The sequence below is a fragment of the Mesoplodon mirus genome (genome assembly GCF_964341445.2).
Source record: "Mesoplodon mirus genome assembly, chromosome: 16".
NCBI classification, from domain to species: domain Eukaryota; kingdom Metazoa; phylum Chordata; class Mammalia; order Artiodactyla; family Ziphiidae; genus Mesoplodon; species Mesoplodon mirus.
Window position 1 is genome coordinate 16,881,988 of NC_138992.1, and position 72,089 is coordinate 16,954,076.

At 36.7% G+C, this 72,089-nt stretch overlaps 1 pseudogene across 1 annotated transcript; it reads left to right on the top strand.

Moving 5' to 3' along the window:
- Positions 1 to 11,020: 11,020 nt before the first annotated feature.
- Positions 11,021 to 54,341, top strand: LOC309791973 (metalloendopeptidase OMA1, mitochondrial-like; annotated as a pseudogene). Its single transcript has 3 exons — positions 11,021 to 11,107; positions 52,520 to 53,264; positions 53,542 to 54,341. The product of its transcript is annotated as a metalloendopeptidase OMA1, mitochondrial-like (transcript).
- The last annotated feature ends 17,748 nt before the right edge of the window (positions 54,342 to 72,089 follow it).

Here is a 72,089-nt window from a genome sequence, read left to right on the forward strand (position 1 = left end):
TATCCCAAGAAATACCTTCACAGAACAAGTGATGGTTTGTTCTTAGACAAAGAGATAGCTGGGAAATTCAACACAGCTTATTTAGTAACCAATTTAATCTCTTGCATGTTTACCATGTTTTAAGTATTCAAATACTTTTATTCCTGTGATCAACATGAACCCTACCACCTGGTCAATTAGATCATGTAGTCTCATTTTATTGATGAATAATGTGTGAGGTACATAGAACTTCAGAGATGCCCCATAGCCAGGGTGTGCACACAGTCTTCTGTCACTGGATTCTAGACACTCTCTTAAACCTTGTCTTGATTCCTAGATCAAGTTATCCCTATAGATTTTATTCCTTGCCCAGTTTGAGAGCTCATCAAAGCTTAGACACAATAACAAAATAATTCCAAGCCAATGACAGGAAACAAAAAAAATCTCAAAGCATAGACACAACAAGATTTTACTCATTTTATTAATAACATCCTTCAAAATCTCTGTCCAATGAGAAGTTACGGTCAAATGATTTTAGGATCTCAAGCTGGTCATATATAGATATCAGGATAATTGAATCCTTAGATGTTCTGGTAAGACATACATTCTATGCTAATTAAAAATTTAGGGGTTCTTTGGTCTGGGGCTTGTCAGCAATCCTCTCGAAAGTATGAATTGCCATACCTTGTACTTCCTGCCACCATCGGTGGACCTTTTATATTTTAAAAGTAAAAGATAACTGAACTCTGGGAGAATATTTGATGCTTCATTGGGTAACATGAGAAGCTGCTAGTTTGAAGTTGGCTCTACCCCTTAACCAGTATGATCCAACAGGTGTGATAGTATAAGAGGTGTCTGTGATGAATAAGGATGCCATAGGTCCTTAATAGGCCCAATAAGAACATCATAATGCAAACCTATAGGATTCCACATCAACGTCATGCTTTCTACAGTAGGAAACCACTCTCCATTTGAAATATGGCTCCTGATGTGCTAGTAGAGACTGAGCACCTGACCATGGACATTTAAACGACTAAGTGACCTAAGAGCTCTTAGATCCACTAAGTCCTAACATTGAGTCTGCACAGCAGCAACTCCATCATGCCATGGAAATATGTTTGAGATAATAGTGTATATATTGAGATATTTGAAAGGCATCAATAAATGCATAAGCAGATGGTGCAGACTTCCATGCCATCTTAATCCACTCATCACTATGGCAACTATAAAATGCCCAACCAGACATCAGCAGAGACTTACAACATTCCTCAAAGGAAGCAGCCAGAAATAGAATGGCTTTAGAGTGGGGAGCCATTTGTTGTTAGAGAATTCAATTTATACTTCACGTACAGGTACTTCTTTGCCTGAAATGCCTCCACCATTGAAAGACTTACAAAATGCCTTATTTATCAATATATTCTCATACGTAATGCTGCTCTGGGCCAAGGTACACTTTTATTAATAAGGAAATTCACTTCTGGGCCCAAGACCGTGTACCCAATCACACAGAAACAGCTGGCCCGATGGAATAATAAAACAGCTTGTTGGTGGTTCAGCTGAGGCACAGCTGGAGGACAATCAGCTGGCTTAGAGCACTTTCCTTCAGGATATGGTAAATACCAAATACTGCCTGAGGGTGAGGAGAATCTAAAATGGGTAATGGAGGAGGGACTTAATAAATGCCAATGACAGCCTTAAAACTACCTCGGTAGCAGGCAGTATAGTTTGTTTATTTGTTTGTTTTTTTCCACCTTTGGCTTCCAGGACATGACAACTAGGTAACATATTGAAGGAGATTCTATATCTGATGTGGCATGTAATTATCTTTTGAAGGAAGGACCAAAAGTGATCTTCACCCTCTCAGAAAATAAAATATGAATAAATGAAAAGGATGTCTGATACTGTAGTATAGTAGCTGGATGTTTTGGAAGGCATGAGATGTGGTACCCTAAGGAGACAACTGTGTTAATAATAAGCCTTTTGCTCCATCTCTGATATCTTTGACTGCTTCATTTGGACCGGGCATCACCTGCCGCCCCCCTCACCCTTAAACCACTGCCGCTTGTTCCAGCACCTTAACTGAGCTTCCCAAATTAGTTGGGTGGAGTCTAATTTGGAGCCTCAGGTTGAGCTCTCTTGGCACCACGTACCCTTCTTCTTTGGAGTTGGATGAAATGTGACACTAGGGAATGTGGGATCTGCCTTACTGAGTGGTCACTGAAGGTTCAGGTGAAGTGAACTGGAGGTCTGAGGGAATCCCATCTCCATGGGGTAAACATTAACCAACATTAAACAGGAGACAGGAAGGATCCAGGCAGTTAAATTCCTCCTCCTTCTTCCTTCTATGAACTACTCCTAGATGCAGTTTTCTATGTAGCCCCTCCAGACAAAGTTCTGTGTGCTAGAAAACAAGCCTCATAGCATCCAATGGTTTCTCTTTGAGGCTTATAGTAAGGAAGCAGCTGGCAGTTTAACTCAATGGATTATTCTCATCTTTTTTTGCTTCACTTCTATTTTTTAACACCTATCAATTGAGCTTGTGTCCTGCTGTCAAATGTAGCATCAGTGCTTTTATCCTTGCCCTGAACTTTACTTTTAGAGAACCTAGGCAAAGTGCATGTATTAGTCATTCCTATTCCACGGTAGCTAGAGCAATAATGGACACATTGTACTCCTCAATAAATTCAGAAATACTAAGTTAAATCAAATTTTTGAAGTAAAACAAGTCAATTATCAAGAGGGGTGTTGACATGTACAATTTGTTTCTTAATGTGAGATGAAAGATTAGCATTAGTAATAGAAGAGGAAGTATCTGGAAACAAGTTCCTTTTCCTGCACTTTGAAATTGTAGTCCTGAGATCATATCCTTTTCATGTAACCACAGCTGAGGATCATTCTGGATAGACTTGAGTAGTTAGGGGTTTATTTCCCCAGCCTCTCTCTGGGAAAACAGACTCACCCAAATAACTGAGTTTTCCATAAAATTCCTCAGAAAAATTCCTTTTCCCTAAGCCAATCCTGAAAAGTCTCTCCATCACCTCTCTTGATTTATTGTGATCTAATTCAGATTACAGAGTCTTCTTTAAAAAGAGGTTCTATATATCCATATAAGCCTTAGATATAGGAAGATATAGATAGATGAATACATAGATACGTATGCATACAGACACACACACACTCACGCATGTGCCAGCACACATCTTAATGTGAGATCCTATACTATCTCTTATGTACACGTCAATTTTCCTGTCTAATTAAGGGGCAGAGTGATAGATAGCTTGAGGCTATGTTATACTCAACCCACCACAAAGGGTGTGTATGAGAAAGAATCTGACAGATACGCATGGTTATGTGCAGACTTGTTATCTCACACTAACTTTTCTCCTCTAATAGCAGTATGGGTGGCTTGCCAAAACAAGAATGGTATGTGATATCTTTTTTCTTAAATGAGATCTTTATCATAAAAATGACACAGTGAGCTCTTATAATCAGAGTGAAGTATGCCATAAGGTTCTAAATATATCACTGTAATGATCCTACATTTTTATCACTACACTTACGATCAGCTCTAATGGAAAACTCATGGATGTCATCAGTCCTTTTGTCCTTAACAATTTGATAATCCCTTCTCAAAGCATTGAGCCATCTTAGATCACTAGTGGCTGTCTAGAACACAAATACATTGCACAGCGTGACGTTACTGATTAGCTGGATCATCTTTCTCCATTTCAGTTAAGCTATTAAACAATTTGCAAGGAACCCCTAACAGCTTTAGAACTCTGAACTTTAGAACTCTGAACTTTATTTATGATTTATTTAACCTCCATAATGATGCCTACTGTCTCGATTCACAAGACTTTTGGAGTCATAAAATATAACTTCAGTCTCAACTTTACTTACAATTGTGACAGCTCATTAAAATGATATGTTGACTGGAGTCCTGCTACTTAAAATGTGGTATACAGACTGGCCGTGCCCACATCACCCAGGAGCCTGTTAGAAATGCAGAATCTCAGCACTTAACCCAGACCTACTAAGAAAGAGTCTATATTTTACCAAGATGCCCAAATAAGTCAGATACACATTAAAATTTGAATTAGAGGGCTGGCACTGGAGAGATCTTCCAGGTCCAATGTCAAGATCCACTGGAAGTTACCTCCTTCTCAGCAACAGTGTTAACTCATAGTTGCTAAACTGAATACTTAGATTATTTGAGCTGCTTGGCAGGAAGGATACTGGAACTTCCCAGGTATAATTGCCAATGAATAAGTTGTTTCAGCTCCTGCCAATAACTCAAATGATCTCTTCTTCCATAGCTTATATCATAATCTCACATTTTTGTGTCTACTGGAGAGATCGAACATTCTGGGTCAGCATTTAACAATTCTTCAGCCTTCCCATATGTAAAATATCTGTTTGGTTGTCACTCTAGGCTTCCTTATATAGCATTCAAAGATAACTTTACAAAGAAATGTAGTCTATGTATTGAGATACATAAATATTTTCTTTACAAGCCATTCTAAATGAACATTTTACAACCAATAACATTGCCTGTTATGACTGTACCGGAGAGCAGATCTTTCTCAGCTCTCAACAGAAAAATCTTCTCAAATTACCTTGAGAAAAGAGAAGAGTGCTGTTTGAATATAACTCAGGAATACAAGTTGACTTTTTTATTTGGGATAATTTGATAACTGAACTGTTCAAATCAAGCACTGTATTTTATTTCTTCCACTACACATCAGCTAAGATTGGATTTCTGAAAATTAAAGGTATTAAAACCTAATGGACTCGACATGTCAGGTTTTGAATTGTCTCAATGGATAGATTTCTGTTTAAATGTCTATTGTGTTTATAATTTGAAGGCTCAAATATAATTCCTTCATATCTTGAGAATTTAACTACCAAGATTTCATTGATTTCCTAGGTGATATTTTCAAATTCAAACACAAATACTTAACCTCATCAGGTGCTAATTGTCAGCCTCTGCCCTTCCCCCCAACATGTGCTCCACACAATGAGTAAACATTCATTTGCAGATTGCCCTTTTTTTTGGTGGGACCAATCAGAATCCAACTGTAATGACACTCCTCCCACTCTGAATCTGGGGGAGATCTATGACTGCTATGACCGATAGAATATTATAAACATGGCACGAGGCCAGTTTCCAGCCAAACTCCTTAAATGTTGGCAACTTCCACTTCCTTGGAACATTCTTTCTCGGAACCCTGAGACCACCATGCTAGAAAAGTGGAGAATATGGATAGAAAGATGCTGCACCAGGCCCCAGCTGTCTAGCATCCTTGCTCAGGCAGCAGATGTGTGTGAAGAAGCCTCCATATGACCCCAAACCCATCTGCCACCTCCCTGGAACTGCATGAGAAATACCAAATGAGAAATGTCCAGCTGAGCCTCCAAACCTCCAGAACTATGAAAGCTAATACTAAGTTGTTGTTGTGTTAAGGCACTGAGTTCTGTGGTGGTTTGTTACATAGCCACTGATAAATAGAATAGTTGTTCTATGTCTAAGAGCTGAAAACTTTTCATTTCAATCAATTCTTCACATTTCAACACTGATATCAGTTGAAAACTCCCTGAAACTTTAATAAAGGTACCTTTCTGTCCCTCTGGATAGAGATGATTAGAAGTAGGGACACAGCCATAGCAATGGGTTGAGAGAAGTTTTTGAAAAAGGGCCCATTATCTGCACAGGAGTGCTGTGTCAATCAAGACTGCTCTGACCCCCCATGGTGCCACAGGGAAGATAGAAAAGAGAGAAATACTCGGCACTCATGAAACCAAAATACCATATTTACTTTTCTATTCAGCAAAGAGTTTTTGATACCTATTGTATAGCATCAGGGAACATAAGAAATAAGGTATCATTCCCCATAGAGGACACATATTAAGAGGCTAGATTGAAAATATACCAGTAATCAAACACATAAATAAATAAATAAAATTATTTATGACTTGTTAATAAATAATAGTGAAACAGGAAGGAAGGGTGCAGGGCACAACCTTTAAAAGAATGACATAGCCCGAGGACACAACATAAACTGATTAGAACCAAATAGGTCCAAGATGGTGGTTGAGTCAACTTCTACTAGACCTTGAGCCCCAGTATATGCTCATTATAACACATCAGCAAGCTAAAAGACACACTCACTGGCACCATGACAGTTCCAAAGCCAAAAGTGGGCGGTGGCCCAATTTCTGGAAATCCCCACCCCTTCCCCAAAATAGCTGGAATACTCCTCCCACTTATTAGCCTAGGAAATTACCCACCTCTATAAAAACTGACAACCCCATACCCTGGTGCTGCTCTCGCCTTCTGAGGTGGCCTATACTCTGTCTGTGTTTCTTTCTAAATAAATTCACTTCTTACCTATCACTTTGTCTCTCACTGAATTCTTTCTGCGACAAGATATCAAGAAACTGAGCTTCATTAAGTCCAGAGACCAGGTGTGTGATCTCAGTTAAAAGGCCACGGGTTCAAGTCCCAATCTGTGTTGCATGGTTTCAATAGTGTGTTATTTATTAAGACAGTGAAGACTAGGAAAAGACTAGATTTGGGCAAGGGCATCATGTCATTTCTCTAAACACAGCTGAACTTTTGTGAACTACTTTCAGTCAGTTTTTGTTATGGACTAAATGTTGATGCCACCCACAAATTCATATGTTTAAGCCTTAATCCCCAGTGTGATGGTATTTGGCGGTGGGCATTTGGAGGTAATAAAGTCATGAGGATGGAGCTCTCATGAATGAAATTAGTGCTGTTACAAGAAGAGCCATGAGAGAGATGCTCTCTTTGCTACTTGAGGACACAGAAAAAGGAGTCTTTTGGCAAACTAGGAAGAGAGCCCTCACCAGGAATTGAATGGACAGGTGCCTTGATCTTGAACTTCCCAGCCTTCAGCACTGTAAGAAATGAATTTCTGTTGGTTGAAAAGCCAACATATATGCTGCTCTGCTGCATCTATTAGAGACCCAGCAAGAAACAGATGGATTTTAAAAAATTAGATCATTTGAAGAGGATCTAATAAAATTAACAAAGCTGTGGGTACAGTGTAAGGAACCACAAAAGATAGGCGAGGCCCAATGGAAAGGAGGAAAAGAGTAATGAGGAGAAGCCAATAGGAGAGAGGCTTTTAGGGAGGGTTGTCTTTGATGTAGGAATGAGTCAGGCCATAGCAACCCCACAGGGACAGTGCCAGGGAAAATAAATCCCCTAACCCTAAAAATTTCTTTCTGAGGCTCCCTATTGGATGAGCCCTACCAGAAGTCAGGGGACAAGGGCACTCTTTGATTTAGTCCCTGAAAGTCAGGTCCTAGAATAGAGATCAGAGTGGGAAGAGGTAGAAAGTAGATTTTCCAGGGCAAAGAGAAGACATCCAACACATCTGCTAAATCAATTATCACTCTTTTATCTGGTTTCTTTCTTTAATAAAGGAGTAAGTATTTCTCATTTGATACTATCCTATTTCTCTAAATAGTTTTGTTTATGGGAGAAAAAATAAAGGTCTTTAATCAACCCTCAGTCACCTAACCCATTTTCATTCTTCAGTATATGCTTTATATTTTAGTAAATCATTATGTAAAATAAGATCTGGTTCATTGTTATCTATTCCAGTCCATTTTTTTTACCCCTGAATAGCGTTCCAGTAGTCCATTTATTTAGCTTTTAACATTATACCAACACAATGTAATATATTTGATTTTATAAATAGTCTTTTTTCTAAAATCTTTATAATTATGTAGGCCTTGTGGTAGGCATTTTAATAGTCCCCCAGAGATGCCTGTGAGTTAATCCTGGACCTGTGACTATTACCTTACATGGTAAAAGAGATCTTGAGATGGAGAGGTTATTCTGGATTATCCAAGTGAACTAAATGCAATCACATGGCCTCTCACAAAAGGGAGGCAAGAGGCTCCGAGTCAGAGAAAGAGATGACAAGACAGTGGAATCATATGTCACAGTGATGTCATTGTTGGCAGGGGGCCATGGGTCAAGGCATGCAGGCAGCCTCTAGACACAGGCAAAGGCAAAAATGGATTGTTAGCTAGAGCCTCCGAAAGAAATTCAGTCTTGTTGACATCTTGACTTTAATCGCATAAAGACATAATTTTGGACTTCTGACCTCAAAAACTGGAAGATACATTTGTGCTCTTTTAAGCCACTAAATTTGTGCAAATTCATCACAATAGCAATAAGAAACTAATACAGGTTTTCTTCTTTTTCTCCTTCCTGGTTTTTTTTTTTTGTGTGTGTGTGTGTGTGTTAGCTTTATGGTGAAGTTAGAATCATATACTAAGGTAACCACAAAGCCATCTGAAGTTCCAAACCCTCATCCCTGTCTGAAGGGTAGGTCTGCTGCCTTATTCTTTTGGCTCACTTTGTGGCCCACTCACCTGCATGCTTGATGGTGTAATTCTAGTCTTCTTAATGACTAGAATTCAAACATTTCACTTCTTTATCATATAAGGGTTTTCACACACAATATCCTCTCAATCTGAAGCTTTTCTCTCAACTGTTCATTCAGCTGCTTCTTCAATTCTTCAAGACTCAGGTATATATCTATTCTCAGGGACTCTCTTCCTCTCCTCCAAGGTCAGGTTCCCCACTCTATCCTATCCCACCTATTTTTCTTTTCAATCTTATGATTTTTTTTTTTTTTTGCTGTATGCGGGCCTCTCACTGTTGTGGCCTCCCCCGTTGCGGAGCACAGGCTCCGGATGCGCAGGCCCAGTGGCCATGGCTCACGGGCCCAGCCGCTCCGTGGCATATGGGATCCTCCCAGACCGGGGCACGAACCCGTATCCCCTGCATCGGCAGGCGGACTCTCAACCACTGCGCCACCAGGGAGGCCCCAATCTTATGATTTTTTATAATTAAAATGGCTATATTTGTATATTAGCTGAGAGCTTTTGGCATGCCTTAACAAAGTGAGCTTTAATTTTTATCAATAAAATTATAAGTGCTCATCTCGTGGGAATATTAGAAGGAAGAATTGAAAGTGTATATTTAGAATAATTCTCCAAACACAACCAGACCATGCTGAACCTACTCAAATGTTTTTCTCTCAATTTGTGAATGACTCAACACTTTTCTTTCTTTAGTTTCAAATGTGATCTCTTTAGAGAACAGGTGTCTTGGCTGGAAACAGGAAAGGAGAAAAATTCACCCAAGAGTAGAAAGAAATTCCAGCCAACTGACCTATTTCTTAGGTCCTGTGTGGGGAAAGTGAGTAGCAAGATGAAGAGGTATCAGAGGACCACTTCCTGGCAGCTCTGCTGGGGAAACAATAAAGACTCAGTGAGTGAAATGGTTGTACAGAATGACCAGGCAAATGGGAACTCTACCAAAACATTACTTCGTGCCAAACACAGTACAGAAGCAACAGAAAAAAAAACTACAAACCCCAAAAGTGCCATAAATTTCAGACAGTGGTAATCCTCAAGCTACCCAGACCAGGGCTGAGGACCATAGTGCTGTCCCCACAGTGACCAAATATCAGTGACATAACTCTAGAGACATAAAACCCTGGGAAGAACTGAGGCCATTTTCTTCCAGCAGAATGGGACTTGGAAACAAATATTAAGCTCTAGAAAATGAAGTTCTATTTCTTAGACAGCTCTAGACTTAGCAATAATGCCCACTAAAACCAGTTTATTGTCTTTGTCTCCCATGAGAAGTTTTATGATACCTGGGACAAAAGTTAGCCTGCCACAATTTTCATAAATTAATCTTCAATAAAAATTTTTAGATGAATGACTAAAGAAGTTATTTATTAAGCTCTTATCCCGTAGTAAGCATTTGTATGTTAATTCACACTATACTTTCCACATAGAAAAAAAGAAGTTTAGAATTATCTTTGTCTTGGACTTGAACATTTGTTTTATATATTTGTGTGGAGGATAAAAAAAGGAAAGAAAAAGATTTAGTAAAAAGGTCAAAATTCAAACATGTTTTAATCAAAACGCTTTCTTCCTTGGAAGTGAATCTGAAATTTGGTGTACCAATATATAGTCAAGGCCAACTTATATTGAAAATAATATTGTAAGTTGTGTCTGAGCTCACTGACAATGAAAATATGGCTAGAATAAAAACAGCTGGACAGAATTAAGTTTGTTTTCTTCCACGGCAGTAAAGGAGGTCAGGCTCTGGAGTAAGATACTACGCCTGGTTATATTTAGTCAACCTGATGAAATGCCTCCAACCCTATTCCCAAATACTAGGGGTCTGAAGGGATTTACTGCCCCTCATCCATTAATAAAACTGCTTACCTAATAAGAAGGACATATAGTGACTGACTATTTGAAAATATGGGGTCTTCCAGAAACAGAGTCAAAACAATAAATACATATTTAAACCACAACATCAACAAAAGACTTTAAAACTGTTACTTCGACACTCCCATTTGGTAGATGAGGAAAGTGAGGCACAGAGAGTGATTCTAACATGAGAACTAAGGGTAGAATACAGTCGACCTTTAGTATCTGTGGGTTCCATGCCTGGATTTAACCACTCTGCATGGAAACCAGAGCCAGTTTACATATAAGAAACTTGAACATCTGCAGATTTGGGTATCCAGGGGAGTCCTGGAACTAATCCTCCGTGGATACTGAAGGACGAATGTATGTATCTTCTAAATTGCAACCCAAAGACTTCTCCAGAGTACTGCTTCTTCACTTCATAACAAGGAAAAAAATATGTGGAAGATTATTTGTATCTTTTATCAGTATTTCAAACATCTCTGCACATCTATTGTTTGGTGGAAGATTTTGTGGTTAGGAGCAAGCCTGGGCTGAGAGCCACATTGCATGGCTGAATAGAAACCTGAAAATATCTTTAATTGTACCATTTTTAAGGTAAACAATTCAGTCAAGTGTGATTAAAAACCAGAACAAATGATTGCATCTTGATGTGGATCTGGCTACAAAAAGGAATGTTTCTCTGTGTGGGATTAGAAAGAAAACCTTTTTTTCATTCTTTCACTCTCTCTCTCTTTTTAAAATAAAATATTCCTCCACAGACAAGATGAAGGAACTCATGGAGCCTGATTGCTATGATTTCAGAAGAAAGGAGAACCCTGAAGTTCCTGACCTTTCAGGAAGTGTACCGGATGTGAGGGATAGTTGGTGGAAAGAAGCTGATATTTAAGCCAATATGAAGTAATTCTTAATTTAGACTCTAGAGGTATTTAGAATAATTTTCAATTAGTTATGGTAATATTTCACAAAGAAGGTTCAGACAGGAAAGTGGGAAAGAGAAGGTCAGAACAATTTTTGAGAAGGATTAAACTGAAAGGAAAACTTGAATACTGAGTTTAAGTAGGCTTCGGTAGCTATAAATATTACCTACGCAATAGAGGAACATAGTTTTACAAACCAGAAACAACCCTCCAAAAGGGATATTGAAAGAAATTATAATGGACATAAAAATATAAAACATAAGGGGAAACCTTGATAAATTTAACCACATTAACTTTAAATCACAAACTCTTAATCATCAAAAGTTACCACAAAGAGAGTGATAAAGCCACATACAGGAAGAAGATACTTTTAATACATATAGTTGACAGAGAGCTCCTGTCCAGAATATACAAAGAATTTATGGGAAAGAAGGAAATGAAAATAAAATGAGAAAAGACACAAGTGGGCATTCCTTAGAAGTAGAAACACAAATGACCATAAACATACAGAATTTTGCTTAATTGTATTATCAGAGAAATAAAAAAATTAAACCGCTAAGCCAGTATTTCACATGGACCAATTTGGTAAAACTATGCAGGTGGATTATAGAAAATGTTGATGAGGCTGTGGAGCAATGGAGGACTATTACCCATTGCTAGTGGGGCATACATTGCTACAACTATTCTGGGGAAAAAGTGGAATTACCTAGTGAATTTGAACATGTACATGCCATGATACACAGCAGCTCCTCTCTTTGGTACATATCCTGGGTAAACTTGCAGGGAGATTTTTTTCATGGATCAGGAGCCAGGCATCCGAATATTCACAGCAAGAGTGTCATTATTAGTAAATACTGGGAAAACCCTAACTGCCCAGCACTGCTAAATGAGTAAATAAACTGAAGCATTCGTGAAATGAAATAGTAATTGCAGGAAACAGGAATTTATCCATTAGTACCAGAAATGAATCTCAAACATACGATGGCTAAAATAAGTGTGTAAGACTATCCTACTTACATAAAAGGTTAAAACCAACCAAAACTAAATAATTTATTCAATACAAATACATAGTAAGTGGTAAAACTACAGAGAAAAGCCAGGAAAAGATTGAGACAAAATTCAGGATTAGGGTTACCTCTTGTAGGGAGGAAAAGAGATGGGTAAAGATAGCTTAATGGCTACAAAACTGTTGGCTTGGTATTGGCTATACAAGTATTTGTTTTATTATTATTATTATTTAACCATTCAAATGAGTCCCATATGCTTTTAAATTGTTGATATATTTCAATATAAAAATGCCCCCAAAATCAGTAAGCTGGAGAAGAGAAAGGACAACACAGGTAGTAGATTGGGAAGATAAGACATTTATATATCCTACTGGATGATGCAAGCATCACTGTGCTAACTCAATTGTGCTATCTCTCAAGGATGCGATATCTCTCGAGGAAGTTGCTATCTCTCAAGAAAGTTCTTTGTTGGCCCAGCCATCCCGTCATCCCACTCAGCCCCAGTCCACACATTCCAGGTTAACGACATTAGTGTTTCACGAGAAACCATGGCAAATAATCAGACTCTCCACTCTACTGTTTCTAACCAGCTCATTGTGATCAGTTTCACTGGTGAGAATTATATGTATTCGTTCAGTGTACCACACAGGCACAATTATGGCTAAAGCAGATTATATAGGAGATAACGGGATCAGAATTAATTTTGCCTACTCTGACCATCAGAATTTTGGTCATACCTGTTAGGAAGATGGGTTTGAATCTGGATCCAATGCTAATTTGCTATCTTATATTTGGTAATTTAACCTACTTATGTGAACTAGAATTCTCATTTGTAAATGGGGTTTCCTAATTCCAAACTCTTAGTGCTGTGGTGAGAATGCATAAAAAACCACAGAGCACGTTATCTGGCAAAACTTAAATCACAGCTTTAAAGGGAACAGTCAGATGAGTCCCAACAAGCCTGTATATACACAGTATGTTTCATGGGGAGATTTTTTTTACTTTAGATTAATTGAACTTCACACTATGAATTGAGATTTTTATAGTGTCCTCTATAGGGTTAATCTGTGTGTGTGTGTGTGTGTGTGTTCACAAAACAAAATATAAATGATATATAGTGTTAACAGTTTCAAATTGCTCAGCACTAAGAATTGTAACCCATTTATCTTCTACTTTGCACATTCTGCTGCATTTCCTTATGCCTCAGTTGCTTTTGCATTTCCAGTGCTGTTTTTATGTGTTAGAGCACATATCAGGGATTTCAGAAAATACTTAATCCCCTAGTTTGCAATCATTTGAAGTTCAGTCCTCATTCTCTGTCTTTAACTACTCTGGGGTCTTTGTTTAAAATTCACTGAATTTAAGAAGGTTCTCTCTGTCTTCAGTACATTCGGCAGTATGTCTGCTGCCAATTACTTATCACCAGGGAATTGCATTTACTTGTGTCTGCTGCACTGATCTGCTCTCTCTCCTTCTGCATTACATCTTCATCTCTTAACAATGACCCCTCTGTTCTGCTTTTGAGCCAGGATGACTGGTTGAAGTTTATATCCATTCCTTTTGGCAGGAAAAAAATCTAAGAACTCTTCCTGTTACAGAGAATACCCTTTAAAAACTGGTAGACCCAGTCGTATACCCTTTAAAAACTGAGGATTTTACTTTCTAAATATTTTATAGTAATGATAGTAGAAGAAAAACAAGTACAATTCAGAATGACCCAAGGATTATTATTCTTTACAAGTAAAAAAATAAAATTTGATTAAACTCTGTAATCCATGCCTCCTGTGCCTGGCGCAGTGTTTGCTATGTGGTCTGTTGTAAGGCAGCTATTTAACAGTATCCATTAGTTTGACTGAATTAATACATTTACATGAATTAATAAAGCTAACACATATGTGAAGGGCAAGGGAAATATTTTATTCTCAACCTTGGCATGACCCCGAAAGCCCTGATTATTGAGAAAAAATGTATGAGTCCCTAGGAATTCTGGTCAAGATAATCTTTTCAAAAAACGTTTGATTTGAGGATAGGTTTGTATTTGCAGAAAACTTGCAGAGGTAGGACAGAGTTCACATATAGCCGACACCTTATTTTCCCTGTTGTTAACATCGCTCGTGAGTGTGATGCACTTGGCACAGCTAATGAACCTATATTCGTACATTATTACTAACTAAAGTTAACAGCTAATTTGGATTTTCTTCTTTTTTAGTTAATATGTTCCAAGATCCTACCAAATGACTCCTCCTTCAAAGGGACACAGTGATACTTTTATTCCTATTTCATTGGCAAAAACCACCTTTGCAACCATACCTTACTCTGGGAAGACAGAGGACTGTCATTTTACAAAGCTTATGAAAGAAAAATATTTTGGTCAACAGTATTAAATAGTTACTATAATTAATAGTAATTCACATATATACGGCATTTTTACAGCTCAGAAAGTTGTTCCAGGATGTTTATCAATGTCCATTTTAAGGTCAGAGATAAAGTAGCAGAGACTTTGGAAACAGAAGAATCCCAGGTTAAATAGCTTGTCCAGAGTTACACAGCCAACAGATAGCCAACCAAAATTCAAACCCAAACCTTTTGACAATGATCGATAAAAAATATTCTTCCCAGTAAACCACAAATGCCTCCTGCTTTTGTTTGCAACTTCTTTTTTTTTTTATTGTGGTCCGCGGGCCTCTCACTGTTGTGGCCTCTCCCGTTGCGGAGCACAGGCTCTGGATGCACAGGCTCAGCGGCCATGGCTCACGGGCCCAACCGCTCCACGGCATGTGGGATCTTCCCGGACCGGGGCACGAACCCGTGTCCCCTGCGTTGGCAGGTGGACTCTCAACCACTGTGCCACCAGGGAAGCCCTGTTTGCAGCTTCTGATTCTCATTCACTTTGCCAGAAGAAATCCAAGGCCCTACAGCAGGGATCAGTGAACTTTTGCATGCAGAGGCAGACAGTAAACTGTTGAGGTGGTGCTGGCTACGTGATCTCTTTCAAGACTATTCAGTTTTGGCATTGTATATCTAAAATAGCAATAGAGAAAACATTAGCAAATGAATGTGTCCCAATAAAACTTTATTTATAAAAGCAGAGGGTGAGCTGTATTTGGAACACAGACCATAATTTGCCAACTGTTGCCCTAGAAGCTGGAGGAATCTACACTACAATCTGTGATATATTGACATATACAGTCTGTGATAGATACAATTCAAAAGTGGTCGATTTGCTCATCTCGTTTTTCTTTAAAACTCTTTCTTCATGAATGCTTTTTAAATTAAGGGTTGCATCATAAACAATAGTTTCTGTTCTTTGTTAATCTCCTGTTAATGTCATTCTGTATCTCACTGTTAGTTATGATTTTCTCTGGCCTAACAGGATTGCTTAGTTGCTTCTTAAGAAAGAAAGTATATACAGATCAAAGTATTGGGCTGGCCAAAAAGTCCATTCGGGTTTTCATAACATCTTACTAAACACCCGAACGAACTTTTTGGCCAGCCCAATATTTTTGCAGCCACACTTAGGGATACAGGAAGTTGAAATAAGATAGATATAGGGCGAGGGTCAATTAAAACTACAAAGGATTAGCAATGCACATGGCTGAAGTTTCCAAAAAATCAATCATAACTCTTAAAGTCTTTCCATACTGATCTGTGCTCTTTTTACCCAAAGACGCACTCCATGTTTTTGCTAATATACCCTACACTGAAATATCTCATAATGTGGCACTTCAGCAAAAAGCGTCCAACCTTTCCTTTTATTTTTTTATGTGATTTAAAAAAATATATAGATATAAATCCTGTGTGGCCTTTTATCATACACATCATATCAACAAATGATGGGAGAAGCCAAAAACCATGTTATAGGGGATTTTTGAAAGGCTTTCAGGTTGTATTTATATAAATTACTTTCAGCTCTATGTAATCACAATAAAGGAGTTGGATTGAAACTTTAAAATATTTTTAACTATGGGAATACATTTATATACAGTTTGTGAATAACAGTATGCTTATATGTAAATAATACACATTTATATGTTTTTATGTATATGAGTACCTACATATCTATACATAAAGTTAGGAGTTTAAAAGGAAACCAGTTGGTGGGGTGTAAAACCTAAGATTTCCAAGTGTTCCCCATATGTGTAGGGTGCACCTAACACAACAAAACATTTTATAATGATTAATGAACAGGAGAATATTCAGTTTTTAAGGAGTTTCCTTGACTCACTAAGGGTTGTATTTAAGCTCCTCTTATATTCTGATACTTGTTCAAGTGACTGAATAGAGCCCCTTTAGGACTTGGTCTAAAAATCCAACTATACAATTTGGTGGATCAAAATTGACCTCAAGTTCTTTGCAGCTCCTCACAAGAAGTCTCTTTTCCCAGCCCTTGACTTTGGATTGGCCTTGTGATATGCTGTGACCAGTAGAATACAGTGGAAGTGATTTTGTACAACTTCTGAGAAGGGCATCAAGAGTCCTTGTATCTTCTGCACTTGCATTCTTGGAACAGTGAGACCATGTGGAGAGAGAGGCCAGACATCACTTAGCCCCAGTCACCAGACATATGAGTGAAGCCTTCTTGGACCATCCGGCTTGTGGTAATTAACCAGATGGCTGAAGTCACATATGTGACCCCAGGTGACCCCAGCAGAGGAACCACACAGCAGACCCATCCCACTGAATGGCGAGACATGTGTTGTTGTTGTTTTAAGCCATATATGTTGAAAAGCAAAATATGATATTTTGAGAAAACCCCTAAACATGATCGGTTTCTGAATTAAGAATATATGAATAGGTGAGTTTGTGTTCAATGTTTGTATGTATTTGCCTACAAATACATGGGTACTGTGTGTGACTAAAAATAATGGAGGAACACAATTAATATTTATTGAACACCTGATGTGTGCAAGGCATTGTAAGATATGTTTATTTAAACCACTACATTGTATGTGTCTATTCTGATTATGGTATCAGTGTTAACCAAAGAATGAGTAAATTTCCCTCTTCCACTTTGGCACATGAACTGTTTAATTTTCTGTGTCAACCAGAGAAGATAACAACATGGAAATAATCAAAAGAATATATTTACCTTCATAAAAAATTTTAAAACTATTGCCAAACATAATAGGCAAAATTAAATGATAGATAAATTAAGGGGGAATATCTGCAACTTGTATCTCAAAAATCCAACGTTCATGGCTTTTAAAATTTTTTCTAAAACTATAGGTGAAATTCAAACACCCAATAACGTGGAAAAATGCTACTACTAAAATTACAACATACTGATACTGATGCACAAAGGATGTGCATTCAAGAAAAAAAATCTTGAAGCCAAGATTGACATTATATATTTACTGACAAGGACTATTTTGTTAATTCATCCATTCATTCAAATGACATTGTACAATGTTAATATCAGAACTTTGAAGTGAGCAAAACATAATTCTTCCTTGAATTTGTCTAGAGATAAGTTGGAGGAGACAGAAAAACAAAATGATCAACATAACATAGTGGGTTGGTACTAAACTGTTCAGCTATGCAAAGAGTATTAAAGAATTTGAGAAACTGCAAGGAAATAACAGAGAAGGCCTCTTACAGGAGATGAAGCCAGCATTTTCTTAAAGAACAAGTTAGAATTTTCCAGATGAAGGAAGTGCCAGGGAAGGTAAGGAAGTTATTTGAGGGAAAGTAGTGATCATATGCAAAGGCTAAGAAGAGAAATAGCATACTACAGGCGGGGTAACATAAGAAGTGTGATAAGAAGCAGAGCTGAAGAGACTAGAAGTAAAACTGAAGAGATGTACTGTATACATTCACTATGGTTCCATTCTAAAGATTCTGGATTTAACCTGAAGGCAGGTGGGGACTAGAGAGGGAAGAGCAACCAGCAGGTCTGTGATATGTTAAAACTGGATTTTAAATAAACCTTGTTCTCTGGAGGATGATTTTTAGGAGTAAAATTAGGAGCTAAGAGACCAATTCAGAAACTGTGGCAGTAGTCCAGAGAGGAAAGGTATAGATTTAAAAGTGATGCTTGAGTTTAGAGCTCAGTGTATCCATACGCAACCATGAATCTTTTATTCCTTATAGTGGCTGACGGATCTAGATGATATCCATGATCTCTGCCTCCTGGTGGTTACAGCTTTGTTCAATCTCCTCCTATTGCATTTTGGGAGGGACCTGTGATTTGCTTCTAATCAATAAAATATGGCAAAAGGGATGAATCTGACATCACTCCCATGATTATGTTAAAATATATGACTCTACTAGTCAACTGGCTGTAGAGATTCTCCTTGTCAACTTGATAAATTAAAAGGCCAGTTGGAAAAACCCACATATCAAGGAACTATGAGCAGCCTTTAGGAACTGAGGACAACCTCCCACTGACAGCCAGCAAGAAGCTAGGGCCATCAATCCTACAAAAGGAAATACATTCTACCAAAAACCTGTGTGAACTTCTTCACAAAGTGGAAGAAGTGGATTCTTCCCCAGTCTTTCCTCCAGATGAGAATGGAGCCCAGCTGACACCTTGATTACAGCCTTGCAGAAAATCCAGATAAGCTGTGCCCAGACTCCTGATCCACAGAAACTTTGGAATAGTAAAATTGTGTTGTTTTAATCCCTTAAATTTGTGGTAATTTTTTTTTGCAACAATAGATTACTAATGCAAGTATTTATTATAAAATTAAATGCATTTCTCTGTGTGGACAGGTCAGGTTCTTCAGAAAACAAAGTATTTCTGTAATCAATTTTTTAAATTTATATTTGCCCACTTAACTTCTAATGGTCTGAATAACTTGCCTATCTTTTGGCCCTCTGTCATGGTTTGGCAACTCAGATCCAATTTATGGAGATTGCTCTCAGCAATATATTTATGTACTTTTGTTTTCAGTGCCAAAATCCCGAGTTCTTGAGTGATATTTCTGGGACTATGGCTTAGTTGTCAACCAAAATGCCTTTTCTCTATTGCATTGATCTCATGCCAAGAAGGTAAAGTTTCCAAATTCCCCTGAATGCTTTGATAGATGTTAATTACAGTGAGGTCTATTAACATAAATCTAGATACCATTTCCAAAAGCAGTGTTGCCAAGCATTATCAGAAATCTCTGAGATATGTAGAGAACAAATGTATCGACACCAAGGGGGGAAAGTAGGGGGTGGGTGGGATGAATTGGGAAATTGATATTGACATATACACACTAATATGTATAAAATAGATAACTAATAAGAAAATGCCATATAAAAATAATAATAAAATTAAATTAAAAAAAAAAGAGATCTCTGAGAATCCAGGGGAAGTGGCTTCCAAAGGCAAAGTCCATTGAATGGACGTCTTTGTCAGTCAGCACCTTCTCAGGCAGCCTCCTTTTATATCAGCTTTGTTCAATCTCCTCTGAGTGGCATCTCTTCAGCCTTCTGATATTTTGTCCTAGTTGTGAAGCTCTTCTAAGCTTCTGAGAAGATTATGAAAACTCAGATTCAAGACCACTATTATTTAATACTTGCCTGTATCAAAAAACTAGAAAGACAGAAATCTGTAGAAGGGAAGAAAAGGGGACACATATAGAACTCATTTCTCAGAAGGTTACCATCTCACTATCCTTGGACTATTACAATGACCTTCTCTTAGAAATGACCATACCCTAAATATCTCTGTAGCCCTGGTCCAAGGCACAAAAACTGCTAATAGTAGGCAATCTAGTGTTTCTTTAATTGTGGTCAGAGAATGGAAAATTTTACAGAATGAAGGTTATAGTCTTCTCCAACTATATGAGAATTCTGTATTTCTCAGGCACAGCCATAGGTGTTGATTCTGGTTTCATGAAAGACATAAACCTTGAACTGGGTTTCATGTGATGAGTAGGATTTAGAGAGGGGGGTGGTTTGGGAAGATTATATTAAGTGGAATAAGTATTCATAAGACAACAGATTGTATACATAATGAAGGAGGGCTGGTATAGTCAAGGAGTTTAGGATGAGGGCAGTGTCGATGGCCAAAGACAGGGAGGGACTCTGCCTTATTTGAATGTAATATCGTAATTCCAAAGAAGTGGAGATTTTAAAGTGAGGTTATAATTGATTAGAGGGAATTATAAACACCTCAATGAGAATTATGAGCTTGATATGGAGTATCTCTCCTTAAATTTTACTTTTCCTAGGAAGCTTTTCCTGTTTGATTTAAGAGCTACTCCTTCATTCTCCCATAGTTGCATTTTTCACAAGATAATGTAAATGTCAATTTACTTGCCTTTCTCCCCCAGTGAATTATAAGCAACTCAAGGGCAGAGATAATGTTTTCTTTAGTCAAAAAAATAATAAAAAGGGAGGAAAGCAGACAGGTAAGAAGATAAAAAGAAAAGAAATATAGAAGATACTACACTTTAGAGTCAAAAAAACCTTTAATGACATGCCACATGCTAGCTTCGTTCTTAAGAAAGCCAATCAAACAGTAATCCTTAGTTTTTTCACCTAAAAAATAGAGCTAATAATAGCTACCCAATCACCTTCAACAGATCACTGTGAGGGTCAAAAGACAATGAGTATAAAAGCACTTTAGAAAGTATAAAACTATCCAAAGTAACTTGCTCTTTCCAGGCTTCTCAGTAAAGTAATGCCATTATAAATTCAGTTTTGAGAAAACTAATATGCTATGGGAAAGAAAGACAACTCTAGTTTCGTGGATAGTCATGAAGATGCTGTTTATAATATAAAATGTTGGAAATAATTTTAATGATCAACGGTAGGGAGCTGCTTAAATAAACATCCAGTTAGTCAAAAGTTAGAGTATTGTATAGCCAAAATAATAGTGTAGAAGAATTTTAAATTGTATGGGAAATTGGTAATACCATACGAAAAATGTTTTGAAATACTACTTACAAGTGACCATGTATATATATGTATGTACATGTTTGAGCTCACATAGATGTGTGTATATGCAAAGACAGGCAAACAAATGTAACAAAATAGAAATATTAACATTATAGATTAATTTTACTATTTTTGCATATATATTTTTAATAAACAGTTTGTAAGTTGTAAGTAACAGAACACATTCCTCCCATGCAGCATCAGCCATCCCCTCATGTACCATCATCTGACATTAATTTCATACCCATATCTTAGCTTTTGAAGAGACTGGGAAAGGAAGAAGCTATCCTTTTTAGCTTCTATATAGAATGAAGGCTATTTCAGAAAAGAAGAGGTTGGGGATGACTGCTCTATGAGCAATCAATGTTCTCTACCACAAAAATGTCATAATTACATTACAGACATATTTTTAAAGGAAAACGGAATCTAGTAGCAGATATGAGAGAGATTACAACAGACTCTCCATTTCCACCTTGGGCCAGTCGCCTATATTCTCAAATTGACTCTCTAGAGCAGCGAGTTGAAGGAGTACTGGGAGAGAAGCCATAAGACCTGAGTTTCAGCCAACTCTCAACCCTCAATTAATTGTATGACTTGAGGCATATTCGTTAAAGTTGTTTATTTTCTCATCTATATAGAGTAAAAGTCCCTTCTGACTCTGAAATTGTTTGTTTCTATGAATATGGGAATATATTCTTCTGGCCAGAGAGAGTCATATATTCTTAAAATGTTAAAAGATTAACATTCCCCTCCTCATTTATTCAGAAAACAAGGAGTGTCTAACTCTTTTCAAAGAACAAAGGAACTTGTTCTGAGACAAGCAGAAAAAAGAAAAGCTGTAATATGTTGCTTCATGTGTTATGGTTTGTTAACTAGTTTATACTTCACAACAACCTTGTGAGTTTAAAAAAATAACATTTGCCAGTTTATACATGAGGAAAGGAGACCCAGGGAATTGAAATAATTAGGAAATAGTTGAGAAGCATTTATACCTAGGTACATCTGATTCCAAAGTCAATGCTTTTCCCACTAATCATGATACTATGTTTCTGAACTTGTTTTAAATAACTTTAAACTTATAAGGGCAGATGTCTATCTTGCATGGGTACTGGAATGTATTGAATAAATATTTGTTTAAGAAAATGATGAAAGAAAGAGAGAGAGAAGAGAGGAGAGAGAAAGGGAAGGAGGAAGGAAGGAGAAAAGCAGAAAAGCTTTCAGGACAATAATGATTCAAATGCTTCTTTAGCAGAAATGGATGGGTAAATTGAGGTTGAATTAGTTTCATTGTTCAGCATTTTCCACATACGTTTGATGTCAGTTTCCTCCCCTTTTCTAATGGGGTCTATGGTGGGAGGCCAAGGGGAAGGTTGGTGATTGTATTTAATTATGTTCAAAGAAAGTTACAGAATACTCAGCAGATGTTAGGTTTGCAGCTGGGATCCCATAACAAATGCTGCTCTACTATCTCGCCTTCTACATTATTGCACCAAAGCAGGGCTCAGAAAATGCCCAGCAGACCCATTGGCTGGGGCTGAGTGAGAAAAGATAACAAATCTTAAGGAAACATGTTGCCTATTATTCCTCATTATGAGAGCTGCCAGGGTGTACACTGAGCAGGCCTCCGGCTGATACCAGGACACAAAGGATTTTAATGCATCCCACACAAGGATGTCATTTGCAATCTGGAGCAAGAAAAGAGATTGAAGCCTTGGAAGGTGGGCCTTGTTTCTTGATACTGTATATCCCAAGGAGGACAAATAACAAACACAGTTTGCTTTCCCAGGCCCCATAGGCATTCAAAGGAAGCCTGCTGACTGCAATTAGGATACCCCAGATTTTAAAAACTAACCTTCTCAGCAGGCAGTGGGATTCTATCATGGATGATACGGTTTGGGCATGTTTCAGATTTACCATGGAGGCAGACTCATTGAAGGAGATGACAAGGAAGAAAACCCTAATGACATAAAATTCACAGCCTCTTCAAGGGGGTCTTCACTGTGGCTTCCCAGATAGAATAGGCTAGCTTCACACTTTGTAATGAAATAAATATGATCCTCTTTGTAGTCCCATAAAACTACAGGCCCACCTAAGAGATCACCTACACACGGCTCTCCTATGAGCTAACATGTCCTCTATCTCTCCACCTAAAGGCTTATCTAATGAGAATGCTCTTAGTTTAGGTCAAGCCAGAAGTTCTGGGAAGTTAATGCCCTAGGAATTACCCACAGTGGATGAAGAGTAGAGAATGTAGATGAATGCTCCAGATTCCTCACGCTTGGTAGGGCAACACTATGGTCTATTCTGCATCTCCCAGTGAATCCCAAGCCAGATTGAGCCCCTATGTCACAGTGGTAACCAACTCATTTTGACATCCACTAATGGCTTTCTTCCTTTCCCTTTCTCCCCTCTCCATTCCCTCACCTTGATTCCTGAGATTGCATCCCAAATAAATTACTTGTAACAAAATCCTTGTCTCGGGCTCTGCTTTTGAGGGAAATCAAATTTAGGGACTTGGCCAGAAGATTTCAGGATCTCCTTCAATGCTTCCTTGTATGAACTGTTGGAATGAGTAGAAAAATCTCAGGATGATATTTGTGATTCTTCTTGGCCTAAACTAACTTACAGACTGATGTATAATCCTTCTTTCTCTACAACACACCAGTTCCAGAATATTCTTTATAATTGCATTATTTTAAGCCTTAATATGTGGACTTCCTTCAATCTGAATTCCTTACTCAACAGATTTATATTTTTTCTTCTTTTCCTTTCTTAAGTGACTTTTTACTCAATTCAGTTTTTTATACTTCCAAAAATAGAGTGGCATTCTCCCCCTTGAAGTTTTCAGAACTTTTGTGGACCCCTCTATTAAAAGCATTACAACCTTCACCACTAAACTATGAACAACTGCAGAAGAGATGCTGTCTTTTTCTTATCTTTGTATTCTCAGTTTCTATCACTGTGCCTAATACTTAATAAATGCCCAATCAAAATGTGTTGTCTGAAAAACTAAATTAAAAAAGAAATGAAATAGCAATACTTCATTTTCAAGAACAGATGTTTGATGATTCTGCTACTTTCCTCTCCCATTCTAAGTAAGGGGAAAAAATAAAATTTTCCATCCTAGGTTATCTAGGCAGTTAATAATTTTTTTCTCAAGGATAGCTGAAATATAAAATATTACAATTTACCAGACTGAATGCTTTGTTGAAGATTTGGTCTGAGTCTTCCTTTTATAGCATGTATTTCAAAGCGTAATATGCTGTGTACTGGTGACCCTAATAGGGAGAGGTGATGCTAAGGTAATAAGCTTGGTAAGTGGAATATGAGGAAACAATGGGAGATTTGGAACTACGGTACCTGAAATCAGCTCCTGGTTTTGCTAGAGATTTTAGTCAACTCACTTAAGATTTCTGCTTCTGTATATATAAAATGGAGATAATATTTAATTTGTAGTGAATTTTGAGACTTTTAATGAAATATTATATGCAAATGCACTTGGTAAAATGTTCTGTGACTACACACACATATTTGTATATATATATATGTATAAATGTGTCTATATATTACATATATTAACTTATTTATAATTTTTGTAATTTTAATGATAAATTCTATATGTAAAATAGACCTTCAGGAGCCAAAATGAACACCACAAAATGCAACCTACAGATACAGGGCTTGATATGGGGCCAGAAATTTGGGTAGAATTTTTGCCTTTGTTCTAAATCGCAAATAAGTGTGTACCTATCCCAATTTTAAAGACCTCAGGAGAAGCAAGCACCTCCATTGCTCAAATATCCTCATAATTTGAATTTGGAAATTTAGACACTATACACCTAAATATATAAAATAATATAAGCATATGTGTTTTTTCAAAATATGCAGGGAAAAATTGCTGTGATCAGGATAGCACAAACACAGTTTTTTTGTTCTAAGAAAAGTTGATTCCAGGACTGATACTTGATATCTTCCTCACTCTCACAGAATAGTTCAAGTGGTTTCCCAAGGTGTTGCAAAATTTAATGCTTCTGGTTGTGATTATTTCCAGGAAGAGGAATTGTTCCTGCAAGAACTGTGCCAGCAGTGCTATATGGCATGTGGGATTATGCAATCCCACACACTGACCAGGATGGGATATTTGTCTGCATATTCAGCAGTTAGGATTTATGGGACCCTATGTGTCATATGTCTACCCAAAGTTGAGTGATGCAAGGGAATAGGGCAAACACAAGTGCTCTGGGAGAGATGGGCACAGGAAAGAGAGCAGCCACATGTACCACGAGTAAGTCCAGTCCATCAACATAACCACAGATGCAAAAAGTTAATTACAAAAACGGTATTCAGGAAGCATTTATTATGAGATAGGGATTGGAGGAAGTATATAGCGGGGCTTACTGAAGGGATGGGAATGCAGAGCAAATAATTGTGAGGAATCTGGGTAGCTTGGTAGGTATCAAAGAAAATCTGCAATTGAGTAAAAATGCCTTAGGCATATGGGCAAGGAACGAGGGCCAGAGCTTTAGTTCCTGGAAGCTGGCTTGAAAAGAATAAATTCAGATCCCAGTTTTAGAGGTATAGGTCCCCAAATATAAAAACAAGTACAAGATACAAAAGAGGAATCTTGTTACCAAATATGAGGAACAAATATGGACCATGTCTCAGAAGTATAGTAGAACTGAGTACCCAATCAGAGCTGGAGGCTGAGTCCCAAGTTATATCTCTTCTATCTTGAGTTAGGAAAATCCCTAAAGACAGGTCAGGCCTACAAGTGAGGCTGAAATTGTTCTGGATTTGGAAAACAGTGGAAAGTGAGGACTGGCAACCAGGCAGAGATTTATACTGTGAGTAATGCAGGATGAAAATAACAATTGTCCATCAATGGTTAGAGAATCATCATGGCATAAGGCATTACCTGTGTCTTACTAATCAATCCTTTAGAATCACATTCTTTGAGAAAGCAGATCTCCAGTGAATACATTCTCCTTTTAGAAGAGGCAGTTTCTTTTCCTCTGGAGTTTTGGGATTAGATCTCTATCAGGGGTCTTGAAGGCTAAAGTAATGACTTATTCAAGTTTCATGGTGAAAATTATCCTTTCCCAAATCCAATTACATTCCAGCTGGCAAGTAGCACTGGCTGTCTCAAAACCCAAACATTTGAAAGAAGGCTTGATTTGGCCATCTCCTTGCCTCTTAGGTCTGAAACCTTTCTTAGATAGCAGGTTAGAAAACACATTTTTGGCTGGACAAGATAAATATCTATTTTTTAACCATCAAATCTCTGAAGTCATGTAAAGAAGACCAAATAAGATACGGAAGGCACAAAAATCATGGTAATTCTAATTTATGTAATAATTATGTATCACCTGCAATGCTAAGACCAATGAAACCAAGGATATGTTGTTTGTAAACTGTATGTTTTGACTCTAAATATCAAACTGACAATTCATTTATTTTTAAGTTGGTTGATCACTTAATTGGATGGTTCAGTTGTCCAAAGGCTGGTTTGAATGGAGCTGTTGCTTCAACATTACATAGACACAGGGACTGGAAAGAAAAAAACTGAAATTAACATGCTCACACTTAATCTTGACCTTCATTCTTTAAGGATTTCTCTCTTAGGTTTTGTAGGAAACACTGCTACAAGAAACCCTCAGCTTGAGACTCTACTGAACTAAACAGTTCACAGAGTCACTAACTCTGTGAACACAAACAACTTCTGGCCCCTGATTTCATCATCTGTAAAATATAGATCGTAGTAACTACTACCAGGTTTGCCATGAGGATTACAGTAGGTGATGTATGCAAAGACATGCCAAACAGTAGGTGCCCATTACATGGCAGTTAGTTTTCCTATTCTTGTTATTATTAAGCTAAGAAGCAGAGATCAGAGAGACACCATACACCAAGAACATTGAGAGTGGTTACCTGAAATGACATGGGTTTACAATGCCCAATCTGTAATAATTAGTGAAAGGAGTTAGGAGACAGTTGACATCAGTAGGAGTAAAACGTGTTCCTTTGGATACATCTGGAATTCAGCTGTGGAAAAAGTCCATTTCCTTCCTCCCTTTTAAGGACACCCACATAAATATCAGACAAGGATTAGCCCAATATCCTCTTTCCCAGGTCTAATATGGCAGCAAATCTTTGCTAGAGGTTTCCTGCTGAAGTTTCCAAACGTGTTTACCTGTATCCTGTTGGGAAAATATATCTGATAATATCCACCACTGTCTGAAATTCTCTCTTTTTTTTTTATTCCAGCCACTGTGAGAGTCAGAGTTTGAGAGACTAGAAGATTAAAGGCAGTTTATTTCTTCTCAGATTCTTTGCCTGCAATTAAATTTAATAATCTAGTATGATAATTTTATGAGAAATCAGACTTACTCATAATGTAAATTTATATTCCTAAACCCCTATGGAAGAATTTTATCTAACACAAATATTAACCACTAATATAAAAATCTATTACATCATTTTATTTCTCTTTCCACCTCAATTTTTAAATGGATAAAATATTCTTTGTTACACTTTTCTGAAACTCTAAATTTATTGACTCATTCAACAAATGTTTATTGGGTGACTAATATGCCTTAGGCACTGTGGGATCTTTTTTTTTTCAGGGAAACAACAACAGACAAGACAAATATCTTATCCTGTCCTCATGAAACTTAAAATCTAGCAAAAGAAAAATAAATGAAACAAGAAATCAACTTAATATGGCAGAAAGAATGCTTTTTATTAAAGCTAAGAAGTCAGGAAAAGGAGGTGTTTTTCTGGTGGAGAGACTGCATTTATGTACAGAAATATATATTTTTACATGACCTTACTATCCCAGGCAATCTACAGATTCAATGAAATCCTTATCAAAATACCAAAGGCATTTTTTCACAGAACTAGAACAAATAACTTGGAAATTTGTATGGAAACACAGAAGACCCCAAACGGCCAAAACAATCTTGAGAAAGAAAAACAAAGCTGGGGATATCACACTCCCTGATTTCCCACTCTACTACAAAGTGACAGTAATCAAAAGAGTATGGTACTGGCACAAAAACAGACACATAGATCAGTGCAACAGAATAGAGAACCCATGGGCTTCCCTGGTGGCGCAGTGGTTGAGAGTCTGCCTGCCGATGCAGGGGACACGGGTTCGTGCCCCGGTCCGGGAGGATCCCACATGCCGCGGAGCGGCTGGGCCCGTGAGCCATGGCCACTGAGCCTGTGGGTCCGTCCGGAGCCTGTGCTCCGCAACGGGAGAGGCCACAACAGTGAGAGGCCGGCATACCGCAAAAAAAAAAAAAAAAAAAAAAAAAAAAAAAAAAGAATAGAGAACCCAGAAATGAACCTACACTTACATGATCAATTAATCTATGGCAAGAAGGCAAGAATATACAATGGGGAAAAGAGCCTCTCAAATAAAAGGTGTTGGGAAAACTGGACAGCTACATGTAAAAGAATAAAACTGTACCACTTTCTCACAACATGTACAAAAAGAACCTCAAATGGATGAAGGACTTAAATGTGGAACCTGAAACCATAAAAATCCTGGAAGAAAACATAGGCACTATGCTCTTTGACATCAGTCTTAGCAATTTTATTTTTTGATTTGTCTCCTCAGGCAAAAGAAACAAAAGCAAAAATAAACAAATGAGACTACATCAAACTAAAAAGGTTTTTCACAGCAAAGGAAATTATCAACAACACAAAAAGCTGCCTACCGAATGGGAGAAGATATTTGCAATTAATAAACCCAATAAGGGTTTAATATCCAAAATATACAAAGAACTCATATAACCCAACATCAAAAATCCAAACAACCTGATTAAAAAATGGGCAGAGAACTTGAGAAGACGTTTTTCTAAAGAAGACTTACAGATGGCCAACAGACACATGAAATGATGTTCAGCATCATGTATCAGGAAAATGCAAATCAGAACCAAAATGGGATATTACCTCACACCTGTCAGAATGGCTATTATCAAAAAGACAATAAATAACAAGTATTGGTGAGGATGTGGAAAAAAGGAACCTTCAGGCACTGTTGGTTGGTATGTAAATTGATGCAGCCCCTATGGAAAACAATATGGAGTTTCCTCAAAAAACTGTAAGTAAAATTACCGTTGGATCCAACAATTCCACTTCTGGATACTTTTCCAAAGAAAACAAAAACACTGATTAGAAAAGATATATGCACACCTGTGTTCATTGCAGCATTTTTTTAAACAATATCCAAGATATAAAAGCAACTTAAGTGCCCATCTATAAGTGAATGGATAAAGGAGATGTGATATATATATATATATATATATATATATACATACATACATACATATACATCTATACACACACATATAATACATATACATATATAAATATTATTCAGCCATACAAAAATGAATCTTGTCTTTTGCAACAGTTTGGATAGACCAAAAGTATATAGTGCTAAATGAAATAAGTCATACAGAGAAAGACAAATACTGTAGGATTTCACTTATACGTGGAATCTAAAAACAAAAAATAAATAAATAACAAAACAGGAGCAGACACATAGATACACAGAACAAACAGATGGTTGCCAGAAGAAAGGTGGGTGAGGGGAATGAGTGAAATAGGTGAGGGAGATTAAGAGATACAAACTTCTAGTTACAAAAAGTATGAGTCATAGAGATGAACTATACAGCATAAGGAAGACAGTCAGTAATACTGTAAAAACTTTGTAGAGTGACAGATGGTAACTATACTTATCGTGGTGATCCTTTTATAATGTATAGAAATATTAAATCACTATGTTGTGCACCTGGAATTAACATAGCTGTTGTAGGTCAATTCTACTTCAATTAAAAAAAGAGAAAGAAATAGCAGGTTACAGGATTTTGTGTGACTTTCCCTTTCTATGTTTTGGATTCTGTATTTGTAAAGAGGGATAATAATACTACACCTCAAAACATTTGGGGAAAATAATTGAGATAATACATATTTTAGGTGCTCATTTTAGTCCATTATCATGATGTTAATGTTAACATATGATGATGTAATGCATAATCACATGAATTTTTATTATCCTCTGAATAATTTGCAGCATTTGTATAAAGTGATATGTGTTGACTTAGAAACATTGTTATCCTGTTAACCAGGCTCCTCTAGTTATGGGATATGGACAGAAAGAACTTAGCACACTTTTCATCTCAATTGTTTTTATTAACTTTTTAACTGAATTAATTATTCAAATGTTAATTGAACCTATTTTTTAAGACATTGTCTTAAGTGTTGAAGAAACTGCAATGTTAAATTACCAATGGCCATTCCCCTTAAGCCACTTGTAAACTGAAGTGTGAATTATAAAGGTATAAAAATTTCTAAATTATAAAGCAATACACAGTCAAATGCCACAAGAAAGCTAAAAGAAAACAAAGTTAAATCTCAGAATAAGGTTAAGAAGGAGTGATAAAATTCTGGTAATTCATAGTACCTGACCTAAATATTTCTCTTATACATATAGCTGATTCACTTTGTTGTACAGCAGAAACTAACACAACATTGTAAAGCAACTTTACCCTAGTAAAAAAAAAAATAACTTCTGAAAAACTTTCTTTTATTGTGAGTACCTGGGCCCTCTATTAATGGGCCCTCCAGATGCAGAAATGATTGAAACAAGATCGCCCTTTGATAACTAAGCAGTAAATCAACTCATTTGACTGTAGCAAAAGTATGACATTAGTTCAAAGTAACGTAAGAGCTAAAAATAGAATAAGTAGATCAAAAGAGGAATCAAAGGAAAAGGAGGCAAAAAAACATGACGTGGAAACAGTGTAGAAGTGAAGGGAAATCGTTGGCCTTTGTTTTCACTTTGAGTTTTTTTTATCCTCATGATTAAGCCACTCCAAATCTGGAAGTGGAGATAGATTACCATAGTCACAATGATTTTAGCTGACGATGGACCATAGCTTATCTGCTCCTATTGCCAAGAGAATCACATTGAGAGATATACCACGTGACGCCTGAATCATCAAACTCCTTACATCTGATTCCATGTTCACGAAGCAACTTCTGATTAAGATTTGGCTTCCGGTGTACATCTGCCTACAGGGACTCATGGGGCTGATTATATAGACTTTGAGTATATCCAGTTCTCATAAAACTGTGCAGTAGCTTCTGATTACAATTTGGCATCCTGTTTATCTTGACTCTACAAAGAAAATAAATTGATTACATGAACTCAAGTGTCTCTGTGTGACAGTGACTTCACATTGTAAACTCAAAAAATGACATTGTTTTTATACACCAATCTCATGATCTTGGACCATTTTAATCTATCTCAACAGATGTGTCTGTTCTTTGTGTGATGATGACAAAAGTAGATATATGAGCCTGCAATACTGAGATTCTGAGACATGGTACATTCAGTAGAGTATATACCTTTTCCTTACAGAAATGATAAGCCAGGATTTTGCTGTTGTGACAAGAACATGATGTTGCTTATGAGGATTTTCTTTTAGCTGAAACTTCAGTTCTATCTGGTTTAAGAACTTTTTAGCCTTCCCCAAAATACTTGGTAGAAGCCATGTTTTTTTGTTGTTGTTGTTAGAGCACAAAGTAATGTCCTGTAATTACAGTGGATTAAATAAGATAAAAAAATATTTCCCTTAGATGTAACAGCCCCAAATTAGGTGGTTGGTCCAATGTGAGTAAATGTTTCCACTTCACAAGGTTATCCAAGGATCCAGACTTGTGCCCTGGCTCTGCTCTACAGAGGCTGGTTCCACTGTTGCCATTCTACATTTCCCACAGGAGGTGGGAAGGAGGCAAAAAGGGTATTAAGGTAAGCAACTATGTTTTGTGACATTAAACTAAATTTAGCTAAGATTCAGTTCCTACTTCAGGCTAAGGAAAAGAAGTATACCTATATTGTAAGATTTTTCATGAAGATTAAATAAGTTTATACATGAATATGCTTTAGCAAGAGTATATGACTACATTGCAAGCACTGCATAAGTTATTATTACCCTTAGTTTATTGTTTTGAAATTGGGTTAATAAGAATAGAGATTTGAATGAGAAAATGGACATGCATCTTTGAGTAAATTTCAAAAAGTAATATAGTAGTTACTGTTATATTTGTCAAAGCAGTTACAGGTGTTTTCGGTGAAGTTAAGGTTCTTGCCTCGTTGCGAAAGAATTCGGAGATGAAGTGATAAGTAAGAAGTGGATTTATTTAGAGAGAAACACACTCCGCAGACAGAGTGTGGGCCATCTCAGGAGGTTAGAGAGCCTCAAACTATGGTGTGGTTAGTTTTTATGGGCTGGATAATTTCATAGGCAAGTGGGAGGATTATTCCAATTATTTCGGGGAAGAGGGCAGGGATTTCCAGGAATTGAGCCACTGCCCATTTTTTGGCCTTTTGTAGGTAGCTCTGAACTGTCATGGTACTGGTGGGTGTGTCAGTTAGCATGCTAATGTATTACAATGAGTGTATAATGAGGCTCAAGGTCTACTGGAAGAAAAATCTTCTGCCATCACGGACCCAGCTGGTTCTAACCAGTCTTTGTCATGGCCTAGGGCTGTACCATTCTTTTAAAGGTTGTGCCCTGCTCTCTTCCTTACTGTTTCACAGGTATCCCCCTCTTTTTGTAGGTTTGCTTTACACCACTTCGTTTTTATGAAATATCTGCATTAGCACCTATTTTCACTAACTGAAAGAAAGGGCATCCAAAGGGCATCTTCACTTTTACAAAAAACAAAAGGCAAAAAGTGAAAATAGTGTTCAGCATTTGTTTTGCAGGGAGCTGCTATAGAGGCAGCGCAAACCCCACGCAGTGAGAGTGGTCCCGGCAAGCCCCTTCCCCGGGGAATTACGCTCAGCTTCTCAGCACTGAGCTGCCACAGCTTTAAGCTGTGTCTGTGGGCATTTGTGCTTTATCTCAATTTATTTTGTGAATTCGTTAGCAAGGGGTGTCCTAAGGTAATTGCTTATTCACTTTATGCCATTTTGGTTCAGGAAAGGTTTCATAGGAACTCTCTACTTTCGGATAGCGGGGGGAAATTGTATTATCACATCCATTTTCATATATTATATAGGTTCATATATATATTATATATGTGAGGCTAAATTTAATGACTATTATCCACATATTTCCCATACATTAAGTTGTAATGTCTTTAATATTAGTGTTTTACCATAAGTGATATTTATTTTGTTCCCTTTTTTGCAAAAAGTTAACCCCTGCTTCCTAATGCTTTGTTTCTCTTCCTCTTCTCCCTCCCTCTCTCTCCCTTTTTCCTTCTCTCTCCCTTTCTCTCTCTTTCTTTCTCAGCACACACACTTACACACACACATGCATGTGTGCACAGTTGCACTGCAATACAGTCAGAAAAGGTATCTCAGATTTCTTTCAGAATTATTTATGATTAGGAATAAACTGGGGACTGACATGATTCTAAAGACCATCAGAATGACAAATGTAGTCAGAAAAATTGCTCTGGAAATTCTAGAATTTTTAGGATGTTTTCAAAATGGCTTTTGATTGTTATGTATTGTTAAGTCCATAAATATTTATCAAGCATCTACAATGAGCCAATATTTATGTTCAAGGCTGGAAATTCAATGGTGAGAAACATCTGGCAGTGCCCTTGCTCTATTGGAGCATATAGTCTAGTGGGGATACATATATTAATGAGAGAATAATACATGAGAAGGTGAAATTATAATCAATGGGCATAAAATTTCAATCAAGCAAAATAAAGCTATAGAGATCTGCTGTTCAACATTATACCTCTAGTAAACAATAATACATTGTACACTTAAATATTTACTAAGAAGGTCGGTGTGAAGTTGTGTTCTTTCCACAATTATTTTTTAAATTAACATGTAAAACCTGACATTAGAGAAGTCCTATTTGCATTCCATTCCACAGACCATGCAAAGGCGTGGGTATTAAATGTAGATTGAAGGTTCAGGGACCTCTCTAAGGAAGGGCAACTGAGCAGAAATCTTAAGTAAGAAGAAGTTGTTTTCTATTGGTTTTTACTTAAAGAATGCAAAGGAGGAGTGAGGAAGAATGTTCCTGATGATAGCCTTGGAGTCAAGAAACATGTTGCATATTACTTTTTTTTTTTTTAACATCTTTATTGGAGTATAATTGCTTTACAGTGTTTTGTTAGTTTCTGCTGTATAACAAAGTGAATCAGTTATATGTATACATATTTCCCCATATCCCCTCCCTCTCACCCTCCCTATCCCACCCCTCTAGGTGGTCACAAAGCACCAAGCTGATCTCCCTGTGTGTTGCATATTATCTTCCAGATTGTTTTTATCTATGGTTATTTATACATAAGTACATATCATACTATATATTTTATCTTGTAACCTGGATGATAGACACTATCTATAAATACAGGCCCTAGTTTCTTCACCTATAAATTGAGGGGTTACACAAACTGTTTCCCTAAGTGTCTTTCAGATTTAAAACCTAAAATTTCATGACTTTGTAAGTTTTCACAGATCATGCAAAAAAAAAGTCATATTGGAAGAACAATACATGTTAGACTCTTCTTCCACTAAATGTCAAATGTAAGCTATAAGAGTACTGTTCAGTCATTATCAATATCTGACCATCAAATTAAAACACATTTTCCCAAAACATCTCCTGTTTTATGTCCTGTTCTCATATCCTGAACTCAAATACAAATGCAACAATTCCTAATAATGGGATCAATAAATGCTTAGTAATTAAATGATAGCAATAAAAATAAAATAATACCAAAACATAGGTAAAATATGATAAATAAAATATATTTATTATAAATATAAAAATTAATAACCTAATTAAGATTGTGTGTTAAAAGAATGTAAGACCCACAAAAATAATTTCTGGGACTTTGGAAGAATTGAAAAGAAAATAAATTATTTTGGGTAAGGCAGGATAAACAATACTTTGTAGAAGGCAATTCTCGTATACTATTTCTTTTGATCTCCACCAATTCAGTGAAGTATGTACTATGATTACTTATTTTAAAAATATGGACATTTTTATTCTGATGGATTATCTAGTCCAAAACAATGCTAAAATTCAGGAATTTAAATCCTAGTGAATCCTTGAATTGAATCAATTGCTGTCTGATTCAAGTATCTTCTTTCCACTTAATTCCTGCTTTGCAACCTATATTTACATTCTGAAAGTGTTAACTCCTTCTTCCAATATTCTCTTCTCTACTAAAGATTTTCATTTTCCTCTCTCTTTAAAAATTGTTTTTGGAAAGGAACAATTAAATCTCTATGTTTGTAACCAGAAGAACAATCAAGCAAATCTGTTGATATTGAAGTTCCGTTAATATCGTCTCAATACCACCATTTCAAAAGACCAGAAAATTATCTGCATGACATGTGTTCATGTTGGTACTCTTAAAGCCACACCCCTTGGGCAGCTGCCCAATCTACACAGATGTGCAAAAACTCACAAGGTCCACCAAGAAAAGTACCCAAGTCATCTCGATCAAGTTTAACTTTTGTAGCCAGCTTTCCAGGTTTTCAGGGGTGATCTCTTGCCCGCTATGGATATAGTTGACTAAAGCTTAACTAAATACTTGCTGAACAGAATCAATCCCAATCTTTGACAATTATAGGGGCCTTTCTGGTCCCTGAGATGATGATGATGATAAGTAGATAAGATAAGATAGATAGATAGATAGATAGATGATACAATTTGCAGATCAATAAACTTATTTATAGGGTCATGCTGATCTGAATTGCTTGGCCATTATCACTACCATTAGCAGTAGCAATATCACCTCCACCATGATCATCAACATCTTCAGCACTCCATAAATTTTCAGATCACTGGGTTATTTATAAAGTATCTTCATATATGCTATCTTGTTTTCTTTTTTACCATGGTCAGTAATTACATAAATAAGTCAGGATAATATTTTCATTTTACAAGGAAGGAAACTTATTCATGGTAGGTGAAATGGATTGTCTAAGTTCACAAAGATGAGTAAAATAGATACAGCATAGTATAGCTAGCATAACATAGATAGCAAAATAAATTTTCTAATTCAAGTCATGTAACTCTAGATCTCATGCCACATGACATGTTTTAAAAATTATCATCTATATACTATTTATCTCCTTAATGTAACTACTCTATTAGAGACTTATTGCAGTTCCTATAATGTTATTTATACTTTCTAAGTCATTTTAAAACTAATCTTCTCATGGTATGCTTTAAACGTCATTAGATATGTATTTATGGTATGGTCATCATATGGTATGGTCCATATGGTATGTATGGTCATCTTCTGATCCACAGCTATGTCCTTCTCTTATTGTCTTCAATTATTTTTGCAAATTATTTTGGTGTTCTAAGACCCACTTCCCATATGATGGTGGTGGTGGGGTTCCCTCACACTTCCAATAAGCGATTCTGGGACACCAGCAGGGTGTCCAAGAATTCAATCCAATTCTGATACTACCAACCCAGAGACAGCATCAGATTCCACAGGTTATGTGTTCAGTAGCCCCTCCGCCCACACCCACACACTTCAGACACCAGTCCCAAGCTCAGGTTGTTATTTATACTTCTGACCAACTGGTTATAAATTTGAGGTTCCCACAACCCTCTCCTTGGGTTTAATTAATTTGCTAGAGCAGCTTACAAGACTCAGAGAGACATTTTGCTAACTAGATTATAGGTTTATTATGAAAGGATATAACTCGGGATTAGCCAGATGAAGGAGGTGCACAGAACATGGTACGGGGAAAGGTTGTGGAGCTTCGATGCGCTCTCTAAGTGCACCACTCTCTCCCATCTCCACAGAGTCACCAGCCAGGAAGCTCTCTAAGCCCCATACTTTGGGGTCTTTATAGGCCTTCATTACATAGGCATGATGAATTACATCATTGGCCATTAGGGATTGATTCAATCTTTAGCCTTTCTCTCTCCCTAAATGTCAGAGGGATGGGATTGAAAGTTCCAACCCTATAATCACATGATTGGATCCACTGGCAACCAGCTCTCATCCTTAAGTTCTTTCCAAAAGCCACCTCACTAACATAACAAAAGACACTTTTATTGTTCTTATCACTTAGGAAGTTCCAAGATTTTTATGGAGGTCTGTGCCAGAAGAGGGGACAAAGACCAAATAAGCATTTCTTATTATAAATCACAATATCACAAAATACTCCCAACTTTTACCACCATGTGATTACCATGACATCCCCAAAACTCTCCAAATGTCCCCGTGAAATAAATGTCCTGGTGTCAAGTAAGACCTCCATGACACTGAGTCTAGACTCTGTACTTTAATAAATCTTTAACAACTTAAGTGAGGTTATATAAAGTCTAATTGAGAGTTACCTTGTACCTCCAAGTTAGCTGTACTACAGATCCCATTGTTATCCCCTGGAAAAAAATTAATAAAAAGAAACCTCAATTAAATAGGGTTGGGAGACCAGAAGGGGGAGCTCTCACACCCTGTGAACATAGCAAAGCCTATAGCAAAGACTCCTCTTCTTTCTTTGCAAGGACTCGGCCAATGAAAAGCCATAGGCTCTTTGTTTAAGATAGACTTCCCAAATTCCTCTTCCTCTGTATAAAAACATTCTCCTTTGTGTGGAGGACTTGCCTGTGTCTCATGGTTGCAGACCCTAAATTGCAATTCTCTGCTGATCATGAATAAACCTGTCTTTGCTGGAGAAATATCTGGCAGTCTATTTGTTTCCGGTCAACACCTTCCTGTAATTCAACATACGTGAGATCAGATCATAGCTGCAAAGTTCCTTGTGAACTTAGTCAGTGTGATTCTCCAAAAAATAATAATAAATGTTGGGTTGTGAAAATTTAATAGGATAATCCATGAAAGCAATTAATGCAATAACTTGACTATAGAAAGGAGTCAGTCAATAAGTAATAGCAACAATACTAAAATGATTAATAATAATTTATTTTTTCTTTTCTTTAGAATGAAGTACATTTTGTTTCTCCCTATGGTTTTCTTCTTTGATTCTTATTTTGTCCTGGAATTCACATAAAACAAACCTATTCCATCTCTATGTATGTATAGACTGTCTATAGAGAACACTCAATAAATGTTAGCAGGTCACCTAAAATAAAAACAATAATAGCTACTAATAATCATGTTTTGTTTTGGTCTTTTTCTTACATTATGTAACATATTCATGACAGTCTTGTAAGATGCGTTATTGAATTAGGTTTTAACATGTGAGGATACTCTGGTCCAGAAGTTTTCATTTCAGTAAGAAATGAATACAAGATTTAAACCTGGACTGCCTGGTTGTTCCCTTCCCAATATGCTTTTCTACCTACCAGATTAAGCTATATTTCTGTTTCAGGGGACAAATTGCAAACACACAAGGGACTTGGTGTATTACTTTCCCATCATTTTGTAAGCAGTAAGTATTGAGCACAAAAAAATTTTTTTTAATTTAATGGTAATATTTTAGGTACCAATGAGGATCAATGGGAAATATATTTATTTTGAATAGAGTAATTTCTAGAGTCCTTTAACTCATACAAAAAAGATATTGGTACTTGTAGACATATGTTTGAAGATGTTTGCCATGTTTGAAATCTTGGAATGGTTTCTGATGATGTTACTGAAACTGGTTTAAATGGAGAGTTTGGCGTTTAGGGCTTTTACCAAGCAGCTTGACCAGCTGAAGGCAAAACATGTTTATCCAATATAATCTAGTAACATTTTGAAGACCTGGAATTTGAAGGTGATATTGCTTATTTCACAAGTTTGCAGTTGCTAACAGCCACAGATGTTAGACACTCAGGAAGAGTACAGGTTGGATGTTTCAGTACATTTGAATTCAAGGTGATAACAAATGCAACATTTCTTTGTTCAGCTATAAGATTTTGAACATGAATATAATGGGCCACAAAGTTCTAGACTTGAATTTTTACCCAAAGGGATATATTAACTGGAAGTATGATGATTTAAGAACAATTAATCAGTGTATTTTTTGCTTGCTAGTTCAGTAAAAGTAAAGGAGTTAAATTCTTCCCATAGGAGGATAAAAGGCAATCATGTGGTTCTCTCTCCCTCCTCTTTGGCTCAGGCGGTTGTGATTACCTTTTCAGGATAACAATAGCAAGAATTCACAAAACAGACAGATATGCTGGAAACCCTGAGTATGAGGATCACTTTGGGCATGAAACACACAAGGGAGGAATGTTCTGGCACCATCACCACATGTGGTCACAATAACAACAGAGGGAAAAATCCAAAAAAAAAAATTTATGTATATTCATTATGCAAAATAAAATTCTGTTCTGAAATGTTGCATGGCTTCTATAAACAATTGTATTATTTGAAAAATAACAGAGCTACATGCCTCTGATTTCTGTGAAATCTTGGCTTGGTTCTCTCATTTTGAAGAATTTTTAGACTTTCCCTCATATTTAATTATTTAGTAAATTGAAGAATACCAAAGAAAGATTATTTTGCCCCACTGAGAAAAATCTCAATATTATGCAGTATATATTAGCTTCTCTTTTTTAAACAGAAAAACAGAAACAGATTTATAATTCTCTCCAATCTACCTCTCAAATAGCCAGAATGGCAAGAATCAACCTGGCAGAATGACAACCAAAATTGCTCTTCTAGTAGAATGTATATTCTGGGGTAAATACTGATATAAACAAGAAAATATATAACTTCAAAGTTTTAAGCTATAAAGAAAATAAAATAATGCAGTGTAATAGAGAGTGGCTTTGGGTGTATTCATTTCCTATTTCTGCATAACAAATTGCCAGAAATCTAGCAATTTAATGCATAACAATTTATCAACTCACAGTTTTCCTAGATCAGGAGTCTGGGCATGAGTTAACTGGGCCATCTGCTTAAGGCCTCATCAAGTTGAAATCAGGATGCTAACTGGAGTTATAGTCTCATGTGGAGCTCAGGGTTCTCTTCCAAGCACATTCATGTTGATGGCAGAATTCAGTTCCTTGCAATTGTAGGACTAAAGTTCTTGTTTCCTTACTGGCTATTGGCCAGAGGTAATCTCAGCATCTTGAGGCCATCCTGAGGTCTATGCCATATGACTCTCTGTGGACTCTCTCACAAAATGATTTTTTACCTCTCCTATATAAACAGAAGAATATTTCTGCTTTCAAAGGACTTGCTTGATTATGTCAAGACCACCCAGGAAAATGGCCCTTTGGATTAATTTAGAGTCAACTTACTAGGAGCCTTAATAACATCTGCATATTCACTTGTACCAAACAACATGGCATAAATCATGACAGTGATATTCTAACATATTCACAGGTCTTATCCACACTCAAAAAGAGTGGATTGTACATGGGTATGGGTAACTGTGGGTCATCTTAGAATTCTTACTACTTCAGTGCATAGTAAGCCCACAACTCTAACTAGCATAGCTAAGAAAGTCTTCCTAGGGATGTCATATTTGAGTTGGAACTTGAATGTTGAGAAACAGCCAGCCATATAATAATCATAGAAAAAATATTCCAGCAGAAGAAATGACTGTGTGAAGTCTCTGCTGTGGGAGATAACTTTGTAGGTATGGGAAACAGAAAGCCCGAGTGCCAAGAGAAAAAGAATAAGATCACGGAGGAACTTGCAGGTCATGCAAACTTCAAATTTTAAGATAATTAATGGGCTGCATTACATGATTTATATGAAATTTGAATTCAGTAGGGAGCTCAATAGAAAGTATTAGGATGATTTAAACAGTAAAGTACCATAATCTATTTCTTTATAAAATTTCAAAAGCTTTTGGGTTGCTTTTCATAATTACTTTTTACATTTAGTAATTAAAAATGCTTGCAGAGTTCAATTACTTAGATGAAATGGAAAAATTCTTTGAAAGACAATAAATACCAATGCTCATGAAAGCAGAATATAAATAACCTGTATAGCGCTATATCTATTTTAAAAATTGAAATATAGTGAAAAACCTCACACGAAGAGAACTCTAGGCCATGCTGTTTTAATAGTGAATTATATCAAGTATTTAAGGAAGAAAAAGCACAATTCTTTAAAAATTCTTCCAGAAATTTGAAGAAAGAACACGCCCCAAATCTTTCTATAAGGATAGTGTTCTCTGAATACCAAAACCAGACAAAGAAATTATAAGAAAAAGAAATTACAGATTTATATTCCTTATGAATATGCATCTAAAATTTCTTAATATAGTTTTTCTAACTTAAGTCAAATCATATATAAAAGGATAATACATCATGATCAAAATTGTTATATCCCAGTAATGTAAGACTGGCTTAATATTTTAATATTTGACTTCATCAATTTAATTAACCAGATTAACAGGCTAAAAAATATGATTATCTCAGTAGATGCAGAAAAACATGTATCACAGTCCAACATCCATTCCTGAAAAAAAAGGTCTCATCAACCTAGAAATAGAAGTCACATTCTTTAGTCTAATAAAGGGCATCTATGAAAACCATATACTTCACACCACATTTAATGGTAAAAAACCCAAATGCTTTCCCTTGAAAGTTAGGAACAGAGAAGACTACTCAGTCACTTCTATTCAATATTGTAATAGATGTTTTAGCCAGTGCAATAAGTCAAGAAAAATATAATGACTTTGGTGTCTATATATGCAGAATAAAAAATGCTTGAATTCTTTTCCTTCCTGAAGATCACCAGCTTGCTTGGACATGTTCGTATGACCTCAGTCTCCTTTAGAATAAGGTCGGCCTTGGCAACACCTCCATCATTTTTTTCCTTCAATAGTTGAGGTAAAGGTGGAGGAGAAGGAAAGAAACAGGTGCATGGTAGATGACAGTGGCACCATTCTGATAAGCAAAGCACATTTACTTTCTTGTTTCCAGCAGCATGGCTGCTGCACATCATTTAGTATTTCAAAGATACTTTATCTTTTCTCTCCTATTTAAAATCAACAAATTCTTTTGGGAGAAAAAGACAGTATTTATTAAATGTAGACTGTATTACAAGTATTAGTATATAGAAGCTACTCATATTATTTTCAATAATTATTATTTTCAATCTTATTTCAACCTTATTTAATCATATCTATCCTACGATGTAGGCATTACTAACCCCAGATTTCATTTTCTAACCTTAGTATGACAGAGATCATAAGTGGCAGAGCTAGAATTTGATCCCAGTTCCTTTTGACTCCAAGTCCCCTGCAGGTTCTCTTACACAAACGTCTTGTTACCCATGTCAATGTTCTCAGTCAGCTCTCTCCAGCCAAAGTTTTAAATATGTATAATTACTGCTTCTAATGTAGCTGTATTAAAGCAGTTTTGAAGTTAAATGAACTAGATAATATATATTAAGTCATATACGTGTGGGTTTTCCAATATCCTTCTTTCATTTTCAGCCTGAAATAGAATATTTGAAGGGTAATATTTTTATATTCCCTTGCTATTTCTATGCTGAGATTTATATATATATATATATATATATATATATATATATATATATATATATATATATATATATTATATATATATATATATATCTTTGGTCTGTGTTCTGCCTTTAATAGCTTTGGAATACAATACAGAAAATATAAATTATACATTGGACATAATAATATTATAGAGCAACACAGGTGGCCTGGTGGATCAAACACAAGATTAAGTGTCAAGAAACTTGAGTGGAACATCTCTAGATATTTAATGCTTACTTTTCTTTATTTCTTTTCTTTTTTTGTTCTTTCATTTTCTTTCCTTTTTTGGTTTTAAACTGCATAAGCCTTCTCTTCAGACAACTTCTTTAACTAATATCTTGGCTGTTTCCTTAGCTCCATACCTTAGCAAATCTGCCAGTAAAAACACTGTGACTTCACTCTCTGATTTTACCATGAGAACTCTTCATTTTCTCCTAAACATCTCCATCTTGGGCTTGTCTTTCAAACAATCCTTGTTATGTGAATAACTGACAAGGCAACAAGCATTATACCAGGCATTTAGGAAGATGCTAAATAAACTAAATAAATATTAGTTTTGCTTCCATTTCTATTGCCTTGAAAATTTTATTTCACAGTCTTTTCTGTCACTGCATTATGAGCTAAAGGAGAGAAGATAAAGAGAAACAATTGCTTTTAGCACTGACTATTTGCCCTCTGCTTCAGATTTTCCTCTTGTAAGAAGAGATATTGATGATTTTGAAATATATAGAAATAGCTTCATAGCCTAGGATCAGTGGTCCAACTAATTGACTTAAAAGATATGAATGGATTTATTAAGGGTATATTAAAAGTACACAAACACTATATGTAATTTATTTCTTATAGAACTTACAATCCTTTTAGTTTCTATTATATGAATTTAACAGATAAAAGAAAAGAGAACCAGAGATTTAAAGAAAATCACCCAAATGAGTAAATGCCAATGCTAAAATTTGAAATTGGAGATTTCATGTCTCTCTGACATCAAAAACCCCTATTCGTAACATGACATTTGGCATGTTGCTTTGAGCTTCAGACTTCTCAGTTGAAAAGGAAGGTGGGTGGTGGTCATTCATTTCATTCTGAAGTATTTATTGAACTATTATATACTAGACATATGCTAAAGATATAATAGTAAGCTAAGCACAGAAACGATGTGTAACCTTATAGGGTGACAAATATTAAAATAATCATACTGAAAAATGAATAACCAGAAACTGATTTCAGATACTCTGGAAGATAGAAACATGAGTCTATGTTTCATTCCTATGTGCATAAGGAATGTTTGGAGTAGGGATAGAGGGGGAGAGGGTGGGCAAGTTTCCCTTGGGAAGTCCTGAAAGAGAAAATAGTGGGAGCAGATGTTGGTGGTGAGAGGAGCATGGCTTTTTCAAGGACCCGAGTTTTGTCATTGGAACTGGATGGAGTGTAAGGGAGATTTACACAACAAACTTTTTCTAACCAATGCAGTTGTTCTGTGGTTTAAAGTCAAACAGGGGCAAGGCTAGCCATGGGAAAGTGCTTTGTAAATGAGGAATCACTATGTTAACATGAAGGTTTGTGGAAGTTTTGTTGATTTCTTATTTTAAATGACTAGAACTTTTCCCCCAAACTATTCTTAACGTCTTAGCGTAGAGTGGAATCTTTTCATGGCATAAAATTGGGGTTTATGGAGGAGCTTCTGTTTCAACAGTGACGGAGCTGGAGACAATTCTCAACAGACGTTAGCTTAACTCCTGGGGTGAAAATGTGCTTCAAAGCATCAAATATGCAACCCCTGGCTGTTTCTAAAGAAGCCACCCTCAGACTGACAATTCTGCATTTGTAGTTTGATTAACCATAAATGTGGGCTTCTTAGCTGAAGTGGGGAGAGTCAGAGAAACCCAGGTTGTTTCATGAGCCAGAGGACAGAGGAGAATTCTCCCCACTGGAGAGTGAAGGAAGCAGTGGAGAGAAACATATAAGTTGATGACTGATGGGTTGGTAGGTGAGTGGTCCTGCAGCAAAGACAAAAAATTTCCGCCTGGGAGTCTTGCCCACCTCCCTCCCAGGTTTGCCTTCTAGTGAGGACTACACCACACCCTCTTTCCAATGCACGATATGGGGATAGCGACTCATCTCCTTCCCGATCAAAACTATTTTCTTTCACTCAGAACACCTAAGAACAATTGCTTGCTGAATACAGCTTCCAAATATGTATGTAAAACTTCTTAAGACTCCTGGCTTGACTGTGTTGGGGGTTTAGGAGTCCACTGTCAGGTACTGCATGAAGTGTTCAATGTTGCTTGTGAAGATTGTTTTCTCTTGATTTAACTTGGCGCTCTGTAAAGGAAAGGCAGCACGGGGCCTGGTGACATGCATGGGCAAGGGGCTATTGCACTGGTGCTACCACTATAGTTCATTTGTCACCAGGTAAGCGATTTATCAACCACTCAGAGTCTCAGGATCCAGCTCTGTGAGACGTTTAACCAGAAAATTCCCTTCTAACTATAAAAATATATTCCTTATTTAGATTATTTAATTTTAGGTTTAAACTAAAGGAAAACAAGCTATCTAAATGATCATGAATGTAACAGGTAAGGTTGCCCTTTTGTAATGAAAAAACACCTCCTAACTAAAGTTCATACATTGTTACATCAGAGACAACCTGGTTTCTGAGGATGAGCATGGGGGAAGCAAAAATATAAACAGACTGGGGTGAAAGTAACAAGACCAGGTTCTAGAACTCTGCTGCTGGTATACTGTGTGCTCCTTCATCTCTGGTCCTTGACCTGGCTGACACTGAGTTTCCTCATTTAAGAAATCCTATCCTACCTTTTTTTTTAAAATTAATTTTTATTGGAGTATAGTTGCTTTACCTTGTTGTATTAGTTTCTACTGCACAGCAAAGTGAATAAGCTGTACATATACATATATCCGCTCTTTCTTAGATTTCCTTCTGATTTAGGTCAATTACACAGAGCATTGAGTAGAGTTCCCTGAGCTATACAGTAGGTTCTCATTAGTTACCTATTTTATACATAGTATCAATAGTGTATATATGTCAGTCCCAATCTCCCAATCCTATCCTACCTTAAGGACAATATCAAGATAATAATCAAGATGTATTTCTGTAGCATTTGACATTCTATAAACTCTTCCTCATTTGTAATCTCAATTCCTTCACACATCACCTTTCCAATGAGGATGGGAACACCCAGGTATGGGAAAGTTACAATTTTTTCCCAGGTAACAAAATCTCATTGTCCTCATGTGGCAGAAACACACCCTAACACAAGCTCTTCAGTGATAATGTGTCATACTCATGTAAATATCTCTTACTGCTCTAAGATAAGAAACTGTTCAATTTGCCCATGAGAAATGAAGGTGAGGACCCCAGGGAGGGGAACAGTGACTTGCAGGGGGTGGTGTGGTGAGGCTGATCCATGGTGCCTATGGGTCCCTGTACACCACCACTACACCTCTATTCCTCCTCCTCTATCAGACCCTCCACCACACATGCTACTGTCCATTATACCTCCCTACTTGGGACCAGAACCCACCTCATCTGTTTTATCCTCTCCACATTTTTCCCCTTAGCAGCTTATATCACTGAGACTTCCAAGGCCCTTGTTAGAAGGAGGTGGTTAGGGATAGGGGACTACAGTCATTGTAAGTAACATAGTCAGAACCTATGCTTACTTAGTCCATGGACCATTATCCCTACTCGGTGCACAGACTTCCATTAAGTAATGCTTAAAGGACAGATAAGGTCATGATCAAGGTCACTGATGCTGGAAATAAGTTGCTGAAATTAAGGGTCATGCAATATAATTTTAAAAGTTTCTTATATCACAAAGTCATTGAAAATGCTAATAGTAATGGACAGATGCAGGAATTATAGAGCTGCAACCATGAAGATTGTGACTTTGCATTCCTGCTATGTATCAGGTTAGACAATCTTCATTCATTCATTCAAAAGCCCTTTGTAGATCATATTCAATGTGTCAAGTAATGTGCTGGGGGTTTTAAGAAGAAAGACATAGGCTCTGTTTTTGGGGAGTACAGACATTAAGTATACATGACACATGTGCCCCTACTTCTACTTTCATTCTTCTGGCAGACCTCATGAGTTACTTACAGCACAGTTGCACTCGTAAACTATCTCAGCATAGTGTAACTGATTTCAGGGTTGGTATGAGTGGTAAAACTTTTTCTTCTAGTGACACTGCAGAAACACTCATGAATATATCACTGAGCTCCTACACTGTATTTGAAGTCCACTAGAATGCCCAGTTTCTGCTACATGAATATACACACCAAGAAAGGATAAGTTCCACTATCAATATTTTATTTTATTTTATTTTTCCTTATCAATATTATACTCAGTTTTCTAAGTGGCTTTCTCTTCAAATGCCCAGTTTCTGACATTTCTAGTGCCCTTCACATTGGGAAGTTTGCAAATGATTTTAAGGAAGAGTTGCATGGATATTAAAGACAAGCTTTTTGCTTCTTGTATGAGGATAGCAATCTCTTCCCAGTCAAACATGTCTTCAGTGAGAATTTATGAAGTGCTTTGTGCCTATTGGACATAGCAGATTTTGCGACAATGAGAAGCCATTTTTGACCTCAGTTTAATGGAGGAGACATGTATGAAAATAAATACCAATCATAATAAAGCAAATAGAGGATTGAACAAAGCTCTAGAAGAATCCAGGGGAGAAAAAGATTAATTCTGCCAGTGAGCATCATAAAATGTGTTTAAAGGGAGGGATATTTGAGCTGGATCTTGAAGGGTAAGTGGAGTGCAGTAGGCTGAGAGGATGAAAATAAGCTTCCTAAGATAAAGAAGAACAGGAGATCCAAATACACTGAGGTCTGAAAACACATCATGCAAAACTAAGGGTGAGGGCTTCCCTGGTGGCGCAGTGGTTGAGAATCTGCCTGCCAATGCAGGGGATATGGGTTCGAGCCCTGGTCTGGGAAGATCCCACATGCCTCGGAGCAACTGGGCCGGTGAGCCACAACTACTGAGCCTACGCGTCTGGAGCTTGTGCTCCGCAAAAAAGAGAGGCCGCGATAGTGAGAGGCCCGTGCACCACAATGAAGAATGGTCCCCACTCACCGCAACTAGGGAAAGCCCTTGCACAGAAACGAAGACCCAACACAGCCAAAAAAAAAAAAAAAAAAAAAAAAAAGCTACAAAACTAAGGGTGATAAAATAGTTTGGGCTCAGATTATGAACAGACTAGAATGCCAGGTTCATAATATTATAAATGAAAGTGCAAATACTATCCCTGACTTGTTTATTAACATTAGTTCCAGTTTATGTATTTTCTAGGCTGATTAAATGTCCACAAGCCAAGGAACTATTGGTTTCTGCCACTAAATGAGTTGGTTCATCAACATGGGAAATCTTTTGTGACCTCCCAGAAGGAAAAGGAAGAGAAAGAAGGGAGAAAGGAAGGAGGAAAGGTAGCAGGGAGGAAGGAAGGAAAAAAGGAAAGAAGGGACAAAAGGAGGGAGAGAGGAATGGAGAGAAAGTGAGAGTGAGGGAGATCGAGATAAATTGTAACTGAGAGAAAAGAAAAAAGGAGAAAGTAGAGAGGGAAAGAAAAAGTAAGAAATCATTTGGGTTCACTGCCAACAAGAGTTAGGAAAGCTGATTTCTTAAGATAAACTGAAGTAAAACAAAATATGCTCCATATGTTGAAACTGTATACTTAGTTTGAGATAAACAAAAACATGTTTGGAGAATAGCTGCCATAATTAAAAAGAAATTAAAAGAAAGAAAGAAAAACCATCTGGGGATAAGTACATATTTAAACTCATACACACACACACACACACACACACACACAGAGACAAAAACACACAGTGATTCCAAAACTTGAAGTTTTTCTTGATTTAAGTAAACTCTCTTGTTGCAAAAGGGCATTGCATCAGTCTTTGCCCAAGCACCAAGCAACTTATGTTCCACACTGAAGCTATACAGAGCTACTCAGCATTACTCAAACACCAAGACCTTTCCAAATCCTGTCCTTTGCTCCTGCTTTCTTCTGTTCTATAAACACACATGCTCCCTTTTCTCTCTGGCCGACTCCGACTTCCTCCTGAGTGCCCAACTCAAATGTCAGCCTCTCCCAGCAGAGTGCCAGACACATGGCAAAGTTGATAACGGCTTCCTCATCTGTGAACTTTGAGCATGTGTATAAGTTTCCTGTGGCTGCCATAACAAAATACCACAAACTGGGTGGCTTAAAACAATAGTTTATTGTTTAACAGTTCTGGAGGCTAGAAGTCTGAAATTTGAGAGTCAAGATTAGGTTTGGTTTCTTCTGAGGACTCTGAGGGAAAATCTAGTCCATGACGTTCTCCTAGCTTCTAATGATAGCTGGCAGTCTTTTGTATTCTTTGGACTATAGGTGCATCACTCCAATCTCTGCCTCCATCTTCACACAGTGTTCTCCCTGTATCTCTGTGTCTTCACATGGCCATCTTCTTATAAGGATACCAATCATGTTGGATTAGTGCCCCACCCTATTCCTGTATGACCTCACTTTAATTTATAAGTCACATCTGCAATCACCTTATTTCCAAATAAGGCCACTTTATGAGGTACTGGTGGTTAGAACTTCAGCGTGTCTTTTGAGGGACACAATTCAACTCATAACAACAAGACACTAATATAGATCTGGTTTCACTGAAGATGTATGCATGTCTGTGTCCCCAATCCCTAAAGAAGTTGATAAGAAACTCCTTTTCAAGGATGATATATATATTTTAACCTAGTGTTTACAAGACTAGCATAGTCAATTTAGTAAATTCATAGTTCATGTCTTCTAAATTGAATTACATTTTGAAAATTATGGACAGAGTGTTCCTGATTAAAGCTAAAAGGAAGTTAAGAGGTAGTTAAGTCTACACCTGAGGGGAAACACGCAGCACATGGTGACACTCTTGTCTTTACAAGTCCAGACAGAGATTTCTACCTCTGCAGTGGGCAATGTGGCAGAGGAGAACTGTTGCCTGGAATAACCTAAAGGGCTCAGCATCTGAGAATGAAAGACCCATGTTCAAATATAGTTCTCTCTAGGTAGCTATATAGTATTGATACTACCACTTCTCCTCTGTTTGCCTCAGTTTATCCTCCAAAGATGAAAATTAGACAAGAAAGAGAGTGACTTTAAAATTTAAAGATATCTAAGAACCCTTTTTTTTCAAATGAAATCTTTCTCAAAGCCCCAATTTAAATAGCAGTTCTTTGTGAACCTGCCAGAGATCAGGCGAAGAAAGTGAGCCTGGAATGCCACTGGATTAGTCATCCCCAAGGAGTCTCCATGAAAAGCTCCAAAGAATTCTGGAAACATAGATCTAAATCTACTCAGTCAGATGAAGGTCCAGTTCATATATAGTCATAGACATAGAGGGTCATCCATTAAAAAAAGAAAAGAAGAAGGAAGAAGAGAAGGACAAGGAGGAGGAGAAGAAAAAGAAGCAGAAAAAGAAGAAGGAGAGGAGAAGAAGAGGAGGAAGAGGAAAGGGAGAGGGAAGGGGAAGAGAAAGGAGAAGGAGAAGGGGAAAGGTAGAAAACTTATTAGAAAATAAGCTGCTAGGGAGGAAAATTGTAAGGAGGGCCAAAGATCTTGGACAAATTTTTCATAGCCATAGAAATGTATTTCAAAACATCCTCCCAATTTTATCTTTGTAGTCATATAGTAAATTCTAAATTAGGTTAGCCATATTTTTTACAAATAAGGAGTTCTTCTGGAGCAGTCTCATTTGTGTTTTAACCCCCCAGTACTTATACACTGTGCCAGACACATAATGGGTATTGTAAATGTTTGCTGAATGAATGAACTAATGTACTGGAGAGTCTGTTTCAAACTGTTTTAAAATTTTCAGGTAATCTTGGAAATGTATCAAGATGAGAGTAGGCATAATTTGAATGTCAGTATTCTATTGAATTTGTATAAGAGAAATGAAATACTGTGGTTAAATCTCTAGTGGCTTTATATTCCAGATTCAACACAGTTGTGAAGAAGGAACACAGAAAATAGACATTTTTTCGAACTTGTCTTGGAAATTAGCCCAAGAGCCAAATGTTTTACTTATTGGCATGTTTCTTATCTCAGACCGTAACTAGTAAACATTTCAGATCACACATACACCCAATGTTTGTTTGTATTTACTGTAATTCCCTATGCAACTCCAGATGCTTGGACCATTTAGGCATCTAATACATGTTTGATGAATTAAGGAATAAATGAAGGGACACTTGAATAAAATGAGCTAAGATTCTGACATCCATTAGCAAGCTGTTACCAGTTTTCATTGGCCTAGTTTAAATGTAGGCCATCCATTTGGAAAAAAGGAATGGAAAAACATGGTACAAAGAACTGACCTGTTCAATGCTTTTGAATCAATACTTAAAATATAATCACTTGTAAAACATTTCGTACAGCATGAGGTAGAATACTGGATTTTGACTCCGGGTTTGTCTCCACATTACTATGTGAGATTAACTTTTTGGCTAAGAAGATTGAGCTTGGTCTCACCTACATTAATATATTCTGACTTTATGGAACAAAGATGAGATTTTCTTTAGGTCTGATATCGTCCAATATGATTCTGACATGATTATATATGAGGTTGGACAATTACAATATGTGTACATCCCAGGCAGCCTTTTGATTTGGCATCTTTGGTAGACAGCCATCATCTCAAAGTTTTACTTTAAAGAAATAAAATTTTGTCTCTTTGATTAATTTCTAGGGAAAGTTGTAGAAAAAAATTCACCCTCTGTGCCTCAAGCAACATACCTCTGGCTCCATACTTATACTGCACTCTATATTTGAAAGATCTGCAATTAAGTGGAGACCTTCTTCTTCTTTTTTTTTTAAATTAATTAATTTATTTATTTTTGGCTGTGTTGGCTCTTCATTGCTGCATGTGGGCTTTCTTTAGTTGTGATGAGCAGGGCTGTTCTTTGTTGCGGTGTGCTGTCTTCTCATTGCGGTGGCTTCTCTTGTTGCAGAGCACGAGCTCTAGGTGCACAGGCTTCAGTAGTTGTGGCATGCGGGCTCAGTAGTTGTGGCTCACGGGCTCTAGAGCACAGGCTCAGTAGTTGTGGCACATGGGCTTAGTTGCTCCGCGGCAGGATCCTGGACCAGGGCTTTAACCTGTGTCCCCTGCATTGGCAGGCGGATTCTTAACCACTGTGCCACCAGGGAAGTCCAGTGGAGAACTTCTTCTTACAAGAAAGTTTTATTGGGCATTATTTGAAAGTGGAACATGAATGGGAGTGGTAAGGGCTTGCACTTACAGCTCCTGTAACTTATCAAATGTTTTTTCCTACTATATACCATACTGCCCTAAGAAGTCTGGCAAATTAAGCATTCTCCACCTCCTGACACTTCCCACTCACTTTGTAAATTATTTCCCTGATTGATGTCAGTGTGACACGCCATGTCTGATCACACATTTATACAGCAGCTTAAAACTCACAGTGCTTTCATTGGCTTTATGTAGATAGAGTCTCCAGGTCTTAGTAGAATTAGCTGTTCAGATTGATTTCTACTCATTTTTCAAGTAGGGAAATTGAGTCTCAGAGCTTTCAAGATTTATGAAAGGATAGATAATAAAAACGGATGGAATAGTGCCTTGAATCTGAGTATTTGATTTCTAGTTCAAGGCTAATTGACTATACCATAGTGCTCTAATGAGTGTTCAAGAAGCAGATTTGCAAAAAAAAAAAAAAAAAAACAGCTTTGCTTGTTCATACATTCTTTCTTTTCCTTCAACATATTGACTGAGCATCTATTATTTGCAGGTATTGTGTCTGGTGTTGGTGTTCTAATGGGAATCAAGCCAAAATCCTTTCTTTCATTGAGTTTACAGTAAGGGAGAAAAAGATACAGACAACTGCAAAGCTTACTAACTCGCTCAGAAAAGCAAATAAACAAACACAGTCACTAATTTGAGGGACTCATCACTTTTGCCACTGTTAGGATAAATCAAGCAAAAGAAAGAAACGCTTCATCTGTGGATTGTAGTCTGCTAGTAGAAATTGTGTTTTCTTCTGATTTAATTCGCTGACCAACTGGAGAAAATGTAACACACTAGCTGTAACCTCACCAGACTGCCATTTAGTGCAAATGAACCATATAGTAAGTCAGTATCAGGGCCTGGGAATAAATCAGTGTGATAAGTTGACTTTTCTGCTTGGAAACTTTTATTTCCATAGGATTTTCAATAACAAAAGAACAGAATGCCTCTAGAGTACCAAAACTAAGGGAATTTGGATGACTACACAAAAATTACTTCATAGAATGACTCTTTTTCAAGCCTACTGATAAAAGAAGTTGTGTCCATCCCTGTTCTTTCAATATTGTGTCCTCCAAATTGTTCTCCCATAAGAGACATCAGGAGTTTCCACATGTCACAGTTTCAACTTGTCCGATTCCTCTCATTGATAATTCTTAAACGAGTGCGGAAACTACTTGTAATCATTGTAAGTATTCAGGGAAATAAGGAAATGGTGGCAAATACTTCCTCCTAATCAGAAAGAACTATCTAAAGAAAGTATAAGGAAGACAAAAATTAGAATTTATTACTTGGATTGCTACTTGCAGTTGTTTTATTTTACTCAGCTGGAGGTAAGTCCAGTCATAGAAAAGAGCAAGCTACTATAATAGGGAAAAGAACATTTCAGAATTTTATCAGTACTGGAACATGAAACATGGATGGAAGAATTTTAAAATGATATGCTAACTAAGAAAGATGTCCCAAATCCCAATCTTTCCCTCCCTCACACCCTTCCCCCTTGGCATTTCGAATTAGCAGATGCAAACTAGTATATATAGGATTTATAAACAACGAGGTCCTACTGTATAGCACAGGGAAATATATTCAGTATCCCGTGATAAACCATAAAAGACAAGAATATGAAAAATAATATGTATATATAACTGAATCACTTTGCTGTATAGCAGAAATTAACATAACATTGTAAATCAACTATACGCCAATAAAATAAGAATAAAGAAAAAGAAAAACACCCAATACCACTGTTAAGGACAAGAAGTGGTTTATCATCTAACTGAGCACAGTAAAGATATCCTAGGGATCTCTGAGATTATTCATGTGGTTGATTCCCCAGATAAATGCCTTTGTGATTCCAATTTTAGTATATGTGCTGAGCCAGCACTTCCTTTGTGATTCCAAATGGACAAATGTTTATCTTCACTGAGCTTTTACATAGTGTAACTGATATTCATCAACTTTTCTTCCTTCTGGGCTATGAAATAGAACATGCAGTACTTGGGCAGGCTGCAATAAAAGACCAACTTGATTGATTTATTGGATTTCTTAGGTTTGATTTTTCACACAGTGATTTGAGCCATTTATCCTTGAGATAGTTTGGCAGTTTTGAGAAAGTCTGCATTGCAAGAGTATATGTTTGATTGACCGAACAGTAGAATATTAGAGGCTGAAGTTGACAAAATTGGACTATAGTTTGCTGCAAAGTCTGTGTGGATGTCAGAGCCAGTCCAGTGTTTCAGCAGCAGATGAAATTTGCAGGTAGCCTCCATGGTCATCCCAAGTTTCCAGAATGGTTATGCACACACCCTTCTCATGGAAATTGAGCTGAGCACTTTGATAGATGCATACCACTGGCTCTCTGTAATTGCCTACTGCTTTCTGGACCAGACCCTCAATTACTATTCAAACTTGGCATGAAGCATTTTCTTGAAGAATCAGAAAAAGAAGACCTAAATATCTCTGTTAAAAAAAATGGATACTCTTCCCATTTAAAAACAGGAGCAAATGCCATTAACATACAGAGTTGAGAAAAAAAACTGGAAGTTGATTTAAAATGTTTGAGACACAGGACATGTAGAATGCAGCAATCTATCATTTTTATATTACTTTTTTAAAAATGATGTTTGACATGAAAACAAAAGTGGATAGTCAGAGTCAAGCCATCTATGTTAGAGGTGTTAACTAAATTCCTCTGATGTATTTATTTTTTATGAAACACTGATTATTTTAATCTATTTTAAAAAATCTTCAATGAGGAAAATGTCACAGAATAAATTTATATTACACTTTAAAAAATTATTAATTGTGTCTCTACTGTGTGCAAGGGATTACTCTAAGCCTGTGGGGAAAGTGACCCAGAAATCAATCCACCCTTGCAGAAAGCCTGTTACTCAGTCGCTGTGAAAAATCAAGCAGCTCAGTCTTTAGCCTCCATTTGGAGGATGCCATGTACCTGGCTCGAGAATGGAAGAGAAGCTAAAGATACCTTGGGGTATTGGCTTGATATTTAAGAAAACATTCAAAATTAAGTCTTTTGCTCAATTAGTAGACCACCTCAGTGAAAATATACTCCTTCAAGTGACCATATTTACCACTTAATTAGAGATCTTACCAGAACCTGTTTTTCCTTATGTCTTTTGTTTGCCAAATTCCTTTTGCATTCCTTTTCAATGGATGGTAGCTATTCTTTCCCAAATGCTGTGCCCAGAGTGGGGAAACATTCCTATACCTTTCCTTTATCTTTCTATGCTTAATTTTTTTTAACAGAACTTATTTTTTAGAGCAATTTTAAGTTCACAGCAAATTTTTTTTTTTTTTTTTTTTTTTTTTTTTTTGCCGTAGGCGGGCCTCTCACTGCTGTGGCCTCTCCCGTTGCGGAGCACAGGCTCCGGACGTGCAGGCTCAGCAGCCATGGCTCACGAGCCCAGCCGCTCCGCGGCATGTGGGATCTTCCCAGACCGGGACACGAACCCGCGTCCCCTGCATCGGCAGGCGGACTCTCAACCACTGCGCCACCAGGGAAGCCCTCACAGCAAAATTGAATGGAAAGTACAGAGTTTCTATTATGTCCCCTGCTCCCCTCTCCCACATACACCCTACCCTGCCATCAACATTTCACACTGGAGTGGTATATTTGTTATAATCAATGAGCCTACACATCATTATAACCCAAATCCACAGGTTATATTAGAATATGCTTATGGTGTTTACATTCTATGCATTTTTACTAATACAAAATGGCATGTATCTACCATTATAGTATCATAGTATTGTATAGAATAGTTACACTGCCCTAAAAATCCTCTGTGCTCTGTCTATTCATCCCTCCCGGGCCCCCAACCCCTGGCAACCACTGATTTTTTTATTGTCTCCATACTTGTGCTTTTTTCCAGAATGTCATATAGTTAAATCATATAGTATGTAGCTTTTTCACCTAGTAATATGCATTTAAATTTCCTTCATGTCTTTTCACAGCTTGACAGCTCATTTCTTTTTAGTGCTGAATAATATTATGTTGTATGGATGTACCACAGTCGATTTATCCATTCATTTACCGAAAGACATCTTAATTGCTTCCACATTTTGGCAATTATGAATAAAGCTGCTATAAACATTTGTGTGCAGGTTTTTGTGTGGACACAACTTTTCAACTCATTTGAATAAATAATAAGGAGGGTGATTGTTGGATAGTGTGATGTAAGATTATGTTTAATTTTGTAAGAAATTGCCAACCTATTTTCTAATGTGGCTGTACCATTTGGCTTTCCCACCAGCAATAAATGCATATTCCTGTCGCTCCACATTTGTGTATTTTTAATGTGCTAGATTTTGGCCAATCTAATACGTATGTAGTGGTATTGTATTGTTGTTTTAATTTGTAATTCCCTAATGACATATAATGCAGAGCATCTTTACAAGTGCTTGTTTGCCATCTGCATATCTTCTTTAGTGAGATATCACTTCAGAGGTATTGCCCATTTTTTACTCAAGTTTGTCCATTTTCTTATTGTTGAGTTTCAAGAGTTCTTTGCATATTTCAGATAACAATCTTTAACAGATATGTCTTTTGTAAACGTTTTCTCCCAGTCTGTGACTTGTCTTCTCATTCTCTTGATCTTTATTTTTTATATATGTTTTCTATGTGTAGAAGAAACATGGGTTTATTTTAGAAATTTTGGGTAATATAGATAATTTATATGGGAAAATTGATACCTAAAATGTCCTCCGTGGTAATTGGCTTGTTATCTGGTCTATCACTAAAGGACCCTCAACTTTACAGAAAGCCAAGTAATGTTTCCTTCAGGCAGGACAGACACATAGACAAACTAGGAGCTCTCAGAATAAAAAAGAATATTCCTGCAACTATAGGGTAGGTCAGGTTAAACCTGGAGAAGTAAACTTAATAATTATTCATTCTTAATATCTATAGACAAGCTGATAGAGACAATTAGATATTTCTGGCACACAAATTATTACCCCAGAGGATATACAAAATCTCCAGAAAAAGAGTCACTTTTGACTCTTAGTATAATTTAGGACTATTTTATTAACCACACCCTAGGAAGTTCTTCATGTATTATCAGCAGCTCCTAACTGTGCTCACGTAAATAAAGAGGCAAGTAAAAGAAAATACCAAACGAATCATACTGATTCAGAAGATTGTCAAATTAATGAATGCTGTGAAATCTTTGCCTTAGAGACGAGAACTTGAACACAAGCAGAACTAAGATCTGGCCCTGCTCTCACAGAAGTCAGGACTCCACATACTATGTCAGAGAGAGAGAGAGAAACATTTGCACTCTGAGACAAACCAAAGCAAAATAAAACAAATAAAATAAGCACACAGAAAAAGTATTATTCTGTCAATCACTAGCTCCAAAATAAACACCAACTTGAACTTTTTCCTACAATGTTAATTAAACCAACATTACCCTTGTAGATATAATAATTACGTGAAAAGAACTGCTATTTTTTTCCTCCATGAGGAGAAAATCCATAATCTTTGTAATCCTTATAAGATCTTTTTTCCTTTAAATTTTATTTGTATTAAAAAATGTCTGACATCTTCCATGTTACAATTATAAAATTAAAACCAGTATTTAAAAGTAAAAAAGAATTGAAATAGTACAGACCAAAAAAAAAGTGTCTGGCACAGGATCCCAAGCTATTAATTTGAGAACATGTTTCTTGAGCACCTTTGCCACACTAGGCACTAGGAATGAATCTGTGAACAAAAATACAGTGACAAAAACATAAGGGGGTAAACATGAAGCATGATGACATTTCACATCAGATGGTTAGAGAAAATCTCTCAGATAAAGTGAGATCTGAGCAGAGATGTGAATAAAAGAGAAAGTTAAACAAGCAGAAACCTGACAAGAAGATTTCTAGTACAATGAACATTCAAATCCCTGAGGAGTTTGCCATATTGAAGGTACAGCATAGAGGCCAGCATGGCTAGAGCAGAGTGAGAGTGGCTGAAAGTAGCTTGAGATGGGCCAGAGCCAGATCACATAGAACTTTGTAGGTCATGGCCAAGATTTCAGATTTTCTTCAATTTAATGAGAAGCCATTGGTACTCAACAAATATTTGTAATTGATGGAAGCAATAATATATCAGGGGGGAGAAAAGCTCTTAGTGTTGATACACATTTTCAATGGTCATCTAATCTAAGATTTCTCAGTCTTGGCACTATTGACATTTTGACCTAAATAATTGCTGTGGAGGCAGTGCTACGCATTGTAGGATGTTTAGCAACATCTCTGGCCTCTACCGCTCCATGGCAGTAACATACTTCCTCCAACTGTGGCAAACAAAACTGTCTTCAGACGATGACAAATGTCCACTTGCCCCAGTTGAGAACCACTGATCTAATCCAATCCATTTCACAGATTCAGTAGCTGTGAGGTTAAATCACTTACTTTAGGAGAACAAAGTCAGTTCTACCATTAAAGAAGGAACTAATAAAATTATACACACACACATGCACACATATATGTTTTTAAACACATATAAAACATATCATCTAGTGTTTTCAACTACCTTGTGAGAGTGGTAGGGAATAAACTACCTTTATTCCCATGTATAGATAAGTCACTTGACCCTCAGAAAGGTGAAGTGATTTGAAGTCTGCTTGTGGCTTGAACTCAGATCTCTAAATTTCTGTCTACTTTAGTAATAAACTGTCAACTTAGGATGCATTTGAGAAGACAATAACAGAAGCTTCCTTGAGTATTTTAGCAGAATGTCATTCAATGCCAATTCAAGAGATTGGGAAACAGGGACCCCTGATCGTCCAATCCCACTTTACTAGAAAGGAGAAATAAAAAAAGAATTGGAAAGTTAATGCAAATTCTCATTTCCATTTGTTTAATCTAAAAATAGTACAAAAGACCTTACTCTATGACTGTGCCATACACATGGGCTGCTGTGTGTGTGTTTTTTGTTTGTTTTGTTTTGTTTTTTTGTTGTTTTTTTTTGTATGGTACACGGGCCTCTCACTGTTGTGGCCTCTCCCGTTGCGGAGCACAGGCTCCGGATGTGCAGGCTCAGAGGCCATGGTTCACGGGCCCAGCCACTCCGCGGCATGTGGGATCGGGATCCCGGACCGGGGCACGAACCCGTGTTCCCTGCATCGGCAGGTGGACTCTCAACCACTGCACCACCAGGGAAGCCCGGCTGCTGTATTTTGACCAGAAATTGTTTCAAAGGGGCCTGTGTGAAACTGTATTGAAAAGAAATTCTCAGCCTCTGTGGTCTTCAATGAGAGAGGTGCTTATTCTACTTGTTTCTAATTCACCAGAGGTTTTATTACTTCAACTCCCAACAGATTATTGGGTGGATCTGGTAGGAGGGTTTCAAATCAAAACAATTTGTGGGTTGGGGGTTTAGAGTTTGTAGGACCATTATTTTCTCTGTCCTCCTCCTGAGAGAGACTAATGTGTCCAGGAAGCTGAGAGAAGCCTCTCTGCATCTCTGTTTATGGTACAGTATTGAGCCCTGATGGATGCATTCCTAAGTTCCTAAGTAACATAGAGGACTGGCATGGGGAGTGGGTTGGTGGTGGAAATGAGTGGCACAATAGCATTAAGATAGAAAGAAGGCTGGGCAGAAACTGTTGGTGTCTCACTCATGTCATATCAAATTTACTTCCACACACAGATGTCTGCTTACTACGAATCACTGTGTCTCTGACCAAGGAATTCTTTTCACTGCTACAAAATGCCCTGCCTAGAGCAAGTACTAACAACATCTTCTAAACACAGCTCTCAGATTTAAGAATAACATTCATGCATAATTCTTATAACTTGGCATTATAAGTGAGTGAAAAATAAAAGAAATATTAGAGACCATACCAATAGGTAGAATGTGGCTTTATCATGGTAGCTTATTTAAGACCAAGAAGTGGAGGTGGTGAATGTGGGGAGGTGGTATCAGCCCGAGCATCTGCATAATGACTCACATAAATCTGAGTCTTCCAGGCTGACATGCTATTTATGGTGCATCCACTGTTAAAAGCGGCCAGATATAAATGCTAAGTATGAATTCACAGAGAGATATATGAATGGGGCAACAAATGGTCCAGTACAAAACTGAAAGACTTTGCTTTTTAAAAATTGAAGTATAGTTGATTTACAATATCATGTAAGTTTCAGTTGTAAAGCACAGTGATTCAGTTACATAGTTATATATCTATAATATAGTATATAGATTCTTTTTCATATTCCTTTCCATTATGGTTTATTACAGGATACTGAATATACTTCATGTGCTATAGAGTAGGACATTGTTGTTTATTTTATATGTAGTAGTTTATATCTGCTAATCCCAAACTTTTAATTTATCCCTCCCCCCTTTCCCCTTTGGTAACCATAAGTTTGTTTTCTGTGTCTGTGAGTCTCTTTCAGCTTTGGAAATAAGTTCATTTGTGTCTTGTTTTTTCCTTTTAGATTCCACATGTAAGTGATATCATATATTTGTCTATCTCTGTCTGACTTCACTTAGTATGATAATCTCTAGGTCTATCCATGTTGCTGCAAATGGCATTTTTCCATTCTTTTTTATGGCTGAGTAATATTCCACTGTGTGTGTGTACACACATACACATAAATATATATACATACCACATTTTCTTTATCCATTCATCTGTTGATGGACGTTTAGGTTGCTTCCATGTTTTAGCTACTGTAAATAGTGCTGTGATGAACATTGGGGTGCATGTATCTTTTCAAATTAAGGTTTTCTCTGGATATATACCAGGAGTGGGATTGCAGGATCATATGGTAACTCTATTTTCAGCTTTTTAAGGAACTTGAATACAGTTCTCCATAGTGGCTGCATCAATTTACATCCCCACCAACAGTGCAGGAGGGTTCCTTTTTCTCTACACCCTCTCCAGTATGCTTTTGCTTCTATTATGTTTGCACACACAAGTAGAGCTTCCTTCAAATTTAGCTCACACAGGGAAAGTGAGTTAGGCTAAGCTGGAGGACAGGATCAAGTACTCATGCTTTGGAAGGAAAAGCAGTGATCCTGGGGACAGATGGAAGGGAAATCCATGGGGAAGCATAGAGCAAAATCCACACACAGCTGGATTCATGTGTGACAGAGTGGTGGAACAGGCTTTCTCTGTGTTCCCAGGGTCATGGTTTGAACATGAGCTATTTAACCTGGGCTGCTAATCCACCCTCTCCATTCACCAGGGTGACTGGTAAGAAAGCTGAAACAAAGCAAAGAGCAGGCCAGTCCTCAGTCACTTCCCCAATGATGGGTGCAATGCATTCTAATGGTTGTTTCAACTATGATCCTCCCTGGGCCACACAGGAACTAGCCTGAGCAAGACAGAGTGAAGTAAAGAAATAAAGTGACTAGTTTTACTTTCCTATAGCACTGAGTTGTCCTTCTTGCTGAAGAAACAGATATTCCTCATTCTAGAAAAATCCGACACATAAGTATCTAAGCATTCAGAGCACTTGATTTGTTTTACAAAGTGATTCACAGCAGGTTCCCATTAAATTATCAGTGGAGAAATAGCCAGATAAGTTTATCGGATGCCTATAAGTAAGGCAAGGGGCATTTCATAAGCTTTTCCTACAAATTAAAAATGAAGGTTATCCTATAGGATCTAACCATATTTGATATTTAAGAATCAACTTAATATTCAACTTAATAGTGATATTAAGTTTAATAATATTTAACAATTGACTTAATATTCAACTTAATAGTATTGATATTAAACTAGACTTTCCAGTATGTGGCCTTTTTTAGCATGGATTTTTCTGGAAAATCAAAAAAAAAAAATTATTTGTGAAGAAAAAGAATCACCGGAGCCTAGTGTTTGTGATTCTGTTTAATTTCAAACACTCATTCAGAACAACATCAAGGTTTTTTTTTCTTTTTCCCCCTTCTTTTTCCTGTTCTTGATTGATTTATAGATTAGGAAAATTGCCAATCTAAGAATTTAAAATTCCATTTCTCCATTTCTAAACTGTTTCTCTGCTATGATACATAGGATGGATGTTGGTCATAGGCCACACATTTTTCTTCTAATTCCAACATCTCCCTCTTAGAGAGACCTCTAACTCCATCCCTATTGGAAGGATAACCTTGAATCCAGGTTCACTGAAGCCTACATCCAAGTTGATCCTAGTGGGACACTGCAAATGAGAGCAAAGTGTTCTTATTTTGGAGAACAGCAACTTAGTGGCCAAAAAAACAGACCCACATTCTCTCTTCCTGAAATATCTTCACCTGGCTATGATCTATTCACTCCCTCATCTTCAAAACAATTTCTCCAATGTTACTATTATAGTAAGGCTGTTTCTAACCACACTACTTGAAATAACTTTCACTAGTACAGCCTATCTTACAGATTTACCTCTTTTTCATCTTTCAGGACACTATGCATTTATTTAATTGTTATGTTTATCTTTTTTTTCACCCCCAATAAAGGGTGCCTTTCACAAGGGCAGAGATTCTTGTCTGTTTTCTTCATTGCTATTTCCTTGGCTCCAGAGAGTATGTAGCTTGTAATAGGCACTCAACACATGTAGAATATAAATGAATGAAAATTGCCATTATTCCTATTTTATACCTGAAAAAATAATAGCGGCGCTTGGAACGGACAAATAATTTGTCAGCTGTATGGCTAGTGAAAGGTAAAGCAATTCTGAAACCCCAGTCTGTCTGCCTTCAAGCACATGCTTCACTGATTACACTACATTGTTTTACAAGCACTTCTCTGACTGTAATCATTCCACTTGCTAGATGGGCATTTTGTTTGGTTGTAAAGAAAATCCATTCTTTGGGCCTTTCATTTCCTATCATTTCCTTATTAGTGGCCTGATTGACAAAGCCAGGGGTGTACTAGGTTCATATGTCATGAAGAAAAAACAAAACAAAACAAAACTATTTTGTGGGTTTGTTTTAATGTTAGGTTCACAAAGTGCAAAACAAGCTAGCCAAAAAATTTTGCATTATTTTGGAAACCCTTGCATAATCCATAGGGAAACAAAATACAAATGTTCTGGTTATTTTACATGGGGTTTCAATAATATTTGATGACTAGAGTCCGTAGGGCTTTTTCAAAAATAAGCAATGGGAAGTTGGGCTGAGTTAAGAGAGAAAGAGTTGCAACCCCTCCTGCACAATGCTCAAACTCAACAAGCTGCCTAATAAACCTTCTATGAAAGATTTTAAAATATGGCGACTTCTTTTATAAATCTCATAAATATCAAAAATATTTTAAGATAAAAATGTTCAAAGTTCTAAATCTATGTAACAAACTCCTATTCCACCTAAAGATGGTGGGGGTGGATTATTCTTCTTGGAGGATAATCATCCATCAAAAATAGGCCCCCTTCTCCCTGCTCATATCTTTGAAGCTCCACAGGAGCCAGTCCCAACCTGGACTGACAAAATGCCAAGTGCCTAAGGATGAAGAGGTTCTCTCTACGCCATTAACGCCCTCATTTCTGGAGTCAATGAGCTCACCTCTTACACAACTTGAAACCACAAGATCCATCTCCTGCCCTATAGCATAAAAAGGCCCTGTGAAGACTCAGGAATTATGACAAAGGCATCTTTTTTTATTAGTTCCATTTCAAAGAGTAACATGCACTTTCAGACTGACGTTCTTGCTCTTGTTAATGTACCTCTAGATGATCAATGTCTCTTATATCTGCAAGGTTATTTATTAGGTTGAAAATTAAAATAGAAATTTAAAAATTAAAAAATTCAAATTAGAACAAGAAAACATACTCCTAGTAATATACAACAACTTACCCAGTTCTAAGTCTTTAGTGGATGGATGTTTAATCAATCTAAACATGACATATAAACTTTGAAAACTACCTCAAGAACCATTTTCTCCAAGAAACTAAAATAAAAATTGCTTGCAGTGTGTAGGTATATGGTTTTAAATGTTGATAAGTCTGGGATGTCACTTTATGAGTAGCTTAGTAACTTAGCTATGCCATGTGATAGCTGGTATAGTGAAAAGAGATATTGAAATATAAAACAGCTGTGTTGGAATCACAGCTCTTTCAAGCCAAGTTTTAAAATTGAGATTAATAATTCTTACTCTAAAGGATTGTTGCAACTGTTTGTGAATAATTATTGATAAGTGAATTTCTTCCGAAAATGTAGAAAATAAGGCTATGAGGTTTAGTTTAAAAACACAAGAATTGAAATTGTAGAGTTTTATGATGAAGAGTGACATCTTGGTATTTTTTTCTGAAAAGGATAATTATTTAAATATGTAGTTACAGTTAATGTGAAATCTATCAGACAACTCAATCTCTTTACAATTTATGGATGAGGAAATAGGCTGCCCCTGTACAGTATGTATTGGGAATCTGTGGTATTGCTAAATAATCCTATCATAGATAAATTACCTAGTACATTTTAATTGTTACTTGATGAATTGTCTTCCTAAAATATTTTATATTTTTACCATTTTGTATTTATATTTGCTAGTAGTGACACTTATGGAAAAATACTCTTCCTATCAGTGAAGTGGTAACAATCTGTGAGGTTGAAAAAAAAAGGAGGAAGCCACGAATATTATATTCAATCTCTGATAACAGAGAGCAGCTATGCCAAAGTGTTGCTTTAATCTGGGACATTTTCCTCTAAAATTCAGCTTCAACTAAGACAACATACTTCCCAGGCTTTTATAATAAAAGTTAGCAATTTTAATGTTTTTTTTTCTTTTTTAGACCCAGAAATGTATCAGTAAGTTGGACCTTATAGAAGCCAATCAAGGTATAGGTACATACTGACAGGCTGATTGACTCAGACACATAAATTTACTGCTGAGAAGTCTGACCATAATTTCATTTCAGTTCAATGCACATTTACTAATCAAGGCCCTGAGCTATGTGTTTGCAGTAGAATTCTAAATATAGTTAATGGACCCTGGATGAGTTTACTGAATTACAGAAGAGATACTCTAACAAAGAAATAATTCAAAATAAGGTACGAGATATAATCGTTTTCAGAGACAAGTAATAGGAACATGGTATAGCACTGACTAATCCTTAAAAAATCAGGGAGAAGTTAGATATATTTAAAAGCCCATTTTATTTCATATATATATATATACATATACATACATACATATATACATACATATATATAGATCCATATATATGTAATATATATTATATATTCTTATCTGTGGAAAAATGAAGGGTGGATTAGCAGTCTTCTCCAGGTAATAAAAATGATGGAAACATCCTTATGTTCTTCAACTGCTCTGTGTTAAACCCTTATTGATCACCTTTTAAGTAGAATAAAAGGGATCAGTGGGATTACTGTGAGGGGCAGGGCGTCTTGAAGACTAAAAGTAGAGCTCATATGTCATGTATATACTGCCTTAAAAATTGTTTTTTTTAATATGATTTAAAATGAAAAATGAAACATTGAAATCCGATAAGATTTTTTTTTTTCGTAATTGAGGTTCTTTTAAAATCCAAGACCAGCAAGTTACTGTGAGCTTCCTGCCGTGGTTAACTGTGAATAACCTTCACAGTTAAATCTCACAGACTGACAAAGTTTAGGCAACTAAGATACATGATCCAGCTCTCCTGGCTTTATCTTACTTTTGGATCTGTTCACCTTTACAAAGTCACTCATCATGAGATTGACAAAGAGCTCGGTCCTCTCAAATTCCCAGTGTTTACTATAAACACAGGAAGTTCATAATTTTCAGAATTAAGCCTCACATGGAGCCTGTCTTCCGTGGGATGAATTCTGAAATTTCACAAACAACCCAAGTGAAAAATACTTGGAAGAACATGTATGCTGATGAATATCTTACTGATTCAAGCCCCATTAATTTAGAATCTGGAGTCATTCAAAGATTCTGTGTGACATATATCTTTTTAGCTGCCTGTGAAGAAAAATCTGATAAGCAAGTCAATAGTGCAAATAAGAGTTCTCAAGAGATATCTGACATACAAGAACTGACCAACTGTCTTTAAGTCGCTTTCCAACATGTGTTGTTAATTGGTGTTTTGTTATTTTAAGATAATTGTCATCACATGCTAGGTGGTTATTATCTGTGAGTAATCTGAAAGCTTCTGAAAGGCAAAAAAAATGCAAGTGTTTATTGCTCTATATCATACTCATATTAACTTGTAGAGCACCATTCAGCAAATCTTAGTTGAAATACCACAAATGAAAGCCTGAGGGGTGAAAATGTAGGGCAGTTTCTGGGGAAGATCTTCCCCTAGACAATCATGATGAGCCTGAAAACGAAGCTGTTTGTTTGACTCATCTTCTGTCTGAACTTCTGTGGTTTACACTGAGGTAGAGGTTACAAAGACTTTCTCTGAAAGATGAAAAAACCTATAAATGCTAAGAGCTACTTGCATGCTTTTATATATGTCATATTATTTATAATCCTCTAACAAACACATGAAGTATGTTTAGTAATTTCCACTAAACTGTTGTTAAGCAAATATCTCAAGGCTGAATAACTAGTAAGTGGGGAAAACTGTCTACGAATCCCTTCTGTGGTCTCCAAGGTGTATGCTTTTTACACTCTGTCACACTGCATCTGAGGTACTGTTATTCACCTATTAAGAGCTGCTAGGGGATGGCTGTTCATCCAGACCTTCAGTAGAACACTTATCACATTTTGTCATAGTGGTTTGTGTATCCATTTCCTGCACTAAAATACAACTTCTTTATGGGCCACAAACCTTGTCTTCTTCAAGCTGGTATCTAGAGAAAGCAGTATATATCTTAGCCACTAGTGTGGCTAAATAGATTTTGATTAAATTAATACATTCAGAATTAGATAAACTAACCCAGAAGCTAGCCTTCAGTTTTCTGGGAGTGATGTAGTACAGGAAAATGGGTTACATTTTGTAATGCTTGTTTAAATAAAAGAGCAAACTCTGTGGGCAGTATTTTAATGCTGCTGATACTACATGCCTTCATCAGAAGACATCCTGTGAGTTCCATACACAGTGTGACAGGCAGAATTCCAAGTCCCCCAGAAATGCCTTAATCTTCCGAATACATAAATATATCTTTCTGGTGATTATGTATATTACACGGCAGAGTCGATCTTATGATAAGGGTGGGCCTAATCTAATCACATGAGCCACTATAAAAGCAGAGAGTTTTCTCTGGCCAGTGGTAGAAAGAGGAAATCAGAGAGATTCAAAGCTTGAGGGGCACTTGACTCACTGTTACTGGTGTGAAGATGGAGGGAACCACTGGAGAAGGAATGTGAGTGGCGTTAAAAAGCTGAGAGAGGCCCTACCGGACAGCCAGTGAGGAAATGGAATTCTGCCAACAGCCAGAACAACTTGGAAGAGGACCCCAAACTCCAGATGAGGTTACAATAAGCCAACACCTTGGCGTCAGCTTTGCGAACCCCCAAGCAGATAACCCTACAGAGCTCTGAACTAATAAATGGGTGTTGTTTTAAACCTCCCAAATTTGTGGTAACAGTAGAAAACCAATGCACAGGATGACACACTTTTTTCATGAGGACTAATTCCAAAATAAATGATACTCACCATCCTCTTAAATGAAACTGTAATGAAACCTTTAAAATGAAAAATAAGTCGAGGACACAATCCCCATCTATTTCAAGGGGTTCAGCAGGAAAGACGTTCCTTACCCAGTTATAAATTCACATCGTGCAGCTATAGTTACGTTCCATCACATACAATGAATGTATGCTCTAAGAATTTAATGTATTCGATGGGCTTCTGAGTGGCATCCATATTAAAGAGGCAAAATCCTTTTGTGGGGAAGGGGGCTACTTTAATGATCTTTGAAAGAAGCTAAAGCCTTTTTTGTGGCCTTATTCAACTTCTCCCAAGACTTGCCTCAGACTCTGTCACATTGAGAAAATATACGTGACTTTCTTTTATTCTTTCATGTGTTTTGAGTTTAATAACATATGCTGTTTATATTTGGTTTCTATAGAGAGTTCCTTTTTGTCTTGTAAACAGTTGCAAAGTTTTACCTAGAGCTGTGTGGGTTTTCCCCACACACAGTTTTCTAGGTAAAACTTCTCCTCCCCTTGGAAAGTCTGAGTAGTTCCAAGGATTAAAAGCAGCTTAACTTCAGCCATGATTTGTAATAGATAAATGCAGTTCTTGTTCCATTTTGGCTCTTTGGGATAGTCTGAAATTAACCTGTTGTCTTATTCTTTCCTCACTGTCTACATCTTAATAGTCGCTCCTATTCAGGTTTCATTGACTTGTCAGAAAGTACTTGTAAATGAATCTGCAATATGAAGTAAGGTCCAAAGATCAAGTTATTCTCCTTCCAAATGACTTAGATGATTCTGGAAAGGGTAATCAACTCCTTTCTCTTAAGGGCTTAATATATGAGAGATACTGAACTACTCAGATAACACATGCTATTTTTTTGTGGTTACTAAATATCCTCATTTTTCAGGTTAGGGCACTGACACTCAAAGAGATTGTAACATTTGTCAAAAATCTGTAGATACTAAGGATCTATATAGAGCTTAATCCAAGACAACTGTACATTGCTGGCACTTAGATAAGGATTAGGCCTCATAAATTGTCACAGGACTGCATACGTGTTGTCTCCCAGGTAATGTTCTGTCCTTGACTCTGACACTTTGATATCTATTGTGAGAGAACATGATAGTTCCCTTGATCTCAACATCAAATATATTAGCTATAGAACTATATAGTCATCTGAATGCTTTTATGTTTTCACCTAAGATTCTTCTTGGAAATAATATGTTCTATTATCCCCTCATGTTATAGGTCTGTGCTGTTTAGATATTTGTTAAATTTCTGAAAATTAAATAAAATTTAGAATGTAGCTCTTCAGTCACACTAGCCACTTTTTGAGGGTTCAATAGCCACATGTGGGCATTGGATACCATATTGGATAATGCAGATTTACAGAACGTTTCCATCTTTGCAACACGTGGACAACACCCTTATAGAGCCATAGTGACACTAATTAAACAATGGGTGAATTGCTGGGTATGCACTGGAAATTTAAAAAGAAGTAAAGCGTCTTATTGAGCCTAAGGTCTATAGTGTTTCAAAGTTCACAGTTCTTTTATGCTACTAAACATTAAAAAGTGATTTTTTTCAGAGTTTCTTGTAGCAGGCCCTATCCAGTTCTATTTGAGAAAGATATGGGGGAGAACTTGCGTTTCCTTTGATCACGGCTTCAGGTTTTAATCATATACCTTAACTGCCACCATGAATAGTACTCATCGTTTTAAATTTCCTTCTTAAAATCAGTTTATCAAGTGCTCACTGAACCTAAAAGTTTGAAATATAAAGCTTAATTAGATAATATCCCCTAACCAACATTTACCTTTACTTCTAGCTAATTCCTAACTATCCCTTGAGTCTCAGGACAAGTGCCATTTCTTCTGGGAAGCCATTCCTGATTCTTTAGAAACTAAGTTAGGTGCCCTTGTTCTGCATACCCACCATAACTCAAACTTGTCTTATCATAATACTCATCTCCCCTTATCCTCAATTTTAATATAATCAATTGCCTTTCCTCCCCACTTAAAAAGTGAGCACCACATGGGCATGAGCTCTGCGTGCCCTGTTCATTATCGGATTTCAAACTCCTAGAGCAGTGTTGGGCACTTGGTAGGAATTTTTGATGTGTTTTACTCTTGAATAGTTTTTGGGTTTGTTTTGAGAATATAGGCAAAAGTTAGCTTTTTCAGCATATTAGGTACCCTATCTACCCATCACAATATCATTTCTAACAACAGTTAAAAGAAATATTGACTTTAGTTACACTGAGAAAAATACTATGTCTCAGTTGTGTGTTCTAATGTAAAAACAAAAACAAAAACAAAAAACATAATACAGAAGCATTTTTTCCAGAAAATTTAAAGCAGCAGGAAATAGCAGGAATAGCATGCTAAAAAGGGCATTGGAAGCAAAAGACCCAATTTAGATTTTTTTTTTCCTTTGGCTGCTGCCAAATTTGCTTTGTGACCTTCATCCCATCAATAGATCTTTGTTCTCTAGCAGCCTCATCTATAAAATGGGCATCAGTAAGTCTACCCCACAGGGCTTCCAAAAGAATTAAATTAAATAATGCAGGATTAGGGTCAAATGCATCATAGAATGCTCAGCAAATACCAGTGTCTTACCTGTTTTCATATACTTAGAGATTGACCCTACCAAAATTATTGGTAGTTTGTTTTGTTTCATTTTTCTTCCTCTTCCTCTTTGGTTTCTTTTAGAGATTCTTAAAATTTATTTAATTTTCACTCTTTTTTGTGTGTGTATCTTAATATCAGATCTTCCTCTTTCAATCCATTTCTCCCCCAGTAGCATCCTCCCTTTGTCTGGCTCAGCTGATGACATACAGAATATAACTGAGCATTGACCTCTGGCACAAATAAGCATCTGTCATGCACATTTAGGGTATTACGTTGCCTGTAATCCCTTCCAGCTCACAATTCTAAATTACTTTTGAAATTTCTGTGTAATTTCAAGTTGGTAGGTTAAAATTGCTATTTTATTTTGGCAGATAATGTGTTTTAAAATGAGCTCTTCTTTATGTGTATATTAGTTTCCTCATATAGCAAAGTAACTTTTTGTTTGTCCTTGACCACACTATAAGTTAGAAACTATGACTTACTTGGCAAAAGTTCATTTACTTTCTGGAAAAAGCTTAAAATCTTACATTATTTTGTATTATGTTCATATTGTGCTGGTTGTAAAGGTACTCTGATGTCTTTGTTTTTTTTCTCTTTTCTTTGGAAAAAAAAGGAATGGAAGAAATCCTTTGAAAGTGATTGCTTTCAAAATTATTAATTTCTTGAAAGTTATTTATTTTTCTTTCTTTTCTCTTACTTAGCTTTTGACGTCTGTGGTAGTCTGAATAATGGATCTCCAAAGAAGGTCACATTCTGAGACTCAAAATCTGTGAGTATGTTATCCTTCATGGCAAAAATGACTTTGCAAATGTGATTAATTTAAGGATACTGAAATGAGGAGATTATCCCAGATTATCTGGGTGGATTCAGTGTAATCACAAGGGTTTTTAAAAGAGGAAGGCAGGAGGGTCAGAATCAGAGACAGACACGTGACAATTGAAGCAGAGGTTGGAGTGATATAGGGCCATGAACCAAGGTATGAAGGTTGGAAGATGGAAAAAGCAAGCAGCTTCTGTTCTGGAGCTTCCAGAATAAACAGAATTCTGACACCTTGATTTTAGCCCTGTGAGACTCATTTCAGATTTCTGATGTCCAGAACTATAAGACAAAAATTTGTATTGATTTAAGCCATTACGTTTTTGGTAATTCATTATGGCACCAGTGTGAAACCAATACAATGTATGAAAAAAGAGGATTTTTCTTTAATTGTTTCAAAAGTCAAAAACCAGCTAAAAACTCAAAAATGTACATTTAATGTCAAAGTGGGCTACTTGTGCATATAAGCACACATCTTCCACAAACTGTTGGGCCTGAGCATTTGAGTTGAAGGAATCCTTTATTCCTATGAGGAGGGGGCAGATACCAAGTATGTTCTGGAATGTGAGTACTAAATAGATTGGCACAATCCTCTGAGAACTAATATATGGAGAATATGTATGTACTTATATGTCTATTTTCAATTGTTTCTGAGCTAATATGCAAAGCTTTCCTTTCTTCCTATACTAAAAATCATTTGAGGAAAGTTTTGCTATGCCCCAAATTTATTTGTTGACTGAGAGGCTTGGGGGAATTCAGTAGACATTTAAATAAATGAGGTTGAATGAAGTCAGTTTTGACAGCTGCAGATAGGGACATTCTTGGGGGAAAAAGAAAGACAATTTTACATTTTAAGCATAGTCAAATTGCCCTATTAAACATCTAAAGCACACCCTTTGGGGGGAAAATGATTCTCTCCTCACTAGCTTCACTGACTTTTCATAATAGTATTAATGAAATTTAATCAAACAAAATACATTACTAAGCAGTTAGCTTGGTTACCCTTGGGGGGCCTGTGAAAATGTGTTTGGAACTTCACATGCCACGTAATAGCTCAATTTATTTTGGCCATTGTCATTGACTCTTGGTCTCATGAATTAAACCTCTCTGAGTCTGGGAACAGTACATGATTTTGAAGATTCTTTCCTATTATAAACACTCATTGATACTATGATTTCATTTTAACTTACTTTATAAAGCAAACAACCCAATCAAAAAGTGGGCAGAAGATCTAAATAGACATTTCTCCAAGGAAGACATACAGATGGCCAAAAAGCACATGAAAAGATGCTCAACATCACTAATTATTGGAGAAATGCAAATCAAAACTACA